We start from the raw sequence: 72,089 nt of genomic DNA, 5'->3' as shown, positions 1-72,089 counted from the left end.
GACCGCGTGGGTTTTCTCTGAGATCTTCGGTTTCCTCCCACATTCCAAAGACTTACACGTTTGTAGGTTAATTGGCTTGGTGTATGTGTAAATTGTCCCTAAGTGTTAATGTGCGGGGATCGCTGGTCAGTGCGGACTCAGTGGGCTGAAGGGCCTGTTTCCACGATGTGTCTCGAAACTAAACTAAACTATGCCACAATAGATAAAAGGGTTTATGGAGAAGATCCACCTGCAGCCTTACTACTCCCCACCAGAGCTGACTACTGACACACATTCTTGGCTTCCATACAGGCAGAATTGCAACAAATGCCCTCTTGTCACCTGTGGATTTAAGAATCGTACAACATGGAAACAGATCCTTCATCCCAACTTCCCCATGCCGACCACGATGCCCCATGCTAGTTTTACCTGCCCGTGTTTGGCCCATATCCCTCTAAACCTTTGCTATCCATGTACCTGTGTGAATGTCATTTATATGTTGTTCTGGTACCTGCCTCAACTACCTCCTTTGGCTACGTACCCACCATCCTCTGTGCTAAAAAGTTGCCCCTCAATTTAATATAAAATCTTTCCCCCTCTTACCCTAAACCTATATCGTCTGGTTTTTGATTCCCCTACCCTGGGTAAAAGTCTCTATTCATTCATCCTCTGTTTCATAACATCCCAACTTCTATATTCAATACCCTAACTGATGAAGGCCAAGGTACCAAAAGCCTTCTTGACCACCTTATCTACCCATCATACTGCTTTCAGGGAACTATGTGCCTGCTCTACAACACTCCCATTCACAGTGAAGTACCTGCCCAGGTTTTGACTGCACAAAATGCAACACTTATCTGCATTGAGCCCAGCTCTGGATGTAGGCCCATCTAAATTTACTGCTGTACTTTAGTAGGGTCATGGCCCAATGAGAATTATAGGGTTAATACTTGTAAAGGCCAACAAAAAATGTCTTACATGTTAGAATACACTTGGACTTTTCCTTAGCATCTTTAAAATTTCAGACTGAATTATCACGGGGTTGTTTTGCAGGGAAAATAGAAATATTATGCAATGAAGATAAAGCAGCAAAATAACCTTATTCCTAAAGGTACAATGCAAGAAAAATAGTTGTCGTAGGTGGGAGTTAAACCACTTTGCATGATAAAAGGGAAAACGGCTGCAGGTAGGAACCTAGGCTGTTAGATTTATGGAATGCAGCTGAATTGAATTGATTTGATGGAACATTAAAATGACAGAAATAATCCAATAAATGCTATTCACAGAAAGAGCACGGAATATAGTGGAAACATTATGGGGGTGAAATTGCCATGGTGAGTATGTTCAATGAGGGTTAACATTTTCTCCTGTTTAGTACACTCACAGCGATGTACAATGTGGGTTCTGTGTGGCTTCTGCGAGATGGGATGCAATACAACCTGCACTTGACTGAAAAGCCACAAGGAACAAAGCTATAATAATCTTGCTGAGCCACTTGTTAAGTTGCTAACCATGCACTTAATGAGCTGAAATCTCCAAAAGGTTGCTTATGTTTCTAGTGCTCTTTGGTGTAATTGGCTCTGCTGAAAGTGAAGAACGCTGGTATATCTAGAAAGCTTCCATTTATTTTTCTTTCCTTAGAAATTCACCACATGCTATTTGTGATTTACACACATCCACTGATTGTTAGTGGAAGACTTGCCAAATGATTGCTCACTCCAAGCAATGGAGCTCCATCAAATCACGTACTAAAGCATCTATTATGGTTTGATAATTGCCAGAAAATCCTAAACAGTCCAGACAGCATCTGCAGTCCAAGAAACAAAGCTAGCGTTTTAGATCCATGTCTTTATTAGACAGTGGGATATACTAGTGTAAGAAAGAACAGCAGATGCTGGTTTACACTGGGTCAGGCAACAGCTCTGAAGAAAAGGAATAGGTGACATTTCAGGTGACATTTCAGGTCGAGACCCTTCATCAGGCTGAGAGTCAGGGATTGGGAAACTCGAGGTATGGAAAGGACCAGAAAAAAGCAGAGACACACAATGCTGGAGTAACTCAGCGGGCCAGGCAGCATCTCTGTAGAGAAGGAATGGGTGATGTTTTGGGTCGAGGCACTTTTTCAGAAAGACCCGTCTCGACCTAAAACGTCACCCATTCCTTCTTTCCAGTGATGCTGCCTGTCCCGCTGAGTTACTCCAACATTTTGTGTCTATCTTCGATTTAAACCAGCATCTGCAGTTCCTTCCTTCACAGAACAAAGCAGAGCCAGCATCCATGACATTGATATACTTGCGCTGGTTCTTTATTGTCGATTTTGAGCAAACGGAAAAGGTACTGTGTAGTCGTTTGATCGAAGGGCAAGCAAGTACGGGGGTTGGTGTAGATTGGGCACATGAAGACAGTTCAGGAGGGGTAAAAGTTTGTGGCTTTATTTGCATTTCTTTTTGTACAGTAAGGCAAAGATGCAAATAAAAATGATCGTCTTTTCAATCTTTTTTTAATTTGCCATACTGCAGCCTTGTCCTGGAAATGATGCGTTGACGTACCCAATCGCTTCTTTCCAGGCCCGCTGCGTGAATTACCTGCTGGATAACTTTATTTCTATCCTTGACCTGCCTTCCTAGCTCTTCCACAGCAGGAACGCAGAAGCTGAGTGGAGATGCACATCAGAAAATATCACCAATAATTGTGTTTCATAAACAGCGTCAGTGAAAAGAAGCGAGAGATTGTTTATTGTAGAAGACGTGACCCGAGATGCCCAGCTTGTCAACTAGGTCAGCCAATTAAAGTGCTTTAGCCCACCTACTTGGTGTTCCAATCCTTACTAAGCTGTCTCAGTGTCTATTGAATATGAAAATTGATCCCCTCTTTAGTCATTGAGGAGATGGTGAACTCGGCAATTCTCTGCAAGCTCGTTGAATTTCATTAAGTTTGCATTCAATCCGCAGTGAGGGAAGGGTCAGAAATACTGTCTTCCTATTGAATCAAGCAGTCAAGGGAGGAAAGCTACAGATAACGTAGATTTTTCTCCGGGAAAGATGATTTTGTTAGATTTGCCTCTGAATACCCAAACTGCAAGTCTTCATCGAAAAATATTATTTCATGTTTAATATGCCCTGCAGAATTCCCTTGGCTTGAAACAACAGACCTGTCTTCCCATAGACTCAATGTGGGTTCTGTTTAACTTCTGTCAGCTTCCTTCCGGAGATGCCTAATGCTGGTGTCACATGTTTGCATATTCTGTCATGTACCAAATTATGTTTGAGACCATACAAGCTCTTCCACATTGACTATTTATATCTCCTTCGCAGCACCAGAACCAGTTGGAATTCAGCAAAAAATAAGTCAAATTGCAAAAAACTCCAGCAGGCTTCACTTTACACAAAGATTAAAACATAAAACATAAAACATAAAACTAATATTTATTTTTTGTTGCATTCCATATGCAGAGCTCTGAACTCAGGGGCAGAATGATAATTAAAACTTAAAAACAAACTAAAAAACAAAAAACAAATATATCTATATACGGGGTGTGTTACTTTAACCACCCTGGCTCTAACTTTTTTTTAAAATTATTTTATTTTATTAGAAGTAAGTACAATCATATGGCACCAAAGTGCCTAATATATATTTTCATAATACATTTTATGTACAGCTTCTTTTTTTTAATTGTTATATTAAAGAAAGATTAGAATAAGAAAAAGAAGTTAGATAGTAAAGGATAGAAAGACGTGAGATATATAGTGTGTGAAGAAAAAGAAAAAAGACGAATGAGTGAAGAAAGTTAAGAAAAAGAAAATAGAAAAAAGAGAATAAAACATTAAAAAAATAAAAATAAAAAATAAATAAATAAGGAGATCATTGTTTATAATCTTGACCAACCCTCGTCCAGTCCTGAAACAGTTATATTTTACAATTGTGTTGCACCATATGATTCAACTCTTGTCAGCAGCGGCCTGTGCAGTCCGTCTGTCTTTTTATTGTTTTCTGTCTTGTTCTATGTAGTTTTTATTGTTTTTTTTGTCGGGGTATGTGTGTGGGGGGGGGGGGGGGGTGGGGGGACTTTAAGGTCTTTCCCCTGCACGGGAGACCCGACCTTTTCTTTGTCGGGTCTCCGTTGTCGTTGGGGCTGCAACGTGGAGCGGCCTCCAACAGGAATGACCTGGGGCTCCAGTCGCGGAGCTGCGGATTTACTCACCATCACGGAGCTGGCCGAGTCCGGAGCGGGTGGAGCTGTGGTGGAGCGCTGCCGTGACCCGACACCCGGAGTTTCGGAAGCTCCTACCGCAGGTCTGTGGACAGTAATACCGGGAGCCCGCGGGTCCCTGGTGGGAGACCGCTTTTCGGGGCTTCCGCAACGGCGACTTCTCCCGCCTGAGTTGCGGGGTTGAAGATTACCTGGAGCGGGGCCTTACATCACCGCCCCGCGCGGCTTGGAATGGCCGCGGGACTTTGTGAGTGCCTGCCGGGGCTCCAACACCAAGAGCCCGCCGGGGCTCCAACACCAAGACCCGGTGCGTGGCCTTGCATCACCCGGCGTGGCTTCAATGGCTGCGGGACATTTAACATCGCGCGCCGGGGGCTTTGACTCTGTCTTTGACTCTGACATGAAGGGGAGAGGGGAGTGCAGGGGAGAGATATGTTTTTTTTGCCTTCCTTCACAGCGAGGAGAAGATGCGCTGTGAAGGATGTTTGTGTAAATTGTGTTGGGTCTTGGGTCTTTTTTGTTTTGTATGTATGGCTGCAGAAACGGCATTTCGTTTGGACCTCAACGGGGTCCAAATGACAAATAAATGTATTGTATCGTATTCCAAAAAGACGACAAATGGAGACCAACTCGTTTTGAATTGGTCTGATTTATCCATTAGGAGGAATCGCATTTCCTCAAGATGTGCGGTGTCCAACATACTTGCAATCCACATTTTAAGCGTTGGTATTGATGTATTTTTCCAAAATTTAAGTATTAATCTTTTTGCTATTATTAAACCATAGTTAAAAAATAAATTTTGAGATGTGTTCAATTTATTCCCATCTTCCATTACGCCAAATATAACCCTGGCTCTAACTTGACGTATCTTTTGAAATTGTGTCCGTTCTTTACTTGGTTTTGCAAATGGCCCATGTCTCGTCAGCTAAATCTGAATAGATCCATCGGGTCACTTAGCTATTTAAACAGCAGGAGGTCCTGCATATCCATTGTGAAGTGCATAAGTGTCAGATTACTAGTGGATTCAAAAGGGGAAATCTGTCAGTTTGGGCTGGCACTGGACTCCTTGTGGATTTGGCTGAGGTATCATTTTACTCACCCTATGCTTGGTTAGATTCAGCGCACGATCGACTTAATTTCAATGAAGGATTGTAGGGTTTTGGATTAAGAGGTCAAAGATGAAAATGAATTACTTTATTAAATTACCCTTCTTTACTTTAAGATCTTTAATTACTTTTGTATTTCTATGAGATTTGCGTTGACTTAATTTAAAACAAAAATCCTAATTAATGCTCAGTATTTTAAATAATTTTCATCAGTCCATCACGGGTTCTGACCTCCCCACCATCGAAGGGGTTTACAAGAGTCGTTGCCTCAAAAAGGCAGCGGGCATCACCAGGGACCCACACTACCCTGGCCACACACTAATTTCACACCTGCCATCGTGAAGAAGGTACAGGAGCCTGAAATCTGTAACGTCCAGGTTCAGGAACAGCTTTTTCCCTGCAGCCATCAGGCTATTAAACACTACAATTAAGGTCTGAATGACATAGACTTGGGGCATTGGTTTTGTCTTTTTACACTATTATTGTTTGTTTGTTTTTATGTGTGTGTATATATGTGTGTGTATATATATGTGTGTGTGTGTGTGTGCGCATACATATACACGCTGACCATTTTTTTCTAATCTATATTATTGGTTACGTGTACTATGTTTACATATTCTGTTGTGCTGCTGCAAGTGAGAATTCCATTGTTCTATCTGGGACATATGACAATAAAACACTCTTGACTCTTGACAATATTGATAGTTGGAAATGTTTCTGAATACGCAACTATCTGTCCTGGCTATTACAGCTGGCAATGCTGGAGTTTTACAGGCTGATGAAGATTTCTGGGCAACTTTGAGACGGGGTAGACAAAAATGCTGGAGAAACTGAGCGGGTGAGGCAGCATCTATGGAGTAAAGGAAATGGGCACCGTTTTGAGCCGAAACCCTTTTTCAGACTCTTGAGTCGGGGTGTCTTTACTGCATCACTTGTGTAACTGCTGAGAGCATGCCCCTGAATCCTATACACTTTGTCCAGAAAATTAGCCTTTCACAGGTAAGGTCAGTGCAACCATGGACAACCTTGGATGGAGATTTCGGGTGGGTGAACCCGTTCATCTAATTAATCAACTATCACTTTTCAATCAGCGTTGAAATCAATCACTCCTCAAACACTAAATAATTTAGGTTGAAGCTGGGTTTTCAAGCAAATTTGTCTTTAATTTAAAGCCGGTCCTGGGGTAATGTAGTATTGGAACGATGTTCCCAAGTGGAACATAGTCTGAGGGTGTAATATTATTTGATATGGGTGGGGGAAGAGGTAAGGTCTGAAATATCTGAAGAACTCTGATATGTTTTATTCTCATTCAAGTATATTGTCAACTTGGTTAGGTGGGAGGAAAGGTTGAAGGAAGAGGACTGCCGCTGGAATGAAGTTGATTGGGAATCATGTGGTACTTAGTGAGCTGAGGCGATAGGGGCAGAGAGATGGGAATATCAGTGTAGGAAGGAACTGCAGGTGCTGGTTTACACCAAAGATAGGCACAATATGATGGAGTAACTCAGTGGATAGAAGGAATGAGTGACATTTCGGGTCAAGATCCTTCTTCAGACTGAGAGTCAGGGGAGAGTGAGGCACAGCAATAAGGAAGGGTAAGGTGTGAAAACAAGACATCAAAGGAGATGCAGTTCAAGGAAAATGTGGAGTAGATTATTGGTAGCTAGGAAAAGGTGACAACAAAGCACATGGAGATAAAATTTACTACGGGGACTGTCAGACTGGTTGGAGAACTAGAGAGGGGGAGTGATGGAGAGAGAAGGAAAGCAAGGGTTACTTGGAATTAGAGATGTTTATACCATTGGGGTGTAATCTGCCCAGGCGAAATATGAGGTGCTGTTCCTCCAATTTGCGCTGGGCCTCACTCTGACAGTGGGGGAGGCCCAGGACAGAAAGGTCAGTGTGGGAATGGGAGGGGGAGCTAAAGTGTTTAGCAACCGGGATATCAGGTAGGTCTAGGCAGATGTTACTGTGGGTGTGACTGTGGGTGTATGGGAGGTATGAATGATGCAACCCATCTGGAACATGAAGGAGATGTTGATGGGGAAGAAGTCACAGAATCTCTTGTTGGGGAGTATTACTGTTCCACATGGAATGCCTGGAATGCTCTTAGCTTGTGGAGCTACATGATCTCTTTCACTGCCGATAGTTCTTATCCTCACACTTACAGTCCAGGATTTGCCAACCACTTTTGCACAGAATAGCGCAAATGGTTTTCACCCATACACAATGTCCCTATTTCCATAAATTCCAATCAAGCCATATTCCTGAGAAGGTTTACTGGGAAATGGCCAGTGGTCTGTCATCCGTGGGTTGACATACATCCCAAAGGAATCTGTACAAGGTCACAAAATGTAGGGCAAAGAAGATCTGAATTTTGTGAATATTCTAGCGAATGCCATTATGTTAGAAAAAGGCCCAGAGGTTAAAGGTTTTGATTTGTTCTCCTTAGCACCACAATCTGTTCCTTAATGCATCTCATTGTAACACAACCCCTTGACTAAAGGTTAAACAGAGACAGGTATGTTGCCTTTGGGGGAAAGCAATGGTAACTCTGTGAGAAATGGTTAATACATTGTAGGCATCTATCATGCCAGATGCAAAATTATTTCCCATTTTCAGGGAAATTAAGGCACATAAGCAAGAGTCCACACTTGAGACAAAATGTAGATGAGGCAGCGTCTGTGGAAAAGAAACATAATTAATGTTTTAGGCAAAGACTTTGTCAGAATCCACATCTGGGTATCTTTTATCACAGGAGGTGAACACATACCATATGTGGAGTGTTGAACTCATCAGCTATATCGCACTAAAGTTGATGATGTGCTGCAGGATGCTAATTTTGGCATTTGGTCTTTCAGTTTGAATAATAATTGGTTCAACGTTCAATGCATAGTTGCCAATCCTAGACCCTATGACTGCAGCAACCAACTCCTTTATTCACCTTATTTTGACAGAATAATGTGAACAGGTGTCTTCAAAGTTGCTGCAGTTCAGGCTATAGGTGTGCCTGAAGGGAGAAGCTACAAATATTTTGCATCATTTTTCCTTCTTCCGTTAAGGATCATGGTTGACAGATTTATAAGGAGAAGTCACATTGTTACACATGGCTGCATCAAAGGTAGAAATGGCTGAACCATTGCCACAAAGTTAAGTAGGAATATTGAAGTAGCAGTTAAAGACTTACTGATGAAATCTAGCAAGTTGTTTTGTATATTCTCCTTTCAACTATCATGCCAGAAGCAAAGTTATTTACCATTTTCCGGGAAATTAATGCACATAAACAAGAGCCCACACTTGAGATGAAAATATAGATGAGGCAGCATCAGTGGAAAAGTAGCAAATAATTCAGTCAACCCTGATTTCTCATTTCATCAAGGCAAGTCTCTGAACCAAGGCCATTGCTGTAACATTATGAATAGGATATTACAAGTTTTGCCTGCTTAACAATGGTGATCATATTTCTGAAATAATTCATTGGACATGAAGCACTGGGATCACCAAGGGACGAGAAAAATAGGTTATTTCCTTTCACGTCTCAATCCGATCTCATCTCAATATGTAAACGGTTATATTGTCAAGTGCCACCAATCTCAAATGATGGTGTTAGTGACATTAAAGAAGAACATAAAATGGAGAAGCAACATGTATGATTTCCCTAATTCACAGCGGGGACAGCAGTAGAGTTGCTGCCTCACAGCGCCAGATCCCTGGGTTTGATCCTGACTACTGATGATGTCCATACACAGTTTGTACGTTCTCTCTGTGGCCACACGGGTTTTCTCTGGGTGCCCCAGCTTCCTCCCACATTCCAAAGACGTGCTGGTGTGTAGGTTAATTGGCTCCTGTAAATTGCCCCTAGTGTGTAAGATAGAACTAGTGTACGGGTGATCGCTGGTCAGCGCAGACCCGGTGAGCTGAAGGGCATGTTTCCACGCTGTATCTCTAAACTAAACTAAACTAAACTAAACTAAAATTTCCTTTCGTTTTTGTCAATTTATAATGAAAGGAAAGAAACAATCTTACATTAATCTAATGCCTTTTACAACCAATGAAAGACAATTATCTTTGGGCAGATCCCAACATTATGATGAGGATTTTTGTGAAATTTGATGACTTTTTTGTTTAGTTCGTTTGCAAATGTAATTAAAGGCAATCACATCAAGTTTAAACTAATAGAAACTTCAGTCAAAACAATAGTTGCTCTATTTGAGCTTTTCTTGATATTATTTTGTTGTGCTGGTATAATCAAAGTTAGTAAAACCTGCCATTTCCTGTTGGAGCAACCTGCATGCGGGCAAACTACCTGGCAAGGTGCATTTTGTTCCATCTGCGCCATTTTATAGGCTGTTTCATAAGCACAAGGCGGTAATTGACCAGGTTGTTAATAAAACCCTTTTTTTAATAGTGTGAAACATATAAAATGTACTAATTCTACCATGGCACAAGGCTCTGCTCAAAAGCTAAAATCTATACCAATGAAGGCTGTTTCCCTTTTATTTTTGGATTTATAAAGTTACTGTATGTTTTTGGTATTTGTAATGTAAGTGCAGTTCTAGACATAGGTTACCGCATATAAAACTGGTGCAACCTGATCATCCTTAATCCAATACTTCTATACAACCTCATCTGCTGCTGCAGCAGGCAGCTGGACTTTTTTTATCCTTCCTGGTTGGGACTTAAACACGGTTGTCCTTGAGTTAAAAGAAAGCCTGCTCTTCCACAACTGATGGGGCATACAGCCCGAGGTAATGTCACGGACCTAATGTTAACTGTTTCTCTACCCACACAGCCCCTCTGACCTGTTGAGGTTCTCTAGTTTCTGTTTTTGTTTTACTTTTAGATTTCCAGCATTAACATATTTTTCACTTTTTGATGATCCAGCAGAAAGTAGATTCTCACAGCGCCCTCCATAATGTTTGGGACAAAGGCCCATCATTTATTTATTTGCCTCTGTACTCCACAATGTGAGATTTGTAATAGAAAGAATCACATGTGTTTAAAGTGCGCATTGTCAGGTTTTAATAGAGGCCATTTTTATACATTTTGGTTTCACCATGTAGAGATTACAGCAGTCCCACATAGTCCCCCCATTTCAGGGCACTATAATATTTGGGACACAGCAATGTCATGTAAATAAAAGTAGTCATGTTTAGTATTTTGTTGCATGTCCTTTGCATGCAATGACTGCTTGAACTCTGCGATTCATGGACATCACTAGTTGCTGGGAGTCTTCTCTGGTGATACCTGGCCTGTATTGCAGCCATCTTTAGCTTATTCTTGTTTTGGGGGCTAGTCACCTTCAGTTTTCTCTTCAGCATATAAAAGGCATGCTCAATTGGGTTCAGATCGGGTGATTGACTTGGCTACTCATTGATCCTTTTTTAGCTTTGAAAAATTCCTTTGTCGCTTTAGCAGCATGTTTGCGATCATTGTCTTGCTGTAGAATGAACCGCTGGCCAATGAGTTTTGAGGCACTTGTTTGAACTTGAACAGATAGGATGTGTCTATACACTTCAGAATTCATTATGCTACTACCATCAGCAGTTGTATCATCAATTAAGTTAAATGAGCTAGTACCTTCAGTAGCCATACATGCCCAGGCCATTACACCCCCACAACCGTGTTTTACAGATGAGGTGGTATGCTTTGGATCTTGGGCAGTTCCTTCTCTCCTCCAAACTTTGCTCTTGTCATCACTCTGATATGCCAATCTTTGTCCTATCTGTCAAGACCTTTTCCAGAACTGTGGTTGTTCTTTTAAGTACTTATTTTGCTGCTAACCGGTGGTTTGCATCTTGCAGTGTGGCCTCTGTAGTTCTGTTCATGAAGTCTTCTGCGGGCAGTTGTCATTGACAAATCCACACCCGACTCCTGAAGAGTGTTTCTGATCTGTCGGACAGGTGTTTGGGGTGATTTTCTTTATTATTGAGAGAATCCTTCTGTCATCAGCTGTGAAGGTCTTCCTTGGCCTGCCAGTCCCATAGCGATTAGTAAGCTCACCAGTGCTCTCTTTCTTCTTAATGATGTTCCAAACAGTTGATTTTGGTAAGCCTAAGGTTTGGCTGATGTCTCTAACAGTTGCTTTTGGCTTAAATATCCGCAACACTAAATTAATTGATCTGCCTTTAACTGTCCTGCATAGTTTATCAATTAGGCTGAAGACAAATATCTGCCACATATTCATTACTGATCGCTTTCGTATAGTTTAGTGTTGTTTATTGTCATGCTCACCGAGGTACAGTGAAAAGCTTTTGTTTCATGCTTACCAGTCAGTAGAAAGACATGATTACAATTGAGCCACCCACAGTGTACAGACCTATGATAAAGCGTAAATAATGTTAGTGCAAGATTAAGTCCAGTAAAATCCAATTAAAGATGGTCCGAGAGTCTCCAATGAGGTAGATGGTAGCTCTAGTTGTTGGTATGATAATTCAGTTGCTTGGTAACAGCTGGGAAGCCACTCTCCCTGAATCTGGAAGTGTGTGTTTTCAGACCTCTTGCCCGATGGAATAGTAGTCAGGGTGCAACATCCTTGATTATGCTGGTGGCCTTGCCGAGGCAACGTGAGGTTTAAATGGTGTAAATGTTAATCCTGGCCAGATTGGAGAGGCTAGGACTTTAAAATTGGGTAAAAGCTTCAGGGCTGCTGGAATATTTGGTCAATTTGAAAGTGCTCTCTGTGGAACTGGCTGCAGATTGATGCCAGTTTGTCTAGAGCCTAGATCCAAGCTGCAGGAAGGGAATGGGAACTTCTGCAGACGCTGTCAATTAGGTGCAAAATACATAAAATGGATTGGATGACTGCAAACCAGACATACACCTTGTAAATAATTGTAAATAATATTGCAGAGTTTCACTTTGCCGAATGTTGATTGGATGAGGTATTGAGCTTGTCTGGTTTTCTTGCAGATCAGGGTAAATGTTGCTATGTTTGCTTCCCCTGAGAAGCCCTGTTTGAATACAATGTATTAACCATTGGTTAGGGAAATGTCTGTTATGTATGGGGTTAATCAATATCTGTAATTAGATTGTAAAGAGACCACCCCCATGTGGTTTGGCCCCCCAAGGTCCGGGGACCTATAAAAGTCCGCTGCCATAGGGTTAGCACTCGTTTGGGTTGGGTGCCCATAAAACGCGGGCGTGGAGTGGCCCAAAACTTGGTCGTAGTTGGCAGACTGCAGGTGCTATAACGAGAGCCTGACGCCCTTCATTGGGTGAGGAGTGGCCCAATGTTAGATTTGGTATCCAATTGGTGGCGTATTGAAATACAGGTCCGACCTACGTAACGATCGAATCTTTGCCGGGAGCGCGAATTGGAAAGGTGCGCTCTGAGCCCCCAGTGCCCAGCAGAGAGGAGTGTCTGCGTGAAGGTGTCTGAGTCCCTCCCTGGAGTGACGGACGAGGAATCTCATAAAGGTACTGGGCTCAGTGGTCAGAGTATAGATTGGCAGGGAATACTCTGGTCCATTTGAGAATTAAATTGGGCAATTTTAGTTTGATTCGAGTGCTCGCATATGAGGAGGGATACGCACTAAATCTAGGAGTTCGAGAACAAGTCTATATTTGCAGAGTCAAATTTCCGAATATAGAATTTCACATTGAAGTTCTGCCCGTAAGGTGGAAATCGAATTCCTGTAGATAGAACTTCCGAGTTGGTGCATGTCCTTGATCGATTCCGAATAGCGGCTGGTCAACAGTGAATAGTAACCTTCTGATCGATTGTTGATTAGTACCTGATAATGAAGAGTACCTGGGAACCTGGTTTACTTGGTGAATAATCTGAATGTGAATGGTACTCCTAATTCTGTAGAACTTAGAGAGGAGGGATAGAGGTCCCCCTATAGAAGTCCAGTCTTAGCAGAGGGATAGTACCATTCGGGAGGAAAAGTAGTCATTTAAGTTGTACCCCTCAGCAAAGAGTAACCTAGGCAGGGGAAAATCTTCGGTATGAGAGGGAGAGGTTCACTGAGTGATAACAGCATGACGCGGCGTTGAGATTGAGTGTTTGTGAACTGTGTGTTACTGCTTTAAATCATTTTGTAAATAGTAAAAATCTAGCTTTCTGTATTGTTATCAGATCCGAATTGTGTAAATATTCTGTGTATGTAAATAAACTTAGAGTGTATTAAGATTTAGAAAGTTAAGATTTATTAGAGTGTGTTAAGTTTGTATTGCTGCTTGTGCGAATGTTTACGGATTTAGATACTTGAAGTAAAAGTGTGTTTGAGTTAAATATTTGTCATTGTTTAGATTGTAGCATTGCAGGAATATGAGTTGTGGTGGTTTGTTCAGGGGTTGTACTCTTTCGATCGCTGTGCCGGGGGAGGAATCATTCCGCTGACCGATTGTGCCACGAGGAGGAATTCTTAGAGTGCATGATTTATAATAAACAAATGTTTGTTGTTTATTTAGGAGTGTGGTTGTGCCTGATAGTAATAGGCAGAGTGATATCCTGCTTGTGTACTGTGTTACTTGCATGTCTGAAGATCATTTTCGGGTGTATCGATTGAGGGTTAAATGAGTGCGAGAATGTGTTTGATTGTGCGTGGGTGTGTTTGATGGTCCCCTGGAGTACTCTGATCCTTGAATGACTGGGGATTGAGAAAATTGTAAGGTTGAAAGGGTGTGGACTTGTAGGAGATAGGAGAAGAATTTGAATAGGAGAGTAGGATTGATGGAGCAAAGGAGTAAAGAGTTGCGAGGCTACGAACACTTTGAACCATTTTTAAGAGCGAGTTTAATAAATTTAGGGATCAAATGGAAGGATTTAGGAATTCTGTTTTGGTTCTGGTTCGAAAGCATGAGGAATAATGTAGATCGGGATGTGACAGAAGAGGAAAAGAGCCTGTTGCAATTAATGTGTAATGAGTTCCCTCACAAAGCAGAGAAGTTAAGAAATTTATCAGGATCGTTAAATAAGAAATTAGGAAACAAGCTATGGCCGTGGGGGGGATTAGAACAGTAAAAGGCTTACAATACATGGATTATTTGGCAGCATAGTAATAATGAAAGTGCAAAAGAATTAATAGGGTTATTGAGAAAATATTTTAAGGAACAGAAGGTGAATAAGGAGGTTAAGAGAATGGCTAGTTGGGAAAAAGCAATCGTTAAACTTGGAATAGAACTAAAACAAGGTCAAGTAGATCGACCTCCAGGCAGAAGGAAGGAAAGATGTGGAGATGAAGGGAAACACACAGAACAAGGGGAAGGCAGATCTCCTGGAAGGAAATTAGCCCCTGTAGGATTAAAGATTAGGAATCCGATGGTTAGTGCTGACCGAGGGTGAAGGAGATGAATATTTGGAAGAGTGGACAAATGTTAACGCTGGTGGAAGTTCGCAGCTTCCACCATGTTCCTCTTGCGTTTCCCAGGCTTCACTAGCACCGTGTATGACTTGTGTCCGTAATAAATATTTTAGGTCTGCAGGATCTATAACAACTCCTGCAGATTCTACATCTGAACAGACTCTACCAACAACAGATACTGAGGTACCAGATTCTTCTATCCTATCCACGCCATCATTGATAGATCGTCCAGTGGCTTATGGCACCCAGAGTAGAACAAAAAGGTTAGCTCCGGTGTTTAAAGAAAAGGAAGGGATGTTAGCTATAGTGCAACCGCCAGAGTATTTCTGTGAGCCACAACCAAGACAGATTACACGAGTAGAAAGAAAAAGGAGTTATTTATTTGGGCAGTATCGGGCAACCCTTAGCGAACAGGAAGATTCATCTGAGGGTGAGACAGTGATTGAAGATACCGAGATAGATTTTGACGTAACCGAAAGCTTACAAATTAAACAGATATCCCATAGGCAGTTCCCAGTGAGGGGAGTACTGGGTACAGCGGATTCGACCAATGCAGTAAGTATGAATAATCCCCGTGCCCCAGACGTCATACTCCGTGGAAGCCCCATGAAATAATGGCAGTTGTAAACAGAATCCCCGATAGAAAGAAGTCACCTGCTGCCTTTATAGATTATTTAAGAACCACAATGCGTGTATATCATGCAGATTCCCGGGATTTGTGGGAGACCATACAACAGATAATTACTCCAGCTGAAACTACCAAATTTCCAGTTGCCCTAGGACACCAAACTTATGAAGTCTTGGAAAATGTAGTAATGAATGACAGTGCAAGAGAAGAGGCTGTTTTAATGGCCCTTGCAAAACCATTTCAGAAACCAGGCAATTTAAAACGAGTTCTGGAAATAAGACCAGAAAAGGGTGAAGGAGCAGACAAATTTTTAGACCATTTTTCAAAATTATATATGGATCTATCAGGTGACTTAGAATATCAGAATGGAGCAAGTTCCACACAATATTTTGCTATTTTATTGAATTCTCCCCACTTAATTAAAACTGATGACAGGAAGTGGTCTGAGAACAGTCAGTCAAATGGCCAGAGCTGTGAGGCATTATTGGAAGGAGGGTAGGAACCAGGAAAATGATCCTGTAACTAGAAGAGAAAGTGAAAGCATGGCCAAGAAAGAATTTCCAAGATCTAACTCTGAACCATGGATTCCCAGAGTACCAGCAAATTACAGATGGGGAGAAATTAGGGTTCCAGATTACTCTGATTATTATCACCACTACGCTCCCAATTTAGAACCTATTCCAATGGAACCAAGGGGTAGAATAAGACCAACCATGTTACCTAATCAATGCTATACTTGTGTGGGGGGGGGGGGGGGGGGGGGGGGGACATTGGAGTTGGACCTGTCCAACAAGATAGCGAGTGAAAGAGATGGGTCAAAGAAGGGATTTCCAGGATTACAAAGAAATTAGAGATCCTAGGGAATTATAGAAACATCTGAGATCCGAGGAATTATGGGAGATCCTTTAATTCAAGAGACTACTGGGACCCAAGAGACCAGAGAGAGAGATGGGCCGAATGTCAGGAACTAAGAAGTCACACATTGTTCACTCAAACTAACCCATTTTCTCAATCCTGATTTACCAACCCAGGAATTGTAGGCATAGAGACCTGATCCCTACTCTAGAATCCCCTCAAGTAATTTACCAGAATGAACGAATTGGATGTACTGTAGTAAAAACTGAAAATCACATAGAAGAAAATTGTAAACCATCTTATGATTACCCCAGAAAACCCCTTAGAGCAAAGAAGATTGTAAATCAAGGAGCTTGTTACAACTGTACCCAATTAGGTCATTGGAGTAAGGAGTGTCCAGCAAGAAGACAGAATATAACAGGATGGAAGGGGCAATAAACCAAAGGGCAATAAAGAAAGTAAGAAAAGGAACATAGTAGCTGGCGTGAGAAGAAATAGTAACTAAGGAATAGAAATGGCACCAGGGAGAGAAGAAACAAACTTACTGTGCAGGAGGTATGGGAGTGGGGAAAAAAGTTATTATACTAATGTGTTACTGTGTTTATGCCTGCAGGACAGTATATCGACGACATATTATCTGGGGAGTGAGGTAAAGACTGCATAGACCTCTTGAGAACAGGCAGAAGACAGCAAAGGTAATGTAGCTCCCCTGAAACAGGAATCAACTAGCAGGAGGAAAAAATACTGTCCTGCCCCTTTTAAGACAAATTTGGGGAGGCCAACACATGGAGACAGAGCTCCTTACTATCCCTACTCCCTTGAGTTTGAAACTGACACCAGAAACGAAGAAGAAGAAGACCTATCCTAGTTCCCAACTTTAATATCACCCAGCTTTTGAAGAAAGAAAAGGAAGGAAAGTAAAGGATACTATCTAATCTTCCCTAAAAGAAACAACGCTGACGACCTATGACGACCTTTGGGAGAAGCCCCACTTTAAAGGACTGAATTTGAATGAAAAGGAATTCCTCTGTGGTTCGGGCCAAAATTTAGTTATAAGTAATTTAAAGAGGGCCTATGGGATACAGTCTTAAAATTGGTAGAGAATTGACTGTTAATTTGGCATTATTCTCTTGTCTCACCCATAGTAGGATAGTCGAAGATAGGACTGGACTATTTAGTAACTATCAATCAAAGGGACAGACCCTAGAGGATATCAGGAATTAAGACATACCCTGGAAACGTAAGGTGGTAGTATAAAATGATGAGGTAGTCTGAACATTTATGAGTTCCCCGGAAAGTCAATACTAACCATCCAGAAGAACTACTTAGAGATAAAAAGAACTAGTATAAGTGAGAACCCCTAGACTGAGAACGTAGCCAATATAGTAAAAGTCAATATAGTAAAGAGTCAACATAGTAAGGAGACATACATAATAAGGATGAAATACTGGAGGAGAAACTTAGTGAATAAGAGGGAGAAATTTGAATGGGTGCAGGAATAGCAGAGCCGATTCATATTTAACCGATAGATGTAAATTGTTTAACCCTTGATGGTAAAGCGGCTTCTATTATCAAGGTGGAAATAAATTGTCCCTGGATTCGGCATTCTTAATTGGATTTATGATGAAATTGACAACATATAGAAATTGATTGTTTAAATTTGAACAGCTGGGAATTCCACAGGAATTGTAATGGAATTGTATTATCGGCCACAATGCTGTGGAATGAGAAGGAAGAGATGGACACTGAAATATGAAATGGTAAATTGAAGGCTGAGACTGAATTTGGTTAAATTGGAACATTTATTATGGTTTGCTTTAAAAATAGTCACACCTGTAGGGAAATCTGGAATGAACCCAGCTGAAATTTATGTGAGAACCCATCACCAGATATACATATTATAACATTGTGTGAATATGAAGAAGGCTGATTAGTGTTGATCCTAGGATAATAAAGAGTATATTAGGGAACAGAATAGCAATAGGCAGAATATAATAGGTTCGAGTGAAATAGAATTCTAGTGAATGTATGGGAAAGCATGGGTGCATGATGGTAACTGCTTTGTCCCAAGTTTTTCAGGAATTTTAGGTTGTAGGTTCGACAATGGGAAGGGATGGAAGAACGCGCAACAACATGGATGGAGGGAATTCGCGCCCACAAAAAATCAGGAGTTGAAGACTAATCAAACGGAAATTGTGAAGCTACGCCTACAAAAACCTGGGAAGCTTGACAAGATTCTGGGAGGAAACATCTTGTATTGCGGATAGATGGGAAATGTAATGGACACACTTTTGTATATTTGGTTAGCTGATTATTGGACTATTTCGTTATCATAAATGATGGGTTATCATATATGATAAAAAGGAAGGAATGTTAATCCTGGCCAGATTGGAGAGGCTAGGACTTTAAAATTGGGTAACAGCTTCAGGGCTGCTGGGATATTTGGTCAATTTGAAAGTGCTCTCTGTGGAACTGGGACAAGCTGCAGAGTGGTGCCAGTTTGTCTAGAGCCTAGATCCAAGCTGCAGGAAGGGAATGGGAACTTCTGCAGACATTGTCAATTAGGTGCAAAATGCATAAAATGGATTGGATGACTGCAAACCAGACATACACCTTGAAAATAATTGTAAATAATGTTGCAAAGTTTCACTTTGATGAATGTTGATTGGATGAAGTATTGAGCCTTGTCTGGTTTTCTTGCAGATCAGGGTAAATGTTGTTATATTTGCTTCCCCTGAGAAGCCCTGTTTGAATTCAATGTATGAGCCACTGTATTATTGGGTTAGGGAAATGTCTGTTATGTATGGGGTTAATCGATATCTGTAATTGGATTGTAAATAGACCACCCCCATGTTGTTCGGCCCCTCAAGGTCCGGGGACCTATAAAAGTCCGCTGCCATGAGGTCCTGTGTCGATCTTCTTGGAGAGCGCTTAGGACTGCGTGATCTTCTGTAGTGTCTCTGTTTGAGCGAGGCGAAGAGGGCTTGAACAGGCAGATACGAGGATCGAACCCACGGTGGTTAGGTACAGTGGTGGGAACTGTAATTGTGTTTTGTCAAAATAAAGATTAGTTGATCAAGTGCTTGATTCAGTGGTTTTTGACTGAGACTAGACTGGGGGGAAGCTTAGAACGAGCAATTTACATCAAAGTAAGGGAGGTTAGTTTGTGTGATGGTCTTGGCTGCTTTCACAATTTGCCGCAATTTGTTGCGGTCTTAGATGGAGCTGATAGTGACAAAGCAAACCTTGCTCTGATGCATCCTGATAAAATGCTTTCTATGGTGCATCTGTAGAAGTTGGTGAGAGTTGTTGGGGAAATCTTAAACTTCCTATTCCTTCTACGGAAGTAGAGGCATCGGTGGGCTTTTGTGGCTATTGCATCAATATAGGTGGTCCAGGCCAAATTGCTGCTGACATTTACTCCTAGGAATTTGAAGCTTTCAATCATCCTTTCTTCGGCACAGTCCATGCAGACCAGGTATGTGTACTGCTTCGCTTCCAGAAGTAGTATGTAATATCACTGCTATGTAGCAGTGTAATTCAGTAAGTGCCTGGCTGAACAGCAGAGAGACGAACAGCGTCCACTGGAGCTCCGTGACGTAAGTTATAGTTGATCAGATGCCCATGTAGTGGTCCAAAGACTTGTGGTAACATAAACATTGTATATTAGTACCATTCAATATTTATTTCCAGGGTTTCTTTGCTAATTATAGCTCACCTTATGAAAAATCAAATAGTAAGTTGTCACCCATTCCTTCTTTCCAGAGATGTTGCTTTTTCTGCTGAGTTACTCCAGCATTTTGTGTCTATCTTCAGTGTAAACCAGCATCTGAAGTTCCTTCCTGCATAACTTTTATGGAGGGTCTATTGGTCTTTTGTTGTAACCTTTGTTGTAACCTAGTAAAGATCCTTGCATCATGTATTGTCAATCCTTCTGAGGAACATAATCAGTTCTTGACTTTTACCAGGCCAAAAATTGTTGTAGCTTGTTGTAGACATTGCCATAGGGTGGGTCCATTTCGGCGTCCCACTACGACTGTGACTGTCGCCGGCAGTCGCCTAAAGTGGAACAGGGCCTTTAGGAAATGTGTCTGTATCCCTTGTTTTATTTTATGAGAGTAAACTGAAATTCCTGACATTTTGTGGCAGATGCATGTTTTGCTAATTAGTAGTCCCTGCACTGGACTCAAATGGAGGCCACCAAAATGTTTAAATCTGGCACAGTCAATGGTATCATGACTTGCGTTCTCCCGGTCCCAAAGTTTCTTAAACGGTTCAGTATCAAACATCATGCATATTACAATGGTGTTGATACATGTAACAAATATTAATGCTCTCAGGCAAAAGAAAATCTCATAAAGATTTGAAATGATGGAAACTTGAGTGATAATACAAAGATATAGGACTTGTTAGTAGAAAGGTAGAGACCCAGGGGGAACCTACTAGTCAAAAAATGAATCGGAATTTGAAATGAATCCAGAAATATCTAAATTTGGTATTATAGTGAAGCTAAGTTTCTATTGTTTCCCTTGGATACAGGACACCAAAGAACAGGAAAAACCTATTCAGGTCTTCTAAAAGTAAAAATATGGCAGATGATGCCTGGATGCAAATAAAGGCAGAAATTGCTGGAAATATTCAGCAGGTCAAGCAGCAACTGTCGAGAAAAAGTAAGTTAACAATTCAGGAATATAATGTAGGTTGCTCACTTTATTTTAATCACAAATGGAAGTTAGCAGAACTTCAGTTAATGTGCTGAACATGGTATGTGTTGGAAGGAACTGCAGATGATGGTTTCCACTGAAGATAGACATAAAATGCTGGAGTAACTCAGCGGGACAGGTAGCATATCTGGAGAAAAGGGAAGCTGCCTGTCCCGCTGAGTAAATCCAGCATTTTGTGTCTATCTTTATGGTACTAAACTATTTTAAAATCAAGCAAATCATCACAGAGTAGAAATAGCTTATGATTATTCATCATTCAACGCATTAATGCTTTTGTTCAAATGTGATGAAAAAGTATTTCATATGTCAAGGTGCTCTTGTCACATCACAGAACATGATACCTGAAATATCTCTTCCTTATGCTATAAGTATTTCTTGAATTAAATCTGATCAGATTTTCTTTAATGTTAGGAATTTAGATTAAGCTGATCCATCATAATATTAACCAGAGATCTATTGGCAGGAACCCATGTAACTGACAGCATTTCCCTATGAAATTGAACTCAACCTTTGTGGTGATTCTGCCAAGTATGTCTGCCTGATGAAGCCCAGTAGGGGAGTGTGGAGTTGTGAACGTTCCATAGCATTAGGGGAAGCAGTTCAAATAGCTTTGGCCATTGTAGGCCTGGCTCAGGGACATCAAAACAATGTATTTTTATCAGATGATTTTACTTGTTGTAATCTAGGGGTTTTATCTGAAATATTTTTTTTAATGTCTTTTAAAAAAAACGATAACATATCAACAGTTTAATTGTCCACGACGTTAATCGGTTACTAAATTTCAAGAGCAACCTATGTTGAGAGATTCAGCAATCTTTTGCTCAATTTTCCAAATTGCCAGGTTAGAAGATGGCTCAGCCCATGAAGAGCTGGCTGCACTATTTAATGTTTCCAGCAAGTGTACTTATTTTGTGAACCTTCTGGATGCTCTTAAAAAAATCAACCTAGTTGTTTTGGAGACAAGAAGACTAATGGATGCGGTTTGGCAATTTTTGAATGTAATTATATTAAGTTACTAAGAAACATGTGCAGCGTAATAGAATTAGCAGATGGTTCAATGCAGCTTTCCAATGTCATTTTCAGTTACGACTGGTTTGCTGACAAGAGGGATAACAAGAGATTGACCAAACTGATTATTTATGTCATAAAGGCATTTTCAACCACATTAATGAAGCTATATTAAATTACTACTCTTGAATATGAAATCTTGGAAATGTAGAAAATGTGAGTAGGAACAAACCTTCATCCCTTTGTGCCCGCTCCACTATTCAACTCGATAATAACTGATCATTCCCTGTTCCTGCTCTCTTCTCAGATCCCTTGATCTCTTTAGTCATGAGCAATATATCTAAAGCCCCTGTCCCACTTTCCCGAGTTACTCACATATTCTCCCGAGTTTTCCCCTTGATTCAAACTCGGAGATGCCAGCCATAGGTACTCGGGGGTTTTATTTTTACTCGTGGACATTTTTCAACATGCTGACAAAACGTCCCGACTTACTTGATGCCCCGAGTACCTACGGCTGGCATTACGAGCCGCTACAAAATATCTACGGACTCCTACGGACTCGCTACGGACTCCTACGGATTCGCTACGGACATTCTCCGAGTTAAGGGGAAAACTGGGAAGAATTTGTGAGTAGCTCGAGAAAGTGGGACAGGGGCTTAACTCTTTCTTGAATGTACTCAATCACTTGGTTTTATCTGCTTTCTGTAGTAGAGAGTTTGACAGATTCATCAGTGTAGCAGAAGAAATGTTTCCTCAGTTCTGTCCATCATGGCACCCCTTTTCATTAGACACTAATCCTGGATTTATCACCAATCAGGAACATGCTTCCTGCATCTAGTCTGTTAAGTTACAGTTTTGTAGATTTTTATGAGTTTCCCCTCACCACCCCAAATCTATTAAAGTCGAGGGAACATAAACCTAACCAATTCAATCTCTTCTCATAGAGCAGTGCTTCCATTTCAAGAATCAATCAGGTGAAATTTAGCTGCACTCCCTCCACAGTAAGAACATCCTTCCTCAGATAAGGAGACCAAATCTGCACACAATGCTCACTAAAGGGCCTGTCCCACTTGGGCCGTCATTTACGTGACAGGTCGGTAGTGACTGACGTGCGATGGTCGCGCGCACCATCATGCGTCCGCACAGCTGTCTGGAGTGCGTGACATCTTTTGAAGATGGACACAAAATGCAGGAGTAACTCAGCGGGACCGGCAGCATCTCTGAAGAGAAGGAATGGATGATGTTTCGGGTCGAGACTCTGCTTCAGTCTGAAGAAGGGTCTCGACCCGAAACGTCACCTATTGCTTCTCTCCAGAGATGCTGCCAGTACCGTTGAGTTACTCCTGCATTTTGTGTCTATCTCCAACCGTCTTGACCCCGCTGTAGGAGTAGGAGTGGGGGCGGATCCGGATCCGCAACGGCCGTGAGCTCCAGGCCGAGCTCGGTGATCGTTTGCCTGCTTCTGCTGCTGTTGGAGGTGAGACGTTGCACCGCACCAGGGTCTTGGGCCTGTCCCACTTTGGCCGTCAGTTACGCGACAGGCCGGCGGCGCGCGAAGATTTTGTTCAGGACGAAGTCCACACTCCTCCACGCCACTCCACACTCCTCCACACCACTCCATGTGCCCGTCACGCACTACACACGTGATACCCACACGCTACCCACGTGCTAGCAGGTCGCATAAATGGCGCGCAAATGTCAACCACGTGGGACAGGCCCTTTAGACACTGCATAATTGCAGCAAGATGTCCCTGTTTCTGAATACAAAAATTCACACCATGTGGCCAAAATATCACTTTCTTTCTGAATTACTCTTGAAGGAGAAAACAAAAACACATTTCATATTGAACACCATTCATTTGAACTTTTTTTCATAATTTAATACTGGCACCATTTGAAGAGGTTTTAGGATAAATGAGCAAAATCTTGAACTGAGATAAGAGTTGTGTAGCAATTTAGAGAGGATTGCCCATGGAGTCTCTGAGGTTGTGGCCTTGGCAGCTCAAGGGATGACTACCAGTCAAAAAGAGACTAAATTCAGGGATGCTGAAGCGGCAAAAAAAAAAATGGATTGCTGACATTTTGGAGAGTTGTAGGTTGGAAGAAGGGAGCAAAGTATCGGGAGAAATGATAAATCAGGGAAATTAGAAAACAAGAACGAAGGTTTTACATCAGAGACTTTGCTTAATTTGGAGCAAATGTAGGTAAGAAGTCTGGCGAAGGGTCTCGACCCGAAACCTCACCCATTCCTTCTCTCCAGAGATGCTGCCTGTCCCGCTGAGTTAGTCAAGCTATTTATGTCTATGTTAGGTAAGCAGGCACTGGGTACATGGACTTTAGATGGTAGAGCCTAATGAAACTTGGGAGATGGCCAATAAAATTTTACATGACAACAGGATAGCTAAAGGTAGAGCAAGGGAAGCAGACTGTCGGTGAAATTAAATATAATAGTTGAACATAACAAAACCAATAATGAGGTTTCAGTAGCAGAAGAATCGATATGGGGCAAAATCAGAAGATCGATAGGAATTAGATAGAAAATAGACAGTCTTGCTGATGGCATGATAAGTGGTCAACGCCCACATCAAATGTAACTATTGCTTTCACCCCATCAGCTGCTTTGTCTCCTTTTGGTTTATGAATTCACGTTGACGAATTACCAGGATCTGACGGATCATGAGTTGTAGTTGCTCAGAATAGTGTTAGTAAGGGATTGGTGATTGTGATATGAATTTAATATAGTCATTATATCATTTAATCAGAGGACATTTCTGCTCGTCCTATTATTGATCTCGAACAGATCTCGAAATGCTGATTAAAAAGCAATCATTATTAATAAAAATTATCTAAAACGACTCTTGTTTCATTGCAAAATTGATATTTATATTGCCACAATCAATGTGAAGAATGTTCTGCCATATAGGAAATGAACTTCCTCATACAGAAGTGAAGCCTCAATGAAGCCGGGTGGCGCCAGCAATGGCTGCCTCGCCAACAGTCTGTCTGTCCCGTCCTTCTGTGTTGTTTGGTAGTATGTTTTAAATGTATGTTTTAGTGTTCTTTAGCTTGTTTTACTGTATGTGGAGGGTGGGGAGGGGGGTTGGAGGAAACTTTTTAAAATCTCTTATTATGGGGGGGGGGGGGGGGCTTCGATCGCCGGCTGCAGGAATTTCGATCAACCCGACTGCGGATGGTTCGATCGCCCAGACCGCGGTAGAATGAAGAGGAAGAAGATTCGACCTTATTGCCTTCCATCACAGTGAGGAATGTGGGGAATCCGCTGTGGTGGATGTTTATGTTAATTTTTATGTAGTTGTGTGTCTTGTTGCTTGCTTTTTTTTAGTATGGCTTTATAAAATTTCACTGTACCTGAATTGGGTCATGTGACAACCAACTGACCTTGAAACCTTGAATTATATTAAACTTTGGCATCACAGTCATGTGCTTGGGGAGAAATTTCCTTTCAGCAAAAGCCCTGCTGATGTTTAACAATTGTAGAAGGGTGGAAATTGTCATTCTTTTTTTTAGTTTAGTTTAATTTAGAGATACAATGCGGAAACAGGCCATTCGGCCCATCGAGCCTGCACCGACAAGCAATCCCCACAAATTAACACTATCCTACACTCACTAGGGACATTTACATTTACCAAGCCAATTAACCTACATACCTGTACGTCTCTCACCCAATTCATGCCTGTAAGCAAGTATTCAACAAAAACTTTGAAGGCCAAAGCTGATATGGCTTTTTTTTTGGCAGTAGTTGATTACAAATCAGTCAGTACTGAGCACGGAGGTGATCTTAGGTCGGCTCTGGATGGGTTGGCAGAGTGCTGGCAATTTTCAGGGGCTCGAGGGATGTATTCCTGCTTCACCTGGAACTAAATGAGAATGACAGGTTGTTGAGGCCCTTCATAAAGCACTGGTTAAAATTGACACAGAGACTGAACAGGATATCCTCTGCCCATTTCTCTATCAATATTGGAATTGGGGAAACTGCAATTCTAAAATGCAATTTTCCAAAAATTGAATTGGAAAGTATCAATATATTCTGACCATAACATGTCCCCTGCCACACTTCAATTATAGATATTGGCATCATTTTTTTTCCTAGCGTCTAAATGTCTTTCAGCAGGTAGGTTTGAATTTATTATTTATTTGTCACCAACAAATCAGAACCCTGATTAAGGAACTGAGTAAAATCCAACATGAATTGTGAATCTCCGGAGCATGTTGATTGATTTAGTTCACTGCCATCTGCTTTACACATATGGCACCTCAACTGTGGCAACCTTCCTCTCTCTCTCTCCCCAAAATTATCACACGGTCCCCACCCAATTATTTTGCTGTATTTACACAGAAAATGTCCAGTGAATGAGGGAAATAACATTAGATTTCATGACTGTTTTGGGGAAAAAAAATACTTGCAATTGGTTTTTTTTGTGGAGATGGGCATCATTTTTTCTGCTTTCTGTGCCAGTAATACAAGTAGGATCTAAATGCCACATTGGCTCAAAATAGCAAGATGCTCATGTTTACAGAAGCTCTCCATTATTAATGGCTGGGACAGGCACAAAATGGTAGAATCAAGTATTATGTTAAAGAGGTTTTTACACTTATTATTTGGATCAAGGTTTCAAGGTTTCAAGGTCAGTTTATTGTCACATGTACCAATTAAGGTACAGTGAAATTTGAGTTACCAGACAGCCAAAAGTGAAAAGCAACAAAACACATAACCACATAAAAGTTAACATAAACATCCACCACAGTGGATTCCACATTCCTCACTGTGATGGAAGGTAATAAAGTTCAATCTTCATCCTCTTGTTCTCCCACGGTCGGGGCGATCAAAGCCCCTGCAGCTGACGATCGAAGCCCCTGTCGGGGTGATCGAAACTCCCGCGACGGGGTGGTTGAAACTCTCCCCGCGGCATGGAGCTCCCGAGTCGGCCTCTTCTTACCAGAGACCACGGGCGTCGCGATGTTAAATCATTGATGATCAAGATGATCAGATATCATTGGAAACATATATGAGATCTCTTACTTATGTTACATTTTAAGTTTTCAAAATGTTGTGTAATGCATTGCCCATGCAGTCAAAGTCACAACAGGGTTCAAGCTTTTAGTCTTGGGCTCCTCGAGGGTGCAACAAGGTAGATTTAAAGCATCAATTCTGAAGGTGCGTCCTGACCCGAAAAGTCATCTTTACATTCCCTCCCCAGATGCTGCCTGACCATTTGAGTTTCTCCAGCACTTTGTGTTTTGTTCAAGATTCCAGCATTTGCACTTCCTTCTGTCCCGAGACCATTAGTCGCTCTGCAGTCCTATCTTGCAGATGGCCGATGGTCTATTTGCTAAAAACAAACCATTTTAGCACTTTTGCAAATAATGGCAGCTGTTTTGTGTAGTTTGGTAATCTGGTGCATGTACAATGCTCAACATGGATTCAGACTGACGGTCAGACAAGGAAGACTGATCTTTCTCTTCAAGAAAGCTCCAACAGAGCTAGATTAGGAAAATTATTTGTGTGCAGTTGAGTTGATGACTCCAACAACGTTCAAGTTCTCTTAAAGGAGGATAAATTATCCCATGTTTAATCGACCTGTTCTAGACAATAAACAGAAGGGGAATGTAGAAGAAAGGATTTGGGAGTTATATTATGCAGATCAAGGAAGCTCTTCCTGGAGACAATTATCTTGCTTTTCTTTCTTCAATTCCCAAATTGCATTGAGGCTGCAAAGTTGAGCAGCAATTCAGGTTACAATAGTATAGAACTGAGCCAAATTTTACAAAAAATTGTGATGTGTTCAATGTCACTAATGTGCGAACATAGAACATCTGACAATTGTACAGATTGGAAGGGAAAATATTACAAAGAATGATTGTGAATCCCGATGAATGGTGACAGATAATGGTTTTCTTTCAAAAAATATTACTGTGTGACAGCTGAAAATAGTTCTGAGTTTCTGTCATTTAGTTGTATCTTTTGAAAATTGTGTCTTCATAGCCTTCCCTTCATAGCCTTACATCCGTCTTGTATATATTGTCTGAGAATAGACTATTCATACTGTGGCCAACTGCAATTGTCCAGTGCATTAATCCGCATCAATTTACTCATTCTACAGTAATATTTTCTGAAGAGGATCAAATGATGAGAGGGATAGACAGAGTTGACGTGGACAAGCTTTTCCCATTGAGAGTAGGGAAGATTCAAACAAGAGGACATGACTTCAGAATTAAGGGACAGAAGTTTAGGGGTAACATGAGGGGGAACTTCTTTACTCAGAGAGTGGTAGCTGTGTGGAATGAGCTTCCAGTGGAAGTGATGGAGGCAGGTTCGATTTTATCATTTAAAAATAAATTGGATAGGTATATGGATGGGAAAGGAATGGAGGGTTATGGTCTGAGTGCAGATAGATGGGACTAGGGGAAAATAATTGTTTGGCACGGACTTGTAGTGCCGAGATGGCCTGTTTCCGTGCTGTAATTGTTATATGGTTATATGGTACAATGCTACTTGCACTCTTTCTGGCACACGATGAGTATGCACTTGCTCCGGAAGCACAAATACTTAGCTGCCCAAGTAACTACATAGATGGATACTTATGAGGAAGTGGAGTATGTGTACAACCTTCCATTGAGCAAAGCAGGAAGTAAAGGGCCTGTCCCACCAGCATTCGATTGCATGCGTCTAGCGCGACCAAACGTGGTGGCTTGAGACATACGGCCTCGCGGGGCCGGTCCCACTTCCAACCGCGGAGCTGTCTGGAATTGTGTGGGGCTGGTCCCGACATCATACTCACCAATCAGCTGGGCAGGAGGCGGGCTGACTGAATTTGGACGTCGCAAAGGCGTCGGGCGGTTACGTCATCACGCAATGGCACGCCGGGCGGTGACGTCATCGCGCAACGCCATGCGCTAGGCGTACCCCATCAAGACACTGCGTACGGCGTTGAGGCGCTGCGTACAGCGATGAGACGCTGCGTACGCCCGTCGAGGCGCTGCGTACGGCCTCAATGCGGCTGCGGGGCGACAGGCCGTTGCTGTGCGGAATTATTGGACAGTGTCAGTTTTTCGGAGCCCCGCGCGATGTCGGGACCAGCCCCAGACAACTCCATACGGCTCCGGCGATCGAAGTGGGACCGGCCGCGCTCGCCGCATGCAGTCGCATGCTGGTGGGACAGGCCCTTAAGTGACATTAATGAAAGAGACAAGCCCTTGGACACCAAGAAATAAACCAAATTATAGCCAGTACTGCCAGAGTTGTAAGCCAGCTCCATTTTCTTGTTGCATTCATTCTCAATATTCAGACATTATAATGTAGATGATTTGTGTGACTGTTTTAAAATAACCTCGCTGCTTTTCCAGGCTTCAGGTATTCTGTCGTTTATCTTTAAAATTGCAGTTGTCAAGTTGTCATAAGACCAGAACTTGAGGGATAACAGTGGCAGTTCTGGGAAAGTCAATTGGGTTAATCAGAAGACCTTTGTGTAAATCAGACCTTGGGTAAATCAGAAGACCTTTGTGTAAAACAAGGACAAAGGCAAAACAAAAATGGTGGATTAATGGCAAACATTCAATCTCAGAAAAAGGGTCTGAATAGAAAGCTTTTGAACAATATTCAAGTAGATATATACATTTGCTTGGATTCTACAACCACACTTAAGGGGCTGTCCCACTGCGTCAACCTAATTTGCGAGCTTAGAAGAGTTTAGGGGAGTTTGAAAAAAATGTCATATTGAAGACCTCCTTCGACTATGTAGAAAACCTCCTACAACTATGTTGAAGACTAGCTTCGACTAGCTTCGGGAAAATTGGACTCCGAATAGTGGAGAGTGAAGACGAACTCCTTCGATCTCCTTCGACCTCCCTTCGACTATGTTGAAGACTATCTACGACTACCTTCGACTACCTTTGATTACCTTCGACCACCCTCGATTGCCTACGAATAACATGCGAATAACATAACTACTACGACCTACTTCAACTAAACCTACGTATAAAAAAAATATCGATTTTTTTTCCATGAAGTGAAGGAATGGGTGACGTTTCAGGTTGAGACACTTCTTCAGATGATGAGTATCATCGACGAAACATGTCTATAGAAGGGATCCGAAGCATCACCCATTCCTTCTCTCCAGAGATGGCTGTTGCCTGTCTCGCTGATTTACTCCAGCATTTTGTGTCCATCTTAGGTTTGTAGGTTAATGGCTTCTGTAAAAATTGTCCCTCGTGTGTAGGATATAATTAGTACCGAGGGTCGTTGGTCAACATGGACTCGGTGGCCTGAAGGGCCTGTTTCCACACTGTGTCTCTCAACTAAAATTAACTAAACACTGTTGCTCATTAAAAAAATAGACAATGAATTAGGTATATGTTGTGTCTGGTGCCATCCAGTGATGCTACAGGAACCTGTAGTGTGAAAAACTAATGTCTTCTTACTGACCAGAAGTAATGAGAGATAGTGCATTTCAAGGCAGTGATGGAAGGACGGAATTTAAAATAAGATTTTAAGGAGTGAAAGCCTTGCTGACAGAACACAGAAATAACTCTGTGAGCACATTTTTCTATGGATCCCAGACTGGGCTGCAGTGGTGTCTTAAGTTATGATTTAATGGCCACTCAATTCTCAAGGTTTTCGAAATATCAAAATTACATCTGCATTCTGCCTACAGAGGAGGATCCCAATTTTTATATTTTACAAGAGTCCCACAATCATTACGCCAGAAAATGTTTTGGTAATGTGAATGAACTTTTGAAATAATTTACTTCTACTTACCATTCATTCTATTTCAGACATAAACCACTGTGACACCTATGCAGCATCGAGTAAAAAAAGAATAAAATTGACGGACATGCAAATATCAATGCTCTGTGAGTTGTTTCAGCTGTTTTATTTGTCACTATGGACCCTTGATACTGATTTGTAGCTGCAAACCCTAGCATAGAGCCCATAGTTTAGTTTATTCTAAATGTCCATTTACCACAAGGAATAGTTCAGTTCAGTTCAGTTCAGCTTAATTTATTGTCACGTGTACCGTGATACAGAAAAAAAACTTTTGTTGTGTGCTAACCAGTCAGTGGAAAGACAATGCATGATCATATTTGAGCCATTTACAGTGTTGGTACATGATCAGGGAATAACGTTTAGTGCAAGGTAAAGCCAGTAAAGTCCGATCAAAGATAGTTTGAGGGTCACCAATGAGGTAGATAGTAGTTCAACATTGCTCTCTAGCTGTGGTAGGATGATCCAGTTGCCTGATAACAGCTGGGAAGAAACTGTCTCTGAATCTGGAGGTGTGCGTTTTCACGCTTCTATACATTTTGCCTGATGGGAGAGGGGAGAAGAGAGAGTGGCCAGGGTGCGACCCGTCCTTGATTATGCTGCTGGCCTAGCTGCGGCAGCGTGAGGTATAAATGGAGTCAATGCAAGGAACCTCCTTGTGTGATGGTCTGGGCTGCACCCACAATTCGCTGTATTTTCTTGTGGTCTTGGATGGAGCTGTTGCCAAACCAAGCTGCGATGCATGCTGATAAAATGCGTTCTGTGGCGCATCTGTAAAAGTTGGTGAGAGTTGTAGGGGACATGCCAAAACGTCCTAAGCCTTCTAAGGATTATTACACCCTTATGCCCCAGAACCAAATGAACTTGATCAAATATCAGGTACTGGAAAATCTATCTAATAGGACACAGTTGATCACTTGGTGGTGTAGAATAATCATGCTTGATAGAAAGGCAGGTTAAATAATTAAAATGGATATAATGAATTAAAAACGCCTCTTAAAGAAATAGCTGTCCAGCGTGCAATGATTAGGAGTAATAGTTAGATACCAAAGTTTTAGGACACATGGATAAGAAAAAAGCCGGCTTAAGTTGAAGAAGTTGTTAACCTTCACTTTTATTTATTATAGAGAATTGAAGTTTTATTTTTCATGGAGAAAATCATCAAGTTACTATTTTGGAGACAGCATTATTAAGGTACAAATATTATAAATCATACACTCATAACTTGTGCATAACAACAATATGCATTTCAAATGTCATCAGATAAGTAAAACCACTAACTTGTAATTGTATTTATCAGATCCAACAAAATAAGAAATAACATGCAAATTATTGTTGAACTTTCATTCATAATTTCTGGCATTTAAAACACATGTTCTTATGCTGCTCTTACACATTGAGGCATCATTGCCTCAACTCTAAACACCATAGCATGCAGCAGCATCAATTGGCTGCTCTTTCTGTATTTACATCTCTTCTCACTTATGGAGGTTTATTGAATACAGAGATAATTACTGGTTCAACTATGCAGTTGTTTTTGAATGAGAATTGGATTGAAAAAAATCCTCTATCTTAAGATGGGAGAAATGGGAAGGAATTGAGGTCAAAGGTAGATTATGGAATTGAAGAAATTAGATCTGTTCAGGCACATGTGATATTAACTGAAGAATTAATCAAGTTAAGTCTGGGCTCTCTATAGGTATTTTGGCCTCAGAAACAGCTTGGAGCAACTTCGACAATCTTGACAGTTCCAATATCGATAGGTATATGGACGGGAATGAAATGGAGGGTTATGGTCTGAGTGCAGGTAGATGGGACAAGGGGAGAATAAGTGTTCGGCATGGACTAGAATGGCCAAGATGGCCTGTTTCCGTGCTGTAATTGTTATATGGTTATATGTTGACTTGCTCCATTTAAATTTTAAGGGTTTAAATATCTGCCACTGCATTAAAGAAATCCAGGTGACCTCACCGTTAAATGGAGGGGCAGAGCAAGAGTGATCATTTTTGGACAGCCATATATTGGAAGCGGCACATGGAATCAAGGAAATTGTAACTTTCCACATAGATGATTAACGAGACATCTTTTTGAAATAAAACCTGTAACTTTTCCCTCTGGTGCAAACGTTTGAGGGATATCCAAGCCTTAATTTTAAGAAGACCAATAATTGATACTTCAAAGAAGGTGTCTGAGGTGTGCTGATTAGATCTCTGTTACAGGTACTGAGCAAGATGTAATCTTCTTTGATGGAAAATTTAAGGAATATGAAGGCATAAAAAACATAACCACACTTAAAAATCAATAAGACTGTTTACAGGAATGCTCTGGGGAAAGTTTACAAAGAACATATTCATGAGCCTCTGTTGACTGAAGGGAACTAAGTTTGAAGATATCTACTTTCCATATATTTTCTTTTCCAGTAACTCGTGGATGTTTACAACAAAGAAAAGCATAAACACACTTCCTATAAGTAAGAGATATTTTATTATTTTATAGTTATTTCTTAATAAATTGGTTAGGATATTTAATTTCAGGTCATTACTTGGCTTAGCATTGAAGAAGATTAAAGCACGTACACATCTCTGGTCCTTTTTAATGCCATGCTGCTATGAATAGGACTGCAAGATAAAGAGACCAGTCACAGATATATTGCTACACCGCCATCAGTTCAAATGTAAAATATAGAATGAATATAAGTCTCAACTTAATTTTGCACTGCGCTTATGTTGCGATACCAGCGTAAAACGCAAAACAACAATTTGTGTGAAACTTCCCTGGAGTATTCTCTTTAAGGGAAATAAAAGAGATAGAGAAATGTATTGATATGATGATAGCAGAATATGTTATGTCAGTAAGAAATGCATATTTATCTTTTGTATAAAGAGAGCGCTCTTGGAAAAGCCATGGGAGGAAAACAAAAAGAAAAGAAAAACTGAAGAACCATCATAGCAAGTGAATAAAATATTTAAGGAATCGAAACATTAGTTTTAAAGCTGTGCAATGAAGGAAAAAGTGGACAGTACTATTTTATTATTTTGCATCTTCGGTTTAATTCCTTGGAGAGTTGATCAGAATGAGTCCATTTGTCTCTTCATGCCATGGAGAAAGCTTTCCAATTAGTCAATCTCCATGGCCCTTTTCCCGTAGACCTAAACTGCTTAACCTTTCAAGCATGTCTCCAACTAGTTTTTGAAGGTTTACCTTTAAATCTGCAATTTCCACCCTTTTAAACGGTGCACTAAGGCTGGGCATCTTCCTCATTCCTTCGTTAAGATACTGGAAGATAGCCAGAAAACAAAACAAATACTTTATTTATAAAAGGAACTTATAGTAAAGTCAAGACAATATGTCCACTGTGAGTTTACTCCATTGAGCTGGACTGATGTTTAGCAAGTTGAATGCTGAAAATATAAGAACAATAGTTAGTCAGTTAGTCATATATAATTATTTTTTTAACATCATATCACCTAGTGTTAGTTATGTTACATCCTTTCTTTAATAATGGAAGGGGAAAAATGAACTAAAATGTCCAATCTCTGTGTACTCGACTTTGGTACAGTGCTTTCCAGATACATAGGTTGACAGTCTGTCCTTTCAAATCTTGTCCAACAGTTTGTGATTCTCCAGTGTGCTACTATCAAGTTTTAACACTGCCACTCTGCAGTGTCAGTAGTACACTCCCTTTAGTGTTTTGGTATCGGCTTCCATCCATAAATCCTCATTTGTGGTTTTCCCGAAACAGTGACCATTTATTTGGTGTGGGACACCTTTTATCACAACTTGTGTTATCTGGGTGTGGTGTGGTGTGTGGGCTTCATCCTCACTGTGTTTCCAGCTCTGAGGGATGGCGTGTCTTTAGTGTGTCATCTTGCAGTAATGTGACTGTCCCCTAAACACAGCAAGTTGCCTTCCAAGGCTCTTTTGCACTTCTGATTTTAACAGACTTTCTGGGAGTTGAACTCTAGTTCACCTTCTGTAAGTGGCTGCACAAGGCTACCCTTTCAACTGGGGTATTGTGTAAAAGCAGGATGCACATTTGGAGTGAACATTTAATATTCGCCAGCTCTATGAGCCACCTTCTGTCATTCCATTGCTCTGTGGAAAACTGGTCCTTTTGCCAATAACCAAGCTGTCCGCTGTCTTTCGAGAATCTCACAACATTGTCTGATTTGAAATGCATCTTAGGGATGCCACATCCATTAAATTATCACTATAGCTTTGAACAACTGTTGATGAATGGGAGTTCTCTAAGAAATCTACCTCCCTTTGGAAAGTAAACAAATGTCACCACAAATATTTTCCCATTTAGGTGAAAGAGAAGTGACCTAACACTTGCCTAGAGTCTATATGGGATTTAACAAGAAGAGTACACCTAGTTGGCTACTTTCTACAAATCCGAGGGTCCCACTCTTCTGCAAATTGTCCCCGCGCTCACCTTGGCCACTACATGTTCTGCAGATGCAACCAGGAGGCTTTTTCTGAGTGGAGGATACATTTGATCATTTTATTCCTTTTTAACATGGAATTAATTACCCTTTGGCCTCAGATGATCTGGCAACCTTCATTGCACAGTTCATCTTTCATGTGGAAGACTGGTCTGAGGTCGGGTTCAATGGCACGCTGTATCATAACTGAATGGCTTGTTGCACGTATTACATGGTAACACCTTGTGCATTGCTTTCTTCAAACACTTGGTTCAATGGCTAAAAGTTAAGAATCTTTGTCCCCATGAGATCTTTGAGTTATAGAGTTTAATAACAGAGAAATGATTGCTTGGCCCTTCTCATCCACGATGCCTATCTAATAGCTAATCCATGTTACCCACATTAGGTGCTCAGTTTGACCCATTCTTTCTCCTTGAATTTCAGATTTTGCTTCTTCCTATATTTGCACATCAGGGTTCCCAGCAGTTGGTGATGGTCTGATGTTGCCTTTTCCACCATTTCTCCTTCATCAAGTCCAATACTATTAGCTATAGTCTTTAGTCCACTAAGATCTTCAAGTGCAGCATTCAATCTTAGCTGAAATTGATTCGGTGATGTGTTGATTTCACAGGGATTCTTCTCCAAAAGCATCTCACATAGAATATTGAAAAAGGTTAAATATGTACTCTCCTCAAACTATCCTTCGAATCAGGTGCTGACATTTTTGTTCTACTCATATCTGGTAAAACACATTTATTTTGTCCTTTTAGGGTGTTGACTCCTCTTCAGATCCATTTATTGGTCTTTTATAACAAGGTCAATTCACGGGTTGTTGTTTGTCTCAGCATGCTGAGTTGGGTATCCAGATTTAGTTGTGTCTGCTGGAGCTAGTTTCTCCAACTTGGCTTTATGTTTTCCCTTGAAAGTTATTGAAATGTGTGCTTGTAGCTGTACTAGCTACTGAATGCTTCCATTCATTTAGAAATGATTTCACAATTAATCTTGGTGTAGATTTGTCTTGCATCAATCAGTCCCTGTATGGTTCATCCCATCCATTTCGCAGACCTTCATCATCCTCTACATTGGTTGTAGAAATAATTTTCCAATCCATAATCACACACATTACCTCAAATGAAGGGGATTTCCTTCTTCAGCCACTCCAGTTACGACCACAATACTTGGAATCTATATCTAATGTTTGTAGCAAATATTTTGTTTTGTCCTTTGTGTGGCTCTTCACTGCATATACTTCCCTCTGATCACCATCCAATATTACCAGCCAGATTATGGATAGCCCTGCAGCTTTGAATGCCTGTGTGCACTTCACCGCGCGCAGAATTTACTCTGTCTCATGTAGTTGCCATTTCCCTCCGAGGTTCTACCAGATTTCACAATTAATTCAATCTGACGAAGCAGTCCTTCAAATCTGTAAAGTTGCACTTATCTGCTAACAGTCTTAGATTCATGAAGAAAGTATTAAATAAATCTCCCTGCTCCTGGTTGCATGTGTAGAATCATTAATAGTCATCCATTTAATTTCTAGGTGGATAACAATGTGCGCGCAATTCCTTCTCCAGAGTCTCACATGTTAAGGTACAATTCTCTTCTCTTGTGATTAATGAGTTACAATTACATCTTTACTTTAGTCTGCTCTGGTTTATTTGCCAAATCGGCTCAATATGCAACGGTAACTCTTCCCTCCACTGATCCATTCTTTAGAGAGGCTGCTTGCCTGGAGCTTCTGTGTCTGGAACAATGCTATTTGTTCCATCTTGCACTTTCTCAATTGAAATCACACAGCTTGCTGTCTCTTGGCACATGTTCACATGCTACCTCAATTGGGAAAGATCATATTCAGCACTCAGTATTCTAATTCAGACATGGCATCTAAATTTCATAGTTTCAGCAGCCAGCACTTTTGACACCATGTCTTGGTATCTTTTTCATTCTTTGAGCTAATGGAGAAGAGCTGGAAAACTAAATTAGGACTGTATTTTATTAATTAAAGCAAACTACAGAATGCCAGGGACAGCAGTTCTGCTATGTCTTTACTCCACAGAGGCAGACAGATTTCTGTCAAATAAACTCAATGAAGCAACAACACACTTATTGCAGCTGTGGTATCAAGCAATATATTACACATTGTAGGTACACAAAAATGCTGGAGAAACTCAGCGGGTGCAGCAGCATCTATGGAGCGAAGGCCGAAACGTTGCCTATTTCCTTCGCTCCATAGATGCTGCTGCACCCGCTGAGTTTCTCCAGCATTTTTGTGTACCTTCGATTTTCCAGCATCTGCAGTTCCTTCTTGAACACTATTACACATTGTATTTCCACATATGTGCTGCATCACAAACCTTCTCTTCATCATCCTACATACCAATTATTGTAAATCTTTGTTTATTTTGTTGCTAACTCTTCTACCACTGACAGAAGTTTATCCTTCTTTACTCTATCAAATCCTTCATAATTATAAGCACTTCAGCTTCATTTCATCATTTGGAGCAAACTGATCTGGACTACCGTGGCAAAGAGGAGGAATTTCTCTGTCAATATGCTGCATCAGCCAACTCTCAGTGATCTGGTTTCCCACCATTCTCTATTGTTATCTGTGTCGTCTCCCTCACCCTGCTTAAGATTCACCACTTGTACCTCCATTACAATGTTACGCTTCTTGCCTGATCCATCAAGGGCAGAGCCCTCCCCCATCAAAAGCATCTACATGAGATGCTCAAGAAGGCAGCATCTATCATCATGGGCCCCCACTATCCAGACCATGACCTCTTCTCGCTGCCATTGTTGGGTTGGGGGATACAGAAGTCTGAAGTCCTTCATCACCTGTTTCAGGAACAGCTTCTTCCCTACAACTACCAGCTTATTGAATCTAATCCTACCTCAACTGCAGAATACTCTCTCTTGCACGACCATGGACTTGTTTACTAATTGTGTCTTTTCCCACTAACGACTTGCTTATTGCACAATATGTTTTTCTTTTTTACTGTCTTGTAGATTTTCTGTTTTCATGTAGAAACAAGGAACTGTAGATGTTTGTTTACAAAAAAACGAGATGCAAAATGCAGGAGTAACTCAGCAGGACAGCCACCATACCTGGAGAACATGAATAGGTGGCCTTTTGGCTTGGGACTCTTCTTCAGACCGTTTACATGTGTTGACTGAGTATATGTGCCTGTGATGCTGATGCAAACAAGATTTTAATTGTTCCTGCACCTCACCATATTTGTGAAATGACAATAACTCAACTTGACACAACTTATGTAACATAGAGCAACCCTCTCTTTAACTTGTATCACACACAAGATGATCTTTCAGCACATCTAGTCTGTGACCATTCTGTGGAGATGAATCCAGCTAGTCCCTTTCTGCCTGACCAACTGAGTTACTCCAGCATTGCCTGACCCGATGCTGCTTGACCCACTGAGTTAAACTAGCACTTTGTGTTTTACTCGAGATGACAGCTCCTTGTGAGTCTCTTCTCCCCTTCCTTCACCATTACCTGTCACACGTCAGTCCTACTTTCCCGACAGTATTGTCATTTATTTTTCCTTCAAAATTCTCTTTTAAAATCACAAATGTATCCATGTTTCATTCCCTTCCCCTCAACTCTTTCAGGTAGTTCACCTTAAAATGTTAACTAGTCATTGCATGAAACACATCCTTACATCACTCCTGAGTTTACTGCCAATCACATTAAATTTGTTCCCTTTAATGGGAAGTGTTCCTCTCTTCATCTTTTCCAACCTGTTAAAAATGAGTACCTTACAAAATTTCTTCCCTGCTTCTATTGCTCCAGGGAGAACAACCTCAGTTTCTCGGGTCCCTCCTTATAGCTGAAATACATCACCTTTCGAACTGCTGTTTTTTTTTACATCCACTATACATCTATCTTTTTACATCCCTCTTTTTTACATCCTTGCCAGGACCTATATGTCTGTAGCGGCAGATTTTTATATCGTTCAAGAGATTACTCCCTCTAGCCGCCGTGGACTACATGGTTAAGGAGAATGTCGTTATACGCATGCGAGCTCTCCGTTAGAGACCTTCAGAGCTTCTTCACAGATAAATCTTCATAACACAGTCTTTTGATTAATAGATTCTTTGTTGTTGATGAAAAACAATAAGGTACATCCAAACTTCTTCTGACTCGTACACTATAATAGTATGATTAAACGAGAACTTACCAGTTTGAAGTTTGATCTTGATTTTATGAGGAGTTACGATGAGCGATTACGTGAAGAAGGGCTGTCCGTCTGCATGCGCGTCAATCTTCAAAGCAGCGGTGTTAAATCACAGATAAAAAAGAAGACCTGAGAATAGTAAGATTGTGAAAAACTTGAACTTCCATATGACCTTGATAATATGAGGGTGGGAGCGGTGGGCACGTAATCGCTCATCGTAACTCCTCATAAAATCAAGATCAAACTTCAAACTGGTAAGTTCTCGTTTAGTCTTACTATTTTACTTCGGAGTCACGTGAGTGACTACGTGAAGATTTCAAAGCTCTGATTTTACGCTGGTTACGAATCCAGGCGTCACACACTGAATGGATTGACCATGGATGCGTGTAATCATTAAAGCATTCAGACATTACGTAGTTAAGTAAAGAAACTGATGCTTTAAATGAAAGAAAAGTTTAAAAAAAATGTTACCCCTCCCAACCTTGGGGGGGAAACTAAGGGACAGAACTTAAAATGGTACGTGCAAACACCCCCAGTCCGGTTATAGGTTTGTTATAAAACCGGTGGACCGTTATTTCATTCGTCCATCCTGCAGCCACTAGGATGTCGTCAAGGGGCACGTCCATAGCTCTTGCTGCCGACGTAGATGCAGCCCTGGTGGAGTGAGATTTAACCATATAAATGTTTACTCCTGCTACCGCCATTACCTCTTTTGACCATCTGGAGATGGTTTGAGTTGACACCTTTTGGTGTGTTTTTTAAAATTTTTTATGGCTGATGAGGACCGATTGTTCTGTGCCTCTGAGATTCTCCATAACTCTCAGATAGTGGTGTTAGTATGTTACCACCCACACAACCGTTGGTCCTCTGGATATGCCAAGAACTGGATCTCCATCCCTGGCATTCCTGGCCTGCTCTGTTTATCAGGTTCCTGATTAGGAATGTTATGTTGTTCATATTGGTGGTCATGTAGTCCAACCGTAGCTTTTGCAGTGTCTGGACTCTTTGTCAGCATACCACCTTCAGGGTTAGTTATAGGCGGTCCCCACTGTCAAAGTGGGGCTTGTACCACGCTCACATCCCATGTGTCAGTGTACCTTGGCCTTGGAGGTCTTAAATTGTAAATTCCCTTCATAAATTTTGTTGTAAAGGGGTGCGTTCCTATCGAACTGTGCCCTGCTTCCGGCATCAGATTGGAGGAGAGTGCGCCTCTGGCACTATAGATGCACTATAACTTAGTTTATAGTTATAGTACAGTTGATAGGAACTCCAAGACATCCATTATCCGAACTGTGTTGTATTTGTTCGGACAGTCCTATGCCTTGAAATGGCCTCCTCAGAATCTGCAGACCAACATGTTATACGTTCATGTAGTGGATGATTGCTCCCTGTAACTGGGTTCACTAGGAGGTCCCTGCTCTTGGGTACAGCCATTACTGGCTGGACTATAATTCCCAATTTTTTTGGGGACCAGGCTTAAGTAGGCCAATCTGGCACTACCAATATGCCTGTGGCTTAGTCTTGCTTGATTTTTGTCAAGCTTCGGTTTGTGAGACAAATTGGCGGAAAGCATATATAAACATTCCTCCCCAATTGAGGGAGAAAGCATCCACTGCCTTGCTCCTGGATCCAGCTCGCAGGACACTTATCTGGGTAACTAATGGTTAGTCTAGATGCAAACGGATCAACATCTGGTATGCCAAATCGTGTAGTTATTTTGTTAAATATTGTCTGATTCAACATCCATTCTGTGTTGTTATTAAACATTCATGATCCAGCATCTGTCACCGTGTTATATCTACCTCATAGATTTCCCAAATATTCCTCTCGATACACCAGTGCCAATTGAGGTTCGACAATCTGTCGTAAGATACAGATTTTACACCACCCTTGTTAATGGATATATGCCACCGCAGTGGTGTTATCAATCTGAATTTGAACAAGCACCTGTTGCATATCGCTACAGAGAACCTTGAGTCCATATTGTGCCCCCAACAATTCTGGGTAATTGATTCCATGTGTTGGGGAATTACAGACTCCTGCTCATTCCATCTGCCCCCACAGCTTTAGACTGTGTTGGTGTCTCCCCATCCTTAGCCGCTTGCATAGGTCTGAAGAACCCTCGATGGCTTTCGAGCAAAATTTCCCTGAGCTGTCTCCCATTCGTTATCCACCATAGTTATTCAACAATGGCCTCTGCTGGCAATCCATAGTTTGCCAAATCGGCCTGCATATAATTTGAGTATTCATTCCTTTGCTTGCTGTAAGTTCTGGTAATGCAAAGGCCCGTACTGCTGGGAATGTAGCTACTATTTGCCAATTACACTCGCTGTTTGCCTGATAGATGGCTAGTATTTGACTATCAGGTCATTGCAGGCTTAATTAATATAGTCGTTTGCCCCTAGGCAAAGTCACCAACATATTTACTGTTTTTGATAGTAAATTCTAGGTAATCAATTACCCTTGTAGGTGTCAATTTTGATTTAACTGGATGGATGAGGTAACCAATTCTTTCAAACAGGGTTTTGGTTTGCTTGACTGATGCTTCTGCCAATTCTTGGTGACTCCAAAATGAAAATGTCCTCCACATATGCCATTACTATGTGGTTTTGAGACCTTTGTAGGCCTAGAATTGGTTTCCGTAGTTTTGTCAATAGTCTAGGAGCTGATGTCAACCCATTTGGCAGATCCATACCATCCAGTTAAACTTCAAATATCTCCTGTTCTTAGTGAATAGACACCGAATAGTATGCATCTTTGAGGTCGATGCATGCCATGTGACCATTCTATAGGAAGTTCCTATAAAACAGTAGTTAAACCGTAACAAAATTATTGTTTCTAAAAGTCTATACTGCACAAATGAGTTACACCTGGATGAAGTGACATCCTCCATCTGTCACATGTCCTGAATGGCAATCCTGCCCCAAAATACTGGGCCTGCCTTGAAGACAATTCCAGTCCGAGTTCCAAGTCTGCTTGGAACCTGTGTATGTTGTGCAGTAAAATTATCACGTTATTATCTGTTTTTAAAAACCCCGTTCTGAAATTTCTTGTTATTGTCATTTTGAACAAGAACACAAGAGTAAATTACCAACATGTAACTGCTCCACAATCCCTTGTTTCAGTAAACCCAGACCCACCTACCTCCATGGCTACCGGTGGTCTTGTGGTAAGCCCAAAGGCCCCTGATACGGATTCCTTTCCTCTCCTTGATTGGGAGTAGGACTGGTAAGGAGTGTGGATTCCATGTTTCTCCCGACCTCTGCTTGGGTCTGGTCTGAAACCTCATCATACTGAGCCTGCCTTGTAGGACAATTCTGGCCATTATTTTGAGTCTGCCTTGAAAGACGACTCTGATCATATTTCCGTGCCCAGCTTTCAAGCTACCACCGGATTCAGTGAACCGCTCCACTGAGAGTGAGGTTCGTAGGCAGCCCTGAAAACAGGTGCTGCCGCAGGCCCCTGAGGATACCTGTGCTGACATGGCCCTTCCAGTGGACCTAAATGAGATTCTAGCTTTGGTCAGACTGAAAAGGACCATGAATGCTCCTCTCCTTAGAGCAGGAGACATTTGTGCAGCCCTGAAAACAGGTGCTGCTCCCTGCGGGTTCTCCATAATACCCGGACTGTCAAGAGCTAGATTCCATCCAGGGAAGCACCCAGTGGAACCTGGATGATTGCAGAAGCACTTATTTTCTGTTTGTTTGTATGGAAGCTTATTATTACTTTTATGTAAAGCATTTTGGTGTTGACTTAAACAGTGCAATATAAGTAAAACTTACTTACTTACTTCCTTTCTTCTGCTTGTCCCTGGGAAGGTTTCCCCCCCTCTCTTTGTACTCTGATTCAGAGTGGTTTATTCCACATGTAGTTCCCCCTTCAATGGGGAAGACATTGGGCTGCCCCATGTGCGAGGCTCCCGGCACCGGCACTGCTGTAGCCCGTGCTGATACTGCTCCTTCCTTTGGAGCAGATTATTGTTGGAGCAACTTCTCCATAAGTTGCTCCATGTGGGAGAAGTCGTCCTCAGACGCTCTCCGTTGAGGGAGGGTATCCCTCTTCCCCGGACTCATCTGAGTCAACGGGTTAGTTTAGACTTGCGGGTGGCATTACGTTCCGCAGGACAACCACGGAGCTCCTGCTCCCGCGCAAAGTCTCCTGCCGATTCTGCTGTCGGTGCTAATGTCGGGAACAAGACTGTCGCCCGTTATTTGGAAGGCTGCGGTCTTCGGCAGCCGACATCCCCGCGGGCCGTCTCCTCGCCATCTGGGCTCTGAAAAAAACTTCAAGCCCGAAAGAACGCAGGTAAGTGAGTTCAACTTTCCTTACCTGCTCATCCCGACGGCCTGGGAGGCTCAATGCCTGCCAGTCCGTCGTGCGTGTTGCGTTCAGACGTAATGACGCGCATGCAGACGGACGGCCCTTCTTCACGTAGTCACTCACGTGACTCCGAAGTAAAATCTTCATCGAACTCCAGCATATCGCTTTAAAGGTTGGAAAACTCCTCGTGTCTCCGTTACACTCCGCATGGTCAAAGGGTATACCTTCCCCGTGCAAGTCCCAAACTAAACTAAAAACTAAGCTTCTGCGCAAGAAACTTAGCTGCAAACACACCCTAAAATACGTCATAAATCCCACCCACAATATAACGGGCAGTCTAAAATTTAAAGACACATGGCATCATTGATGACACACAAAACAAGCCAAATGGCCACTACAATGTCTGCCCTAAGATATGGTGACCTGAAGTGAATACATTAACCTATATTCAGCTCACTTACTTTTGTTCTCTTCCCCCACTTTCTGAGGGGTGCACTGCCTGCATTGGATGAAATGGACACTGGAAGTTAATTGTGCACTGTAATCCTTCTTTGAGAGCTATCAAACTCAATAACGCCAGTTTCTTAAGAGATTAATCAATGGTGGGCATTACCAATGTGTGTGAAATTTGGTCATTCTTTGCACTAACTCTCTCGGGAAGTTAGGGACAAAAATGTCTATTTGCTTGAATTTTGCAAGTTATCCTGAACTGAAGGATTATTTCCAAGAATACTTAATAAAATAATAGAGATTGGAGGTGGGGTGTCATTTAAGGATTGGGGGAGAGAGGGTTCATGGTGCGAGGCAGGAGAGTTGTACCTGATATTTTTCATACCTCATTAAATACGGAGGTACCAGACATTGGAAAATTATCAATATTGCTTTATTTTTTTAAGTGAGTCATAACCATGATTCTCAGAATCATAGGATTGTCTACAAATGTAACGGGTGAAATAAGAAAATATTGCAGTGCCTAATAATTGAAAATAATTCAAGCGAATATTACGAGCGAAAAATAAATAATCCCAAACATGTTCATAACTGAAAGTTTGTACCCGACTTCTTTCATTATACAGATAATGGTAAAATGGTTGGTTACAGATATAGATTTTCAGAGAACGAATTCAGATGCCTCACAAGAGACCTGAAGTTGAAGTAAAAATGGATGTGATGAAAAAAGAAAATATGAATTGGGTAATAAATTTGCTGAATAAAAGGAAACAAAATGACCGTTGGTAGTTATTGTAAGTGCTCCAGAGATAAGCCTTGAGATCCTTACTCTTCACATTATTTATAATGGTCCTGATGAAGGTATAAAAAGTTGTATGCTGAACACTGCATATGAGATAAAGTTCTCTCAAAAGTTGGAACAAAGATGTAAAATTAACAAAAAAAGTTATTGGAGTTGGTAACGTGAGCTAATTTACAAATAGAGTTAAATATTAAGAAAGGCACAAACGTCAGGAAAATGTAGGAACCCTCATTAAATAAGATAAACGAGAAAACGAAGTCTACACATTTCAGTTAAGATAATATTGCAATAATCACTGCTATGTGCAGTGTACGTTAAAAATGTAATAGAACTGCATTGTATAATTAGATCCATAGGAATTAGATACAAGAATATTATACTGGTATTGTATAACGCTCAAAGGAGACCACACATTTGAATATACTATTAATAATAATATTGAAAACCTGCAAAAAGTATATTTTAAAAAAAGGCAGAATATTTTGAGGGGGCTGAAATAGATCAATGCTATTCTTATTTCTGAGATCCAATCTAATATTAAAAGGGCAATATGTGGGATTCCACAAGATGCATGTGGATTATCATTGTTACCAAAAACAAGTCCAAACAATTCACCTTAAGGAATATGTCAAGATTTCTTAAGAAAAGACAATGATGTTGATATTGTCAAATTATTCAAAATATATTCAAAATTAAAAATAAAAATACAGATGCTGGAAAATAGAAGTAAAAATCAAACAGAAAATGCTGGACATGTGGTGTCTATGAAAAGAGAAACAATTTAATATTTCAGCTGCAAACTTTTCTAGTAGATCCACTCTCCACCAATGATAATTCTTTTGTTCTCCTCATAGCTTCTCTATCTTCTCGACTACTGAAAATTATCTTGTTGTTTTTCTCTATCCCAGTTCTGGCAAAGGGTCTCGGCTTGAACCATTAATGGTTTCTCTTTCCCCAGATGCTGTTCGACCTGCTGTGTTTCCAGTATTTTCAGTTTTTACTAAAAGTAGGAGATTGCAGATAAATGCAGCGTAGTTTGATAGGATCCTGATTCAGGTTTGGATTTGGTAACTAATTAACTGTTCTAATTTATATTGTATTCATGCAGCACCGCTGGTTCTAATGATTCACAGAGCAAGCTCCCCTATTTATATCCATAGAACAAAGTGCATTATATATTGTTAATAATATATGAGGTATACAATACTTGTGGGGGACTTGAGTTGCCTTCAATCTAAAGAATATTCCACAAAGCATATCACAATGTCAGATACTTCACAAACTAATATGGCAAAGACATTAAAAAAAAATTTAATATTTATTCTCGATGCAAAATTAACTATATGTGGCCACATTTCATGTCGAACATCATGTTGGACGTTCTCTTCTCACTAATTATATTAACAATTCATTGTTCCCTTCATCTGAAACTTACGGTGAAGTGTATTTGGTGTTCAAATAGTTAGAAAAGATTGATAAATGATGTGAATATCAGTAGTCCAGTGAAAGGAATATTTTGGAAACTGAAAAGCAATTTAGGGATTTAATTAAAAAATGTTTTAATTTTTCCCTAGTTGATTTTTTAATCAGTTGCCAAGAACAATTATAGTAAGAGGATATGATACAGGGAACTGAAATTACAAAATTGAAAACAGTTAAAAAGAACACTGTGAGTTCATAAATTAATTGTGTGGGTGAACAAGTGGGTTTTGCAACAGCAAGTATTGAGATGGGAATGAAATTGTTGGAAAGTAACCAATTGCACAGATTTGCAGGTGGACAAAATTGTCCAACATTCACCAGACATAAATGTGGGTGGAAAACAAAATTATATTTTCAAAACAACCATCGGGAGTTTATGATTCATATAAACCCGAAGTGTATGGTTAAGGGGTTGATATATGATCAATGTTTTCTTATTACTGAAAGTTGTTACAAAGGTCAGCATATTAAACTTTATTTGAATTGCTAGTCAGTTACTTGTACCTTTGTCATTTGTTCGTTTATCATTGATGCTTTCAAATGTGTAATGACCTGGCCTACACCAGACTCTCCATTTCCCAGATGAACACAAAGTATTGTCTAGAATTTCACCCTGTTGGGGGGTAGGCACGTGTAAGAAAGTACTGCAGATGCTGGTTAAATCGAAGGCAGACACAAAATGCTGGAGTAACTCAGCGGGTGAGGCAGCATCTCTGGAGAGAAGGAATGGGCGACGTTTCAGGTCAAGACCCTTCTTCAGACTGATGTCAGGGTAGGGGTGGGACAAAGATAGAATGTAGGCGGAGACAGTAAGACAAGTGGGAGAACTGGTAAAGGGAAGGGGATGGAGAGAGAAAGCAATGGCAGTCTGAAGTTAGAGAAGTCGATGTTCATACCGCTGGGGTGTAAACTATCCAAGCAAAATATGAGGTGCTGTTCCTCCAATTTGCGCGGGGCCTCACTCTGACAATGGAGGACGCCCAGGACAGAAAGGTCAGATTGGGAATGGGAGGGGGAGTTGAAGTGCTGAGCCACCGGGAGATCAGGTAGGTTAAGACAGACTGAGCAGAGGTGTTCAGTGAAACAATCGTCGAGCCTACGCTTGGTCTCGCCGATGTAGAGAAGTTGACACCTGGAACAGCAGTTACAGTAGATGAGGTTGGAGGAGGTGCAAGTGAACCTCTGCCTTACCTGGAAAGACTGTTTGGGTTCTTGGATGGAGTCGAGGGGGGAGGTAAAGGGACAGGTGTTGCATCTCCTGCGTTTGAGGGGGAAAGTACCGGGGGAGGGGGTGGTTTGGGTGGGAAGGAACGAGTTGACCAGGGAGTTTCGGAGGGAATGGTCTCTGCGGAAAGCAGAAAGGGGTGGAGGTGGGAAGATGTGGCCAGTAGTGGGCTCTCTTTGGAGGTGTCATTGAAGTGCTTATGGAGCACTTCTACCTACTTCAATGGAGATGTATGTTTGCGACAGAAGGGAACATGCAACCACCACTAAGTGAAGAAGTTTCTCTTTATCTTATTAATTGACTTACCCTGTACCCTGTGACTCATGCCTCCAGGTTATCTAATCAGGGAAAGAATCCAGCGTGTCAAAATTGTGTGTGTTTCAATAAGGTCTCCAATTATTCTTCTAAACTTTAGTAAAGACAGGCCGGCCAAGTCGACTCAATATGTCCTCATGTAACAGGTCCACCATCCAAAAATATATTTTGGTGAACTTTCATTGACTCCTCAATGGCACATTTATCCTTTCCTTTGCAAGGTGACAAGGGTTGTACATGTGTGGTTTCACCAAAGGTATGTTTAATTGGAGTAAGACATCCTTGCAGTGAAGGCCAATGTAACATCCTTCTTCCTAGCAGCTTGCTGCAGTTTCCCTCTCCCCTGACTCTCAGTCGGTGGAAGGGTCTCGACCTGAAGGGTCACCTATTCCTTTTCGCCAGAGATGTTGCCTGTCCCGCTGAGTTACTCCAGCATTTTGTGTCTATCGTCAGGGTAAACCAGCATCTGCAGTTCCTTCCTGCACATGCTGCAACTATACGTTTGTTTTCAGTGTCGGGAGTTCAAGCATACCTAGGTCGTTTGAAGCATCATTTCCATATTTAATGTTATTTAAGGAATACACTTTCTGTTTTTCTTACCAAAGTGGATAATGTCGAATGTGTCCACATTATACAACATCTTCCATGCAATTGCCCACTTGGTCAATTTGCCTAAATTGCCTCGATGTTTCTTTGCATCCTTCTCACAGTCCATGATCTCAATCCGTTTTGAGCCATTAGCAAACTTAAAAATAATACATTTGGTTTCCTCAACAATATCATTGGTATTTATAAGTCCCAGAACCTGCTAGCATGAAAATGACCCTGCTCTCTGCTCTCTATCAACCAAGTTTCAATCCATACCATCGTATGAACCCCAATCCCAAGTGCTTTAAATCTGCATAATAATTTATTTGTTGGTGTGAGACTTTTGTCAATTTATGGCCCAACCTAGCTGTACTTTACCCTTATGGCCCAACCCTAGCTGAAGAAGGGTTTCGGCCCGAAACGTCGCCTATTTCCTTCGCTCCATAGATGCTGCTGCACCCGCTGAGTTTCCCCAGCAATTTTGTGTACCTTCGATATTCCAGTATCTGCAGTTCCCTTTTGAACACTTTGTCTACTCCACTGCGATATCTCCTCAAGGTATGCCTACTTTGAAGAAGTTCTCCTCCTCTCTCCGGAGACAGTTTCACAACCTCCTCTCTAACTGCAGAGTCTGAAGAAGGGTTTCGGCGCGAAACGTCGCCTATTTCCTTCGCTCCATAGATGCTGCTGCACCCGCTGAGTTTCCCCAGCAATTTTGTGTACCCTAGCTGTACTTCAATTTTGTTTAGGAAAAGGCAATTTGGGAACTACCTGACATGCCAGGGCTGCAATAGAAACCCAATATTGAGATCAGTCCGAAGAAGGATCCTGACCCAAAATGTCATCAGCCCATTCATTTCACAGTTGCTGCCTGACCCATTGAATTTCCTGACTGCATGTTGTTTTATTTTGCTCATGATTCCAGCATCTGCAATCACTTGTGTCTCCATCTTAATTCAGGACTGACAGAGAACAGGAATGATTGTCATTATGTAGGCCTCTGTAATGAGGGACAGGGAATGGGATTTGTTAGATATGAGCTAGGAGGTGATCGGCGGAACCAGATGGAAAGGGGCTGATGACCAGCCCACCAGTCTCTGGAACCAATCTATTCTCTGCCATTTCTACATGATCACACCAACAGTCCCACCTTCAATGCTCCCACCCTACTTTTTGCTTTCCACAGGGACCACTGCCTTGGAGACTCACCACTCCACTTATCCCACCCACACACCTTTCCCTGTCTCCTCACACTTGCCCCCACATTGTGGAGGTGCGACAACTGAGCCATCACCTCCCCCCTTATCATCGTTCAGGGACCTAAATTGCCCTTCCAGGTGAGGCAGAGGTCCACCTGGTCCTCCTCCAACTTGCTTTACTGCCTTTGGATGCTTGCATAGTGGGTTTCTCTACATCAGCAAGACCCAGTGTAGATGAAGCAACCATTTTGTGCTTTGTCCACAATGGCCATCTTATGGGCCTGTCCCACTTAGGCAATTTTTTCGGCGACTGCCGGCGACAGTCATAGTCGTAGCAGGTCACCGAAAAACCAGCGACTGGACCCCCCTACAACAATGTCTACAACAATGTCTACAACGACCTACCTCCTATTCGACGTCACGCTACCGACAACCGACGACCCATTCGGACGTCTACCTACGACCACACCTACGACAACCTCCATCCACCCGCGACAAGCTACACCAAGGGAAGACAATTCAGTCGCCAGTTGACGTAGGTTGACGTAGGTAGTTGCCAATGGAATTCACCGAAGTCAGCACCCGGCGACAACCTACGTCATCCTGGCGACAACCTATGGCATCCTGGCGACAGCATCTACGTCAGGCTACGATCGTTGGCGTGAAGCCTACGGGCGCTGACTGTCACCGAAAAGTTTTGAACATTTCAAAATCCAGCAGCGACCAGAAAAAAGGTACGATTCTTTGGGCAACTGAGGAGACCATACAGGCAATACCCCGGCGACTATGTGGCGACAGCCTAGTCGCCTGCGGTCGCCTAAAAAATCGCCTTAGTGGGACAGGGGCATAAAGCTTTGATTTCTATTTTCTCAATTACATTCTACCCTTTCATCCTCACCCATCTCCATTGTTAAGGAGAGGCCAAAAACAAATTGGAAGAACAATATTTCATATTTCACTTAGGTACCTTATAAACCAATGTTATGAATATTGAATTTTCTAATTTCAGGTAACTCGCATTCCCAATGCGCTTCTCTTACATACACTCGCTAGTTTGTCTAGTTTTCATCTCCCTTTATTCATCTGTCCCATCCCCTCCTCCCACCCGGTTCCCTGCCCACCATCTCCTTTCCATCTGACTATCAGACTTGTCAAACGTATACAGTCTGAAGAAGGCTTCCGACCCGAATCATCACCTATTCCTTTTCTCCAGAGATTCTGCCTGACCTGCTGAGTTTCTCCAGCATTTTGTGTCTATATTTGGTGTAAACTAGCATCTGCTATTCCGTTGTAAAAGGAACCCCTTTCCCAACTGGTTTAATCTACTCATCATTCCCTATCCATATGCTTCCACCTATTCCCCACCAGCCTCGATCCCACCGGCACCAGCTCCTCTCCCACCCCTCTATGTTGGGCTTTATACAGGCAATAATTCCTGTTTCCTCTCAGTGTTAATCCAGAGTCTTGACCCAAAACACTGACTTACACCGTTTTGCTTCCACAGATGTTCTTTGACCCACTGAATTCTTCCAGTGTTCTGTTTTTGCAAATAAGGTTATATGGTTTATGAGTTAAAACATGGTCAAAACGCATAGACCAAAGATTGTGAACACTGCCTTGACCATGAATATGTGTTTTAAATCGCTGTATTTAAATAACTGGTGGGAATTTTTCAATGGTTCTGGCATGTGGCTGGAAGATTTGCAATTAGTAATTAGTAGTAGTGGACAATTGGGGCCTAGGTACAGACAATGGGCTGATAGGACTGCTAATGTATGGATTGGTGTGTGGATTCTCAAGGGATGATATGTGTGAGGGAAAGCTGATTCATAAGGTATTGATATGATGATAAGAGGGGAGAAAGCACATGGGCTTCAAGATAGGTTTTTTAAACCAAAGTCAGACCCCAAATCCTGTATGTTTCCTCCACAGCTTTCAATAATCACTGCCTTGATCACCAAAGAGCTGCAAAATCCTGTTGAGGTCACTAATAAACCCAATAGGGAAATCAGAGAAACTCCTTTATACAGAAGGTGCTTAGAATAGGGAACCTGCTGTTGAATGGAGCACTTGACAACAACAGCTTTGATTCATTTGAGGGGAACTTAGGTAAGTATGTGAGAAAAGATTGGAAGGATATGATGATAGGTTTATTTGAAGTAGGGTTGGAGGAGCTTTAAGTGGGAGCATAAGTGAAGCTTTTTATCAGAAGGGCCAAATGACATGTTCCTGTAAAATCTCTGTCAATCTGTAGAACTGCTGACAATTCTAAAAAGGGAGTCCCAGAGCAAACATTACTCCCCTATTAATGTACTCAAATACCCACTGCCTGCTTCAGGCTGGCAATGGAGCTGTTTTTACTTTGTCCAGACTCATATGTTTCCATTACAGCCCTGGCATGGCAGATTCCCAAATTATTTCTTCATACTCAGAATGGAAGCACAGCTTGGCTGCCCCAGAAATTGTTAAAAATCCAGAAGCAATAAAATGGCTTGAGGCTGCATCCTTACTGGAACCTACGAAGGAAAAAAAAGACCTATTAATTGACATGACTTCTTAAACATTGGATTGCCGATTTAATTATTAGGATCACTGCCGAGATTGCTTTGTGTTAAAACAGTTGCAGCATTACATTTCTGCCATCATTGTATTCCTGTGACATGAACATGTTTATGAGATTTTGATAAATGCATTAGAATAGTAACAGTGATAAAGTCACATGGTAATGTACAATAAACAGTAAATTCACTGCAAAGCATAATCAGAGTTTAAATGTTACCGAAATGACAGATGTGGGTAATTATTATCCCATTCATTTGTGAGGTTATGCAAATCTCTAAAATCAGAGGAAGACTCATTTTTTTTCTCTTTCAGAATATATAAACTCTGGCACATCAAACAGAGAATGTTAATCAATGCTATTGGTAATTAGCGAAATGTATATGGTTCTTCACATCAAAGAGAGCTTTCTCTTGCTGAGTGTGACAGTAGGCTGTAAATTGGACTCTTGATCTAACAATTCCTTCCTTCCTCATGAACAATCTGTTGTTTGTGATCAATTGAGATATCCAGGTAAATTTATTTGTGGGGATGTTTTAAGGCCACTCTCGAAGCAAAGTCCCACGACTTTGTTCTGCAAATTTGGTTCCAATATTTTTAACATCTGCCTGAGGAAGTTTAAAACATTTAGACTCTCCTCAGAATGGCTCTACACATTGTAATGAAACCCGGAGCAACTTTCTTGCTAGTCCTGTACCACTGGTGAGCATAACCAGACTGCAAAATTAAAAAAAAAATGAAATGCAAGGCTTCATTAGATCGACTGTTTTCGCATTCTGATCACTTTCCTTTTTACAGCTATTTTTTTTACTATGCTTCATTAATCTGTGCTGAACACAATGGCATACATCTTTAATGTAGCTGCTGTCAAGGCATATTTCAGTAAGAGCTGCCAAGTGAATGACAGCAACCAATATTAATAAATTTAACATAAAGCCTATCAATTTTTAACAGAATTAATAAGGAAAGCTGAGAAATTTCTAAATTATAGGATTTATTGCTTGCTAAATACACACATTTTATAAAACTTGTGACACTCAGTGAAAAAATAGATTTACATCTCATTAATAAGTAAATTAGGAAAATGCCTTTCAAGTTCAGACAAGTACATAAGTGTAATCTCCATATTAAAGGAGTAGCCTTTGATAAACCACTGTGGAATAGCGATAGCTGACTATGTGTCATGTTGCCTGTGCTTGAACCCTTCCACATTCCCACCTTTAATTACACTGGCTCATTTTTAAAGAGATAAGTGTCTCTCCACTTAAGATTCTATAAATGAACATCAGAGGGTCCACCCTAATAATTTTACAGAAACGATGAAAAGGTGGTAACAGTTTCAAAAATGAATTATCACTAGAACTCATTTTCATGTAATAATATTAAAATATTAAGATTAATTCTTTCAAATCTCCAAAAAGTTGTCGATTAAGTCTGCTATTTTAAATTGGAAAAAAATTACCAGCGCAATTTTATTTTTCCTTCACAAATCCCATCAGAGATCATTTGCTGGAAAGTTTTAACTCAGTGTGAAATCTCGTGTTGATACTAAAGAAAGTTGAGAACCCGCTTTTATACTATTTTCAGTGATTGTAGAAACAATGTTGGATCTGAGCACTGATCATGAAATCAGTTCTAACTGCTTAAAATGTATTGATTGGCAATTGAGATAATAGTCAGTCCTTACAGGGACAGTATTTTTGATAGTTGCACCAGCACTCAACATATACCACTTTGTGCCGTCGACAAAGTATCTCCAATTTATTCTCAGTTCTAGTGATTAGTATCTAGTAAAATTTCAGACAAACTTAATTCTATCATGTTAGCGAGTCTGCCGTTATTGTTCCGAGATGTCAAGCTACACCCGCTGAATATTACAACACTGTGACTAAATGCAATTGTCTATAAATCACATCCTTGCCAAAGTATGAATAGATGCAAGCCTGGCTGTTCGTGGTTAGGCAGGGTCTCGTCAAGTGGCATGAATTGTGCCATTTGGAGCCACAATCCACTTGCTGCTAAGTCACATTAAATCTCCTGGAAACATGACCAGGATATGCCGCAGTGGGGATAATGGCGAGATTGGGTCTTCAGAGGTAGCACAGTCAATGGCTCGGCCCGTTTGCACCAAAGAGCCAATTAAGCAGAACAATATTGGCAATGATCTGAGTCTCGAAATTCTGAGCTGCACTGTTAATGAACTTGATCATTAGTATTGCATTTTTGACATGGGCGCTCGAGCTATTTTTTCAGCTTTCGGGATCATATTTAAGTTACAATGTATTTTTTACCATTTATTTAGTAGATGACGTTAGTAATTTATGGTACCTAAAATATTTTCAGATTAAACAACTCCTTAATGCTAAGTGCAGGCAATTTAGCTTCCTTCTCAAATATATCGTAACTGCACCACTGAATGACAAAGAAGTATTTTGATAAATAGATCAAAAAAAGAGAAATTTTATTTTACTTTAATTAATTATTTTGCACACATAAATTTCAGTATATTCACAGATCAGTTTGATTAGTTTAATGATCCTGCACTTACCTCAAGAGCATTATGGCAGAACAACCTCAATGATAGCCTATTTTTGATGGTGAAATGTCAGAATCAATTTTATTCTATCTACATAAATGTCCATTCACATGATTCCAGACTGCAGAGATGAGGCTCCACAGTTTTTATGTCCTTACACGCAGGGGGAATCCTTTGAGGACAAAAAATCACATCGACACCAATGACCAAGTCCTCACCATCGTTTTTCAACCTAAGACGCCACAGTAAATAAAACATAAAGGCAGGAAATTTGAGGCTGCCATTAACTTCTGTTGATAGACACAAAGAGCTGGGGTAACTCAGAGGGATAGGCAGCATCTTTGGAGTGAAGAAATGGGTGTCGTTTCGGGTCGAGACCCAGACTGAAGAAGTGCTTCGTACCAAAACGTTACCCATTCCTTCTATCCAGAGATGCTGGTTCGGTTTAAACCAACATCTGCAGTTCCTACCTATACATTAACTTCAGTTGGACAGGGAAGCCTAAAAAAAGGTGCTTTCATTGATCCATGCAAACATGGCACAAAATTATAGAAAAGTGAATTCATCATCGCTAAAGGGGACTGGCGTGAAAGAGATAATGAAAGTTATCATTAGAATGCTGGTTGCAATGGAAGTGAAGAGTGTTTCATTGTCAAATGCACCGGGAAGAGAACAATTAAACACTTACTTGCTGCAGCTTTACAAGCAAATTAATGCAATAGCACAATGAATAAATATAAAATAATCAATAATACAATAAATTAATAAGCAGCAACACTAGGTAACCTGACCATACAAGTGCTAAACCGAAGTATGTAGTGCAATTAAAACAAAATCCATAGATCGTTGCTGATGTAGGGGTGCAGTGAAGATTGTGCAGTGGGGTTCACGTTGCTCCAACCCACGGCGAGGCCCGGCCCTCCCTGTAGTGTTCACCGCATCTCCCCAGGGAGAGAGTGGGGTGGAGCCGGGGCTGTGTGCGTGAAGCACGGCGAATGGAGGGGCGGGAGCCCTGCCCTGGGACCGTGAGGGAACGACCCACCTCCCCCTCTCCCACTTCTCCATTCCCTCTCACACCCCCTCCCCATCTACCCCTTTCTTCCCCCTCCACCCCTCTACTCTCTCTCCGCCCCTCTCTCCCCCCTCCACCCGGGGTAGATCTACCAGAGCCGAGAGTAGAATACTCCAAAGATCCTAGAGCGGAGCTTTGGATTACTCTAGCGCGGGGCCCCACTTAGGCGCGGGGCCCAATTGGCAGCAATCGGTCCAATCGGCTTAAGGCCGGCCCTGTTTTATACCCCCTTCCATCCCTTGTGCCCCACCTGGACACACAATTATGTCTCCCCTCCCCCTCCCTCTCCACCCACATTATTTCCTGAGGCTTCACAATTTGCATCTCTTCAATTCTTTTGTCACATCCTCTGTTTGAATTTCTGGCTTTCTTCCAACTATCTGCTGATCAAACTCCATACCAGCCTATGTTCACCTATTACTTGCCATGCTTATGTCCTGCCTTCTATTCTCCCAGCTCCCCCCCCCCCCCCACCCTCACAATGAAGAAGGAGCATAACATGAATCGTCGCCTATCTGTGTTCTCCAGAAATGCTGCCTGACCCATTGCATTACTCCAACATGTTGTGTCTGAGGTTAAAGTTGTGCACAAGTCTTGGTCAGGCATCTCAGATGAATACGGGAATAGGGAAAAGCTGCCCATTAACTCATGCACCATTGTCAGTACAGACCTCTTCAATGCCAATTCGGCTTGCTGCAATTGTGGTTATCAATACCAGGAGATATGTGTGTGCTTGTCTCAGCAATCTATTCAGCAGGTTGCTGGATTTGTGAGCAGCCAGTCTGAATATGTGCCAGCGGTTTTATAGCACATGATGTTCTCTCTTTGGAGCGTTTGTGAATCTTAGTTTCAGCACTGATTCTGTTACTGATGGCATTCAGTCAATCAGCCCAAACTGCCCACGCCTATGTTGAGCCTGTTCTTCTGGACCCTGAGGAAAAGTACTGCTGATGCTGGAAATACAAAATAATAGAGAAGTAATGGAAATATGCAGTAGGTCAGGCGGCATCAGTGAACAGAGTGAAGCTGAGTTAATGTTTCAGATCAATGATGTTTCAAGATATTTTCTGAACTTTCACATCCCAAGGCTATGAACTGTCATCCTCCCAAGTCATCCGTCACATCAACAACCAGTGACACTACATTTCAGGGTCTGCTTTCAGTCTGCCTTTATGATTGGAGCTTGTGTTTATACACGAGGCACTGGTTCAAGAAGGTGACAATTTATTGCAAGGATTCCCACCATCCAGGCCATGCCCTCTTCTCGCTGCGATTGTTCGGCAAGAGGTACAGAAGCCTAAAGTCACACACCACCATGTTCAGGAACAGCTACCTTTGTACAACCATCAAGTTCTTGAAACAACTTGCACAACCATAATCCTGCCTTGACATCAGAGCATTACGGACCGACTCTTGCACCAGTGTGGACTTTTCTAATGGTGATTTTGCATTAATATCTTGTTTTTGTACAGTCTTTTTCTTTTCATTGTCTTGTACAATTTGTGTGTAATTTATGTGTAGATTATGTGTTACAGTCTATGTGTCTGTGATACTGCTGCAAGCAAAGTTTTCATTGTACATGTACCTCAGCCTACTTGTGCATATGACAATAAACTCGACTTGACTTATGCAAATATGCTATCTTTAACGTAGCTAATACACCCATGTTTGTGAGCAAATGGTTGTGCAGAAGCTTGGAAGTCAAGACAAAATCCTTCTGCATCGTGCAAATTATTCACATTTAACTTTATCCATTTCTGAAATCTCCGGAGACCACCAAAAGCCTTAAGACACAGCAACAGGCAATGAGATCAAACAACTGACCTGCGATCTTTGCTATGGATTTTGGCGCTGAATGCACATTTGAATGTCAGGGTTAGTTGGATGGTTGAGCTCCAATTTTGTAGCAGTCGTAATAAATTTGCATTGCATGATCTTTCTTCTTGGCTCACTTGGTGTGTGTGTTAGCGGCATAGGTATAGTGTCAGCTTTCCTTTAATTACATCCATTTTTACTCATGCCACAAATATATCGAAATCAACCTCGCGCATTTCATAATAAAACAATCGGACTGAACTGGATTTTGTGAGATATTTGTGAAATAGGAGATCACTGTAAGGAGTGGTCTATGAGGCGGTGAGCAAACTGCGTTGATTTTTTTTGTTTAGTTTAGTTTAGAGATACACCGCGGAAACAGGTCCTTCGGCTCGCGGAATCCACGCCGACCAGCGATCCCCACACATTAATACCATCCTACACACAGAAGGGATAATTTTTATATTTATACCAAGTCAATTAACCTACAAACCTGTACGTCTTTGGAGTGTGGGAGGAATCCGAAGATCTCGGGGGAAACCCATGCAGGTCACGGAGAGAACGTACAAATTCCGTACAGTCAAGCACCCGTAGTCAGGATCGAAACCTGGTCTCTGCGCTGTAATGGGCCGATCCTACTTAGGCGATTTTTTTGGATGTAATTAAAGGAACTACAGGCGACTGCCGCAAAATTTTCAACATGTTGAAAATATTTTGGGGACAGTGGCAACAATTTTTGCTGTCGTGGGTTGTCTTAGGTTGATGTAGGTGATGTTGTAGGTTGTCGCCAGGTGTCGTAGGTGAATTCCATTAAAACTGGTCGCTGGCAGTCGCCTAAAGAATCGCCTAAGCGGGGCAGGCCCATAAGGCAGCAACCCTACCGCTGCGCCACCATGCCCCTCGAGCAATTTAATGTATAAGATATCTCCAGTTTTCATTCTTATCTCCTTTGTGCCATTCTTGATTTATAGGAAGCACTTAAACAATGAAAGCCCAAACTTAGACATCATTAATGCCGACAATTTAAAACTGTATTTCTATTTGAAGATCTTGGTGATGCATACGTGACCTATTCTTCTGTGACTGCTTTCTTGTAGTTCCCATTTGGCCCAAGTGGGAATCTCAGGCCAGAAGCAACATAAAAATGATTCATATTCTTCCTTCACAGCATCACACGCAAGGCCTCCATAAACAGAAAAAATATACATCTGGAGGGTGACAACTTCTGTATTTTAATATCGCAGTCTTGTTTAATTCTGTAACATGCCTGCAAGCTAATTACACTATTTTTGTTAATGGAACATTGCTCCGGCTGTGATCTTATCTATAACCTTACTCTACATCATCATTGTCACAGCAAATGAGGCTTAAATATACACAAGCTGTTTATTATATTAGTCAGATTATATTTGCACTTGTTTTCTCCCAAAATTGATTTAATTTTAAGCTTCATAAAATTATTGCCATGTGTAGTTGGTCAGACAGATTAACTATGTCAATACTCAAGCTTCAAGCACTAGGTAATACCACAGTTATAGTGTTGTAAATTCATGTAGCACAGGAACAGGCCATTCGGTCCACCATGTAATTCTGACTATCATGTGCCTGTCAATACTAACCCCTTTTATCAGCATTAAGTTTATAGCCTTCTATTCATTGCTGATGCAAGTGTCTATTCAGATGCTGTTGTGGCAATCTCTGCCTTTGTGCTATGTACAATGTAGGTCCCTTAACTTAATGCGGGAGCTTGGAGAAGATTCACTGGAATGATCCCCATTATGGAGCAATTATCATATGAGGAAAGGTTGAACAGAAGGGGTCTATGCCTACAGGAATTTAGGGCAATGGGATGAGTAATCTCAATCTGCTTCATTCAGTAGGCATTTTAAAAATATAAGTTGTAGTTGTTTTTACCTCCCAATGACATATTAACAATGCAATGTCAAAAACTGACCTTAAATAATAATTTATTTAATCATACAAAGAATGGTGATTTTCATTTTGGGTTCCTTGTGCAACTGGGTGACTTGAGCCTTTGGATCTTTTGGCTTACAAAGATCACACTAGAAACAGATTCAAAGTAGAACCATGGCCCACTCCATTTCATCCAATCCCATCCCCAAAGATTGATGGATATGCATGGGTAGGAATTTAAAATCTCAAAACAAATGTGACTTCCTTACACTTTCGGAGCACCTTCACAATGGTCACAATCCACTTCATAGAAACATTTGCAAAAATAATTTTGTACAATTTTATAGAGTAGATGGCCAAACACTCAATCAAATAGGTGGACATGAGCAGGCAATTTACAGCAGGAAAGTAGAGGCACATGAAGATTTAGAGAAGAAATTCCAAAAGCTTAAGACATGGCAGACTATTACACAATTGCCAGAGGAGGAACAATTACATTAACCGATTTGAGGAGGCAGAATATCAGAGGGACAGATGCCTCTGAGAATTAGAGGTCTGGAGGACATTTTAGAGATATGGAAAAGTGAGATCATGGAGGCAATGGAAATTAAATTCAAGCATTTTAACCTCAACGGTTTGTTTCATTGAATGAAGAGTGAATAGGACTTGGTGCAAGTTAGGACATAATTGGCAGAGTATAAAATGAACTCAAGTTTGTCTTGACAGGGAGATTATTGAAAATATTCAGATCTGGAGATACGTAAGGATTTCAATCACCATCCAAAGGTAGTAAATGTGGGCACCGTTATAGAGGTGTAAATGGGCATTCTTAGAGGTGACATATTTCAGGGGCAGCATGGTGACACAGCAGTAGAGTGCCAGAGAGGCCATGGGTTCAATCTGTCTGAATTGTGTTTGTACATTTTCCCCTTGACTATGCGTGAGTTTCCACGGTGCTCCAGTTTTCTCCCACACTCGAATGACACTCGGGTTTGTAGGTTAATTGCCTTTGGTAAATATTGCAAATTGTCCTTAATGTGCTAGTGTACAGGGATCGTTAGTCGGCGTGAACTCGGTGGGCCGAAAGGCCTGTTTCCACGCTGTATCTCTAATTAAACTAAATCAAAGTTCATCGCAGGAGCAAACATAACACAAAAGTTGCAAATATGTTGATCTACCTCCAAGCAATGGGATTGGCAAAGAACCAAATTACTCTTGAGAAGTCATTTGATCATTTAAATATTTCATTACGTCAGATCTTTTAATCTCTTCCAGTTTTAGTGTAGTTTGCAAAAAAGAACCTTTCACACTGAGAACATAACACTGATGGCTTTCAGGATAACCAGAACACCATCTGAATTGCGGCCTGGAATTCTTGCCTCAGTAAACATTGAGGCCGTGGCTTCCTGAATCCAAATCCATCATAGAATCTAATAGAAAATAAAAATGTCAATCCCCTTTAACATAAACTATGATTTATGTGTGCATGCACCAGCAAAAAAAAAGTGATATCCTGTTGCATTTTCAGATGGATGGTCTGGGTGGGAGCACAATAATGTACAAATCATCACCAATGGAATTTTACAGGATCCCGAGACCTTTAACTGCCTCCAACTTGAGAGTCTCACTTCCATCCTGGCTCAGGGTGGGATCTATTGGATTTTCATTGGATTTTGCACTCTGTATCTGGCACTTTGCTTTATTTATTGGAATTGAGTTTGACTTGATTGAATTTATGTACAGACTAATCTGATCTGATTGGATAGCATGCAAAGCGAAGCTTTTCATTGTACCTCGGTACATGTGACAATAACAAGCCTTAACCTAAACCTAAAGCTAAGTTGCTTTCCATTGTGCCTGTCATGTTATAATGATCTTACCCTCCAATGATGATGCTCTAGTGGCTTAACTTTCTGACTTTAGGTTTCCCCCCACACTGTGAATGGGAAGATCCTCTCGAGAGACACAGAGTATTACTCATCGGGACGGGCAGCATTTCTGGAGAAAATGGATGGGTGATGTTTTGGGTCGATATTCTTCTTCAGACTGCAGTTCCCTTCTCTATCTTCAGTATCATAATCATATTCATACTTTATTATCCTAGTATGTTTTGCAACATACGAGGAATTTGATTTGCCATACAGTCATACCACTAAAAATTTTAACATGAACATCCACCACAGTGACTCCTCCACATTCCTCATTGTGATGGAAGGTGAAATAAAAAGTTCAATCTCTTCCCCTCATTGTTCTCCCGCGGTCGGGGGCCTTGAGCCTTCAGTTGAAGAAGGATCTCGACCCGAAACATCACGCATTCCTTCTCTACAGAGATGCTGAGTTACTCCAGCTTTTGGTGTCGATTTTCAGTTTAAACCAGCATCTGCAGTTCCTTCCTACATATTACGTATATCTCCTGTTTATTGTTGTAAGAATGAATTATAAATCTTACTGAGATGAGGATAACCTACTGTTCAGGAGTACAATTTGCTAGTTTATTTACTTTTAACCTGTTGGAAGAATCCACTCGTTGAGTCTATTGAGAGCAATATTAACATAGAAAAACATAGAAAATAGGTGCAGGAGGAGGCCATTCGCCCCTTCGAGCCAACACCGCCATTCATTGTGATCATGGATGATCGTCCCCAATCAATAACACGTGCCTGCCTTCTCCCCATATCCCTTGATTCCACCAGCCCCTAGAGCTCAATCTAACCCTCTCTTAAATCCATCCAGTGATTTTGCTTCCACTGCCCTCTGTTGCAGACAATTCCACAAATTCACAACTCTCTGGGTGAAAACGTTTTTTTCTTACCTCAGTCTTAAATGGTCTCCCCTTTATTCTAAGACTGTGGCCCCTGGTTCTGGACTCGCACAACATTGGGAACATTTTTCCTGCATCTAACTTGTCCAGTCCTTTTATAATTTTATATGTTTCTATAAGATCCCACCTCATCCTTCTAAACTCCAGTGAATACAAGCCTAGTCTTTTCAATCTTTCTTCATATGACAGTCCCGCCATCCCAGGGATCAGTCTCGTGAACCTACACTGCACTGCCTCAATCACAATCTCAATATTGAGAGCCTATTGAGAGTCCCCTCTCAATTTATTGACTTCTGAAAATATGTTTCTAATAAGCATTTGATTGCCATACTCATATTTTATTCTGGGCAGAAAGTAACAGTGCCTCACTCTTCCAGTGCATGAAGGAAGCCAATATCAGTTTCAAAACAGAGATTGGAGCCTATAAATATAAATTGTTCTAGATATCTCCAGTGCATCGAGATTTTCAATGCATTGAGACAATTACATAATGTAACTGTCCTTACAACCAAACCAAAGGGAACAATGCTTAAGAACTGAACGGCACGATGGCGCAGCCGTAGAGTTGCTGACTTACAGTGCTTGCAGCGCCCGAGACCCGGGTCGAATATGGTTGCTGTCTGTATGGAGTTTGTATGTTCTCCCCATGGGTTTTTTTCCTGAGATATGCAGTTTACTCCCACAGTCCAAAGATGTACATGTTTGTAGGTTAATTGGCTTGGTATAAGTGCAAATTATTCCTAGTGTGTGTGGGATAGGTGTTAATGTGCGGGGATCGCTGGTCAGTTAGGACTCGGTGGGCAGAAGGGCCTGTTTCCAAACTGTATCTCTAAACTAAACTAAAAATAAACTAAACTGTTCTTACAACCAAAACAAAGGCAACAGTGCTTAAGAACTCAAACAATGGAATCGTGAACATATTTAGCAGTTGCAAGAAAACCAGAAAGAAAACAGATCTTAATGTTTAGTAGCCACTGAAGGTTGGCGAGTAACGTCACGCTGGTGAGTGGCCTTCCCCTCACGGAAGCCATGATCGGCCAGCCCTCCGCTGCTTTTCACCGTCCTCAAATCGCTCGGGGCTTCGTTCTGATCCACACTGGCCACAGCCTAGCTCGGCCCGGTACCTGATGGGGAGGCTTTTGCTCTACGACCTGGGTAGGTGCTGCCTCTACCCCCTCCCCCTCCCTCTGTTCCCCCTCCCAGGGGCAGAGAAAGAGAGAGAGAAGGGGGCTAAGAGAGGGGGAGGGAGAGAGGATGGAGGGAGGGGGGGAGAGGGGGTGGAGAGGGAGGGGTGGAGAGGGGGAGAAGAAGAGGGATGGAGAGGGGTAGGAGTGAGGGAGGAGAGGAGGGTTGAGAGGGGGGGAGAGGGGGGGAGGCGGCCCTTCCTCTCAGCCCCCCTTCTCTGCACCCCTTCCTCTCTCCCCCCTCCCTCTCTCGGGAGTGGTGAATATTAAGACCTATGGGTGAGTGGTGGAATATTGCATTCGCGAACCAGCCCTCCCCTGTAATGCCGCCCCCCCCCACCCCTCAATTTCTACCCCCTCCCTCTCCCTCTCTACCCACCTCCCTCTCTACCGCCCCCCCCCTCCCCCCCCCTAGCCGCGCCTGCGCAGTTGGGGGTTATGTGTGAGTGGAGGGGGATGGGGTAAAAGTAGCGAATGAATAATATTCATATAATATCAAGGGAGGGGCTACTGTGTGTGTGTGATGCCGAAGGCCGCCAACCCACCGCAACCGCGCATTGAGGGGACGGGACCCAACAGGTCCCCTTGGTCTAGTGATACATTAAAACAATTATTTTTTTCTTTTCTTTCCTGACTCATAGTTCTATTATTAGCCAGAAATCTAAATTTATTTTTCACAATTAATTGGGAGATGCTTGTGCATTTTCAGCACTGTCCTTCTCACATAAATAAAACAAAAATAAAAGACGTCCGTAGACTTATGTTATATTTTCCAACCAAACTTGTCAGTTGAAATAAATCAAATCAGCATCAGTGCTTTGTGCAACATAAAATTACAGTATCCAACAAGGAATGTAAACATTACAACAGATGGAATCCAGGCATAATATTTAGTGACAAGAACTCACACTTATAAGCTTTCAGCTAAAAAGAATGAATAAAATGGTCCCAGACTGAAATGCTTTTGGATTTTCCATTTTTATTCACTTAATAGAAACACTAAATTATCAAATATGTAGGGGGATTGATTACATTAATTTAAGCATATCCCCACCTTTTAACAAAACTATATTTGACAGCAAGTACCTTTATTGTTTTGACTTTGAAGTGCTTTTCTGCTTTAATGCATTTATCTGCATCACTCTTAACTAAAAAGAAATACTTGCAGGTATATTTTTCCTAATTTAAAATTATGTCAAGCTTAATGAAGCCCATATAGTCATCTTATTAGAACAGACATTCTGTTTGGTTTTCTGGACTTAATTGGAAGCAAAATCTTTTCAAAGTGATTGTGAAAAATTGTAACCTGAGGTAGTAAAAGGACTGTAGCCAGCTTTGTTCAGAAGTATAACTAATGATGTCTGTCCTTCCCCAGTTATAATTATGGCCTGAGTTACTCTATAATAATCTTGAAGTAATATTAAACCTTTCACCTTCCAATGGAGGTCTTATCTTTGAGCAATTAGACTGCTACAGTTAATATTTACTTGGTTCTGCTTTTATTCTGAGTGAAAGACGAATCAACTGAACGTGAGATTTTGGCTCTGAACTAAACTTGCCTACAGTTCTTGACTTGAAACACAAGTAACAGGTTTGACCTAAATCTGTTTTGTTTCTCTAGCTAACCGAGCAGCAGCTCTCTTTTCCTGATTTGGAACTCGGTGTGCATTTCATAACATTTAATGAAAACAAACATATTCAAACAAAATACAGAAATATGTTTGAAACGTTGCTTCTTCCAAAACGTGTGCTGTAAAGACCCTGGGAAACGAATGCTGCAACGTTAAGGTTTTTCGAGATAAGCCTTAAATTTAAATAAAAACCCTAACAAAAACAGCATGAAACCAATGCGGCATTAAAATAATTACAGAATTGTTAAACTGGATGATTTAGTGCAATATAAGCAATAGTGATGACAGAAATTAATTGACATGAGAACAATGACACAGTTCAAGTTAAACTATGACATCCTGCATTAATGGGCCACTGCAAGCTGGAGCAAATGTCATTCATATTTTAGCCAATGTATTCCACTAATTAGAGCAGCTTTCTGCACTGGAATTAAATTCATGAACCTGATCACTCACCTTTAGAAGGGAAAAAATTTATTTGAATTCAAAAGAAAAGTGCTTATGACAGATAAAGACTTTATACTTGGTCCTTTATAATGAGATAAAATCCATCCTTCTCCCTATTTCACAGTCATAATTGCTGATTATGTTGTTAAGCAGTAGAGTTCTCCTTGCTCTCTCCTCCCCATCATTATTATTTAGTCTGGCACATGAGGGTGCTTCAAAGGTTGACTTGAGTGGTCTGAGTCTCATTTAGCACACACTTAAACCCCAGGTATGAACCTGGGTAAATACTGTATTGTTATCATTAATTATCCCTAGGGCTATCTGGTCATCTTTTGTTGCAGCTGACCCATATAATAATAAAGCTTTGGGGCATATTGTATTTCTTTGACAGATTAATTAGAAATTCAGCTGTAGAGGTACAAAGAAACTCGGTCATGAATATTTAAATAGACTGACACAAAAAATCATGAAAGGCTGCTGAACTACATGACAGACAGGGGATATTAGGCAAGTGATTCTAATCAATAATCTCTTGATCTCTTACATATTAATACACTGCCTGCTGTTATTAAGCTCCATAATAAGGGAGGGTAGAGAAAGTTAGTGTATCTCTGCTGTAGGCCTCCAAGGCCCCTGGTGTATACACTAACTGACTGAGAAAAGGCACAGAGGAACCAAACCTCAGCCTCTTCAATCTAATCCAATCTTAGGAATGGCAGCTCTGAGCATCACCAACTGGATAATTATTGGCCCTGACAAGGTGAAGGCGTTTGCAGGCAAATGAGATGGGAAGTAGGATAAGTCCCCAGACCACCCAGCACAGGGCATGCTTAAAACCAAGCACACAATGCTGTTCAGACTTGTATATGCTTACATGGGAAAGGTGGGAATCACACTACCTTTTCAAGATGTTAAGGGGGTCACTGACAGGCAAATATACTGAGCTTGTTGGTACCGCCAACTAGAATGGCAAGTTAACTGGACCCTACCCACAACGCCTGTGATACACTCCCACAGCTGCAATAAAGCTGTGTTCAATTAAGAGGCGCAATAGCTATTTTGAAAATGCTTTACAATTGCCAAACTGAATTAATTGGAATTAGAAAAAAAAGTCTAATCAGATACAGCGCAATGCAAACAGAAAACAAAACAAGGTCAGTAGACCAGTCCTGATAGGAAAAAAATACGCTCTCAAGCAATTTGGCAGCTTGCCAGTGACACCAAAGCACTCCCAGCACACCAAAATAACAAGGCTTACATTGCATTCTTCAAAATCTGAAGCAAGACCTATATAATGTTTAATTTAATTTACAAAGTCTTGTTCAAGGACAACTTGTTGCAAGGTAAACTAATGACATATTTGTTGCTGCTACATTTATTTGGAAAGCTCACATTTTCTGTCTTTAATTATAATGGTGAAGGGATTTCTAATCAGCTTCAGTTGTGTGCTGGGGTTGTTCCGGGCAGTGGGATCTGGTGTACGGCTATGGAGTACTTTAAATAGTGGATAGCATAGTTTAAGAAAAGAAAACACATTATAACTGCCTAAATTGATGATGTGGATTTCTGCTGTGTGTTGATAAAGGACAATTGAAAACATTTCCTCTGTAGCAATTGGCAATTGCCAACAACACTGGAAAGTCATGTAGAGTCAAGAGTGTTTTTATTGTCATATGTACCTAAATGGAACAATGAATTTCTTACATGCAGCAGCGCAGCAGGTCTGTAAACACAATGCTCAATAGATAATATAATAAATTAGCAAAAAAAAACAAGTCCAATAAATGCAAAAACCCAACATAGTGCAAAACAAAGCAAATGCTGGAGTTCCAAGTGCAACCCAGGTAGTTTGTAGTTTAGTTTTATAGTTCGTAGTGTTTAGTAGCCTGATTGTTGTTGGGAAGCCATGTTTCTGAACTTGAGATTACAATTTTCAGATTCCCATACCTTCTTCCTGATGGGTGGAGTGAAATGAGAGCGTGGCCAGGGTGGTCTGGGTCCTTCATGATGCTAGCTGCCTTTTTGAGTGCATCTCATATAGATCCCTTTGATGGTGGGGAGGTCAGTACTTGCAATGGACTGGGCAGTGTTCACCGCTTTTTGAATCTCTTTTGTTCCTGGGCTTTCGAGTTGCTGAATCAGGCCGTGATGCAACCAGTCAATATGCTCTCTACTGTCCATCTGTAGAAACATAGAAACATAGAAATTAGGTGCAGGAGTAGGCCATTCGGCCCTTCGAGCCTGCACCGCCATTCAATATGATCATGGCTGATGTACGGAAGTTCAAGAGAGTATCCATTGACACACCAAATCTCGTAAATCTTCTAAGGAAGTCGAGGCACTGATGGGCTTCTTTGTGAATGCATCAATGTGATGGGTCCAGGACAGATCTTCAGAAATATGCATGGCAAGGAAGCTGAAGTTGTTGTATCTCTCCACCACTGACCTATCAATGAAAATGGGCTTTTGGATCCTGAGCCTTCCTCTTCTAAAGTCAACAATCAGTTCCTTGGTTTTACTGATGTTGAGAGCAAGGATGTTCTGGCACCATTCAATCAGACAGTCGAATTCCCTCCTAAACTCTGAGTCATCATTATCTGTAAATCGTCCACCAATGGTGGTGTGTCTGCAAATTTAAATAAGGAGTTGGAACTGTGTCCGTCTACACAGTCATGTGTATAGAGTGCATGGAGCAGGAGACTGAACACAAGGCCTGAGGTGCCCCTGTGCTGATGGTGTGCTTGACACAGAAGTGTTGATGCCAATTCATCTGTTGACGAGGAGGTCAAGGATCCAGTTGCAAAGGGATGCACAGTGACCCACAGTTCCATGGGCTTGGTAACAGGTTTGCAGGGGGTGATGGTGTTCAATGCTGAGCTGTAATCTATGAACAACAGCCTGACAAATGTGTTTTTATTCCCCAAGTGGTCCAATGCAGAGTGGAGAGTCAGCAAGATTGCATCCTCTATTTAAGAAGTTTTCCTCTCTCCAACGAGAGTTCAGCAACATCTTCTCGCTGCTACCCGAAACGTCACCCATTCCTTCTCTCCAGAGATGCTGCCTGTCTCGCTGAGTTACTCCAGCATTCTGTGTCTATATTTGGTTTAAAACGGCATCTGCAGTTCCTTCCTATAACAATTTGCATCCTCCATTGATCTATTGTGTTGGTAGATAAATTGTAGTGGGTCCAGTTTTGTGCTAAGGTAGGAAATGATATGCGCCATAACCAAGCTCTCAATGCACTTCATCAGCAGGGACATTAGTGTCATTGGTAGTCGTTGAGGCATGTCACCTTACTCTCTATATTGATGCACTGTTAAAGCAGGTGGGAACCTTAGATCTCGGTAATGAGAGATTGAAGATGTCCACAAAAACTCCATTTAGTTGAACTGCGCAGGTTTTGAGAATACGACTGTGTACACCATCAGGTCCAGGTGCTTTCTGATGGCTCACTCTCCTGAAGAATCCACTATGACTGAGATTGTAATGCCATTAGGGGCTATGGGGCCCCAAGAGGCCACATTGCTGTTCCCCCAATCAAAATGTGCATGGAATGCATTAAGCAGTTTCATCTATGAATGTTGAATGAATGGTAGCAAGATGGAGCAAAAGGAAAGAGTCACAAAGTATATATTTCATGTTCTTCGATGTGATGCATGGGGGAGGCAAAGGGACAACTCCGACTATTCAGAATATTCCATCACAATATGGCAATGGATAATTAAGAAAATATTTATATGCCCAAACCTGAAGGATGTGCAAAGGTAGCTTATCTTGGTGTGGTTTAGTTATGCTTGTATGGACCTTCTTGTACAATAGACTGGTAAATAAAATTCGCCATTTCAAAAAAGGTAGGTGCATAACTGGTCATGGAGTAATTGAGTTAAAGAGTCATGCAGCTCGGAAACAGGCGCTTCAGCCCAACTTGTCCATGCCAGCCAAGATCCACCATCTAAGCAAATCCCATTTAGTCCTGGTGAGTTGTCCTGGTGAGTTCCATTATCTGTAACTCGTTTTCACCAAGCCCACAGCTAACAATGGCCTGTATCCATAACCATCATTAGAAGCATAGAAACATAGAAAATAGGTGCAGGAGTAGGCCATTCGGCCCTTCGAGCCTGCACCGCCATTTAATATGATCATGGCTGATCATCCAACTCCGTATCCTGTACCTGCCTTCTCTCCATACCCCCTGATCCCTTTAGCCACAAGGGCCACATCTAACTCCCTCTTCAATATAGCCAATGAACTGGCCTCAACTACCTTCTGTGGCAGAGAATTCCAGAGATTCACCACTCTCTGTGTGAATTACTTTTTTATATATCTTTCATACATTTGTTCTATATCTCTCTATATCACCATCTATATCTTTCATTTCCTTTTCCCCGGACTCTCAGTCTGAAGAAGGGTCTCGACCCGAAATGTCACCTAATCCTTTTCTCCAGAGATGCTGTCTGACCCGTTGAGTTACTCCAGCTTTTTGTGTCTATCTTCGGTTTAAACCAGCATCTGCAATTCCTTCCTTCACATTTAGTTTAGTTTAGTTTAGTTTAGTTTAGAGAAGTTTCAGCATAGAATCAGGACCTTTGACCCACCAAATCCACGCCGACCAACAATCCCCCCATGCACTAGTTCAGGAGAAAACCCACACGGTCACAGGGTAAACGTACAAACTCCGTACAGACAGGACCCGTAATCAGAATTGAACGTGGGTCTCCAGCACTATAAGGCAGCAACTCCACTGCTGCGCCACTGTGCCGGCCAAATTTGCCTGCATTTGGTCCACATCTCTCTAAACTGTTTTTATCCATCTACTAGTCTAAGTGTCTTTCAATATTGTTAATATACCTGCCACAACTGCCTCTTCTGGCAGTACATTCACCATACTCACCACACTCTAAACCCATGTTTAATAAAAGGTAGAAAAAGATCTGATGTATTTAATGAGAAGCTAGGTAAGTGAGATGGGGGAAAGGGAGAGGAATACTGATATAATTAACAAAAGAAAGACTGTTAATGAGTACTGATATCAACCAGCAGGGCAAATGCCCCCAATTCTGTGCAGCAAATTCAATGTAATTCTTTGGAAAAATAATTGAATTGAAAGTAATGTCAAACATTCATTTAGATCATAACTATAGCTTTCACAAATGGCACTGCAGCCTGTCACGTTGGATTTCTGGAATCATTGTGGAAAAATACTCTGCGGGCCGGGCAGCAACCCTGGAGAGAGAATCTAGGTTAACATTTTAGAGTGCTGAATGTATTCATCAGGTTCAGCAGAATTTACAGAGAGTGGAAAACTAAACTAATGATATAGGTGGATGACCTCTCTGGATTTTGGGGAATGAATGAGATACATATTGATCAATGGTAAATTGGGCCGTAAAATGGATGACGGAATTTAATGCTGAAAAATTGGTTGCATTTTTGGAGGACTAAAGACATACACAATGAATGGCCAGACCCCAGGAAGTACCGAGCAACAGAAGAATGGTGCCCAGAGATTCTAGAAGGCAACAGTAAAGATACTGTAGGTAAGGGTGGTTAAGAAGGATTATGCAATACTAGGCTTTATTAACCAAGATGTAGAATATAAAGCAAGGGTGTTATAGTACAGGTATATAAAACATTGTTTAGGTCACACCTGGAGTACTCTGTGCAATTCTGGTCACCACACTATAAGAAAAATGGGAGGTACACAAAAATGCTGGAGAAACTCAGCGGGTGCAGCAGCATCTATGGAGCGAAGGAAATAGGCAACGTTTCGGGCCAAAACCCTTCTTCAGACAAACCCTTCTTCTTCTTAAGAAAAATGGGATTGCACTGTGGAGCGTACAGAGGGGATTCAGCAGGGTGTTGCCTGGAATGGAGTGTTTCAACTATGAGCAGAGATGATAGAGATTATATTTACCTTTGGAGAAGGCTGGGGTGATTGAAAACACTCTTATGAGAGAAATAGATAGGTTAGATCGTGAGAAACCTTTATCCAGAGCAGAGGTGTCTCTGAACATTGGGCGCAGGTTTAAGATGAGGGCTAGAAATTTGAAGAAGAAAATCTTCACTCAGTAGGTGCTTGAATCTGGAATGCATTGCCTAATGGACGGAGGCAGGTACAAGAGCCTCCGTTTGTCCGTGAAAACAACAGTGAAAGTGACTAGAAATATTAAAGATTAAAAAAATTAGACGTGATTTAAACTTGTCCTTATTAAGAGGGGCTTTTGGAGGCAATCATTTTTAATACATCCATGATAAACATAATATCTTATGGCCAGAACAGTGGCACATCTGACAGAGCTGTTGCCTCCCACCACTAGAAACTCGGGTTTGATCCTGACCTCGGGAGCAATCTGAGTGGAGTTTGCTTATTCTCCCTGTGACTACGTGGATTTCATCTGGGTGCCCCCGTCTCCTCCCACACCTCAAAGCTTTGCAGATTTGTGGGTTGATGAGCTTTTTTTTAAATGCTAAAACTTCAGACCAGCTGTTTTAGAGATACAGTGTGGAAA

At 41.4% G+C, this 72,089-nt stretch overlaps 1 long non-coding RNA gene across 1 annotated transcript; it reads right to left on the bottom strand.

The window, feature by feature from the left end:
* Positions 1 to 48,419: 48,419 nt before the first annotated feature.
* On the bottom strand, positions 48,420 to 56,179 carry LOC116981606. The gene is made up of 3 exons (XR_004414247.1): positions 56,169 to 56,179; positions 55,739 to 55,744; positions 48,420 to 48,472 (listed from the first exon to the last, which is right to left on the bottom strand). It is a non-coding gene; the product is annotated as an uncharacterized LOC116981606 (long non-coding RNA).
* Between the last annotated feature and the right edge of the window lie 15,910 nt (positions 56,180 to 72,089).

This window comes from Amblyraja radiata, chromosome 15 (genome assembly GCF_010909765.2).
Source record: "Amblyraja radiata isolate CabotCenter1 chromosome 15, sAmbRad1.1.pri, whole genome shotgun sequence".
NCBI classification, from domain to species: Eukaryota; Metazoa; Chordata; class Chondrichthyes; order Rajiformes; family Rajidae; genus Amblyraja; species Amblyraja radiata.
The sequence above is the reverse complement of the archived record's forward strand: the minus strand, read 5'-3'. Positions and strand labels throughout refer to the sequence as shown.